The 65,260-nt window shown below is 39.3% G+C and overlaps 2 protein-coding genes and 1 pseudogene across 2 annotated transcripts; 1 reads left to right on the forward strand and 2 right to left on the reverse strand.

Annotated features, from left to right (window-relative positions):
* Positions 1-10,882: 10,882 nt before the first annotated feature.
* On the reverse strand, positions 10,883-11,614 carry LOC132272422 (protein SRC2-like). Its single transcript, XM_059773578.1, has one exon. It carries the CDS (start codon positions 11,612-11,614, stop codon positions 10,883-10,885), a length of 732 nt encoding a protein of 243 aa, XP_059629561.1.
* A 31,787-nt stretch (positions 11,615-43,401) lies between these two features.
* LOC132272423 (protein SRC2-like) lies at positions 43,402-44,097 on the reverse strand. Its single transcript, XM_059773579.1, has one exon. The coding sequence runs from the start codon at positions 44,095-44,097 to the stop codon at positions 43,402-43,404; it is 696 nt and encodes a 231-aa protein (XP_059629562.1).
* Positions 44,098-60,496: 16,399 nt separating this feature from the next.
* LOC132275632 (small nucleolar RNA R71) lies at positions 60,497-60,595 on the forward strand (annotated as a pseudogene).
* The last annotated feature ends 4,665 nt before the right edge of the window (positions 60,596-65,260 follow it).

Below are 65,260 nucleotides of genomic sequence, written 5' to 3' on the forward strand. Positions count from 1 at the left end.
TTAGTGAATTAGTATTTCATGTAAAAAAAATTAAAAGACCAAAGAAGTGGTTATTGACATTCCAAACAAAATTATATTGTTTTGGAAGTAACAACTTGGGGGACATTCCATCCAAGATGAGTCTTGCAACCCTAGTTTATTGTTGGGAAACGTGCAAGTTTTAAAAACTTTTCGAGAGATTTTGATTCATAGATCTTGATTCATTACATAGAGACAAGTTTTACGCAAAAATAAAAATATGATGTATCATTCAATTAACAGATTGAATACTTATATCAAAGGTCTGAGTAAACTTTTAAAACTTTCCTCTAAAGTAAATGTTCTCACTTATTGTAGATCCCTTAGCAAGATGCCTTCTTCTTGGATCTCCATCTTCTTGGTAGTTGTTTTGCCTTTAGGAATCACTCATAAGCCTCCATGAATGATCTTGGAAAACTAGGCTTGTGGGAGCCTCCATTAGACGAGAACATAAACCCTAATTTTCTAGAGAGAGAAAATAAATTCCTTTTTCCTTCTCATTAAAAATCACCCCCTAAAATATACATAGACCATGTATATTTATAGGCAACATAAAAATAAAGAAAAGGAAACAACAAATCCTTCTCCATCTCTAATTCATATGTCTCAAATCTAATATGATTCCAATATCAAGTTGGACTATGAGTGAGAATCCATTGGGCCTATTATTTTATTGGCTATAATGAATTAATAATTGTCCCGGTCCATGGACCCAATTCAATTAATTCATAAATTAATTTCTACTCCACTAAAAGAAATTAATTGAACTCCAATTAAATAATAAATAACCTCTAAGTCAATATTGCACTTTGACCCTTCTATGCATAATTAGTTATCGAATAAATAAAGCCATCAATCCGACTACTTAATTAATATATCTATTTTGGTACCTCTGATTATTTCTGACTCGATCACAATAAAACATTTGTTTGACAAAAATAATAATTTAAATAAATAAATATATAATAAATCATTTTGTCTAAAAACACATGAAGGCCTTCGAATTTTCTTTGTGATCAACCATAATCAATACAAAATAAATACAAGTAACAATGATGCAAATATTGAAAATATAACCCTCTAACTATTAATTACATAACTACCAAAAGTGTCGGTCTAAGGATCCCGAAGAATCCGCCGAACAAATCAAAGTAATTATTAATTAATAAAAGAGTCTATACTTTTCTCATGCTTAAGAGTTAAATGCCATGACGGTGATAGGGAGTAATTGCATACGACGGCTCTCGCAATATATCTTAACCTAACGCGGATCCAGTTCAAGTTTTAATTAATTATGAGTCCATCCATAATTACCGACTATGAACAATTTATAATTACTATTTATATATTATGCATTGATTGCAATCACATACATATATATAAATATTTCTTGTAATTACATGGACACTATCAATTTCATAGTGAATCGAAACATAATACATTGAATTCACCAATTATATAAATTATAAATATTTCAGATATGTCAGGAACATATGTCACTATAATCCAGATAGGAATTTGCTATGCCAGGGCATATAAATCCCAACAGCTCCCACTTGCCCTCATAGCCAATTCAAATTGCACCTAACTCCAATGTTATCCAGATGATGATCAAAATTATTGATCAAAGACACCTTTGATAATGGATCAACAAAGTTGTGTTCCAATGCAATGTTCTAACTATAAGTGCATTTTCTTGCTGGACAATATCATGTAGAACATGATACTTCCTCTCAGTGTATCTTGTTCCTCTATAGAACCTTGGGTCATTGGTTTGGACTACTTCTGCACTATTGTCACAACGTAGCTCAATAGGCAGGCTAGTATACTTCACAACCTCTAAATCAGTGAGATCAAACTAATAGGCTTCCTTTGCCGCCTTTAAGGCTGCAATATATTCCACCTACAGGTTTGAGTCAGCAGTTGAAATCTGCTTAACAATCTACCAACTGATCTCCCTTCCATTAAGTGAACATACACTAAGTCATGAACCTCATAATATCTACTTCTGATTGAAAATCAGAACTAGCATACCTGACTAGGACCATATCATCACATCCATATTATCACATCCATAAATGAATATGATATCATTGGTTCTCCTTAGGTACTTAATGATATTTTTCACAATAAATCAGTTGTCAAGTCCAGTATTAGACTGATCTCTACTGACTATCCCTACTATGTAGCGGATGTCCTGTTTGGTATAGACCATGGCATATATGAGACTCTCATATGCCGAAACATATTGTTCCAGTCTCATTTGCTCAATCTCGTTTGATAGTCTTGAAAAACTACTTACTAGAGAGAGCCATCCATATCAATAAAGTAAGAACTCATTCTTTGAGTTATGCATACCAAACCTGGTCAAAACTTTATCAATGTAGGATTATTAAGATAAGCCTATTTTCCTTTTAACCTGATCTTGCAAAAGCTTGATCCTAGGAATCTAGCTTACATCCTGAAAATCCTTCATTTAAAAGTAATTGAACAACTACCTCTTTATTGATGATAAAACTTCCACATCATTCTAAATGAGTAGGATGTCATCAATATATATAGAATTAGAAAAATAATGACATTCCCTTGTACACTCATGATTTATTCACTAAGAAATCTTCTGGTATCTTTTTGTAGATTAACTTGCCTTCTATAGGAATCACCCTACTAGAAAGTTATACAAGATCCCAGAATTTATTAGAATACATAGATTCCAACTCTGATTTCATAGTAACTCACCAAAACGATCTGTATCCACATCGGTTCACGCTTCCGTGTAGCTTACTGGGTCCAACTCATGTTTAACAGGGATGTCCATAATGGTCTCACCTAAAAACATGATTCTGTCGAATTGGATGATAATCCTCCCACTACATCAATGTACCGATGCAAGAATCTGTGTAGTAGATGATGCTAACGCATCAATAGGGAATTCATATATTATTCTCAATCTCTATAATAAGTATGTTCACATGTGGTACATCTGGTACTCATACCAAATTCTCTAAAATTATGCTACTAGGTATGCGATTCATAATATGATTCTCCTATAGATAAACAGTGAGTGAAAACAATCAACTTTTATCTTTGAGATCATAAAATAATCCATCCTAGTGACATTTAGAGTAGCTATCAAATCTAGCATGCCTATGATCTGCTTCCAACTTACTTGTCCATATCAAGCGCACATGTGCAAGACTACCCCATATGTGCATATGATTCAAACTAATATTTAGTAAAAAACACAGCTCAACGGTATCCTTGAGACAGACTAAGATGGAATGCAGTTCATAATGCGCATCGATGTCATTAACGCTAAACTCTTAAATGAAAGAGATAATGTAGCATAGCTGATCATAGATCTAACCATGTTAAGTGGAATTCTGTTATTCCTATTTGACACCTAAATACATTTAGCGTCAATTGCGGAAAACTGATACATAATACCCTCATTTACCATATAGTCTTTGCACTATCCCAAGAAATACTCATATCCTCGATCAGATCGAAGTGTCTTGATAAGTTTACCTAATATGTGTTCCACATCAGTCTTAACCTTCTCAGAAAATACCAAGAGTTTAAGACTTGTGTTGCATCAGATAAACTTATCCAAAACGTGAGTAATCTTGCTTGGATGTTCATAAGACCACACGTGTCAGTGTGTACCGACTCCAATTGTCCTTTGTGTCTATTTCATCTGGCTGATTAAGCCCTAAGAGTTATCTATCCTTCAAAACAGGGTTCACAAGTTTGGTTTAGGCTCCCCTGCCTCACTAGGTAATTAACCTTCTTTGACCAATCTTTGAATCTTATTTTGATTGATAACAACCCAAAAATAGACATTAAAAATACAATGAGTCAGGAATAACAATTTTTCTCTTAACATTCAATCTAGAAGATGCAACATTAGTTTCTACATCCTGCAAATCTTAAGAGTTTATGATTGTAGTATATTAACCATCTTTCAATGCACCAGAAGCAATCGCATATCTATTCAATTTTATAAAACCAGTTTTACAAAATAACAACACAGTTTTTATAAACCAAAAGTGAAATAAGAATGAGATTGCGTTTCACTTCTGTGCATAAAGATAGTTCTCTAATACTAATATCCTTATACTCTCTAATTTCAGATGTAATACTCCCACTGACTTAACTACAACCTTGGCATCAGGTCAAAAGATAATTATATATCCATATCATCAAGGCTTCTGGATTCCTGAAATCCTTACAATAAATTGCAAACATGTTTAGTGGCTCCAGAATCTATCCATCAGGAATTAATAGACGCAACCACATAACATGGCTCAATGATTAAATATATATTTTCCTATGCCACGTCATTGCTTAAACAGTTCGTCCTTTAGTGTTTTAGTTAGCGACAAAAGAAACAGTTTTCTTCGCCCTCAACATACACTGCCTTATTCCCTTTAACCTTTTTGAATACCCATGTTTTGTGCTAGTCTAGTCCTATTATCATCATTCTTCTTTGCTTTGCCCGTCCACTTGGGCCTAGAAGAAGATGGTATAGACTAGGTTAGATTGATAGGAACGCCCATACTCTTGATTATCCCTTCATCTGTTACCAATTCTATAAGAATATCAGCGAGTGTAAACTCAAACTGATTCCTTATTTAGTTCACTCTAACAGAGTCGAACGAGTTTGGTAACAAGGCAATAATCATGTCAACTTGAAACTTACCACCCAAGTCAGCCTTATTGATCTCCAGCTAATTTTTAAATAATAAACAATCATTTTTCAAAATTCGATTTCATACTGGAGTTCCTTAGGCTATCTTGATGCTATTCAAGTCTGACATAGTACTTTGGCATACTCTCTATCTAATCTCACCAAAATATCTTATTAAATTTTAACATGATGCTTGAAGAAAATAAAATAATGTAAATGTTAGCTTTGGAGCGTATTCGAGGTAAATTCTAGAATATTGCACCAAGTCATCTCATTTGTCTTATTTCACTTATTCAAAGCATTAATGTTCTCTTGGGTATCTTAAAGTAAAAGGATTAGGTTTAGAAGTAATAAATACATTTGTACCCTTACATTGTGAGTAAAATATCTAAGTTCCTTTCTCAGTCAATATTAATGAGATCCAGTTACATTGAATATGTAAGCAAGCAGATAAACTGGATTAGACATAATTAATCTGAATATAAATGCATTCATACAATATGCAAGGTGAATTATTAATAATGTCATGCATATTTAAAATTAAAATGAGCTTGTTAACCACATAATACAATAAATCTCAATCGAACAAGAGATCATTATCATTATTGGTGAACAATCCCTTTTAATTAATGCGGGTCCCTCAACTCTGTAGCATAATAAATCAACCAATCAATATGTCAATAACTTATCCTGTTGGAGGAGTTCATTATTATTATTATTGAGATTCATTTGCTATTAGGCGAGCACTTCCATTAAAATAATAATATGTGGGTCCCTTAACCACTGCATGAAAAATCGAATAACCAATACGCCAATAATTTATTGGGTTGGCGAAGTTCATTATTGCTATTGGCAGGCAAATCCCATTATTTCCATATCTCTTAAGACAATGCCTTGTCTATCTATATGAAATGATTTCCGATTATGTTTAGCCTTTCTAAAATCACCTAGTATAGACCACTCCGTTGGGGAGCTAACACTATTGATTTTAGATTGAGTGTATAACGTTATTAATGCTCTAATGAAAAATAAAACATTAAATATCTTGTCATTATAATCTAGACTCTTTAAATCATGCGTAGGGTCTTATTTTTAAAGATCTAATTACAATGAACATTTAATATTATTATTTTTATGAGATAACCATTCTTGTAATATTAAGACTCTTCAAATCATGCGTGGGGCCTTATTTTTGAAAACCTAATTACAATGGTATTAATAACGAAGGCCATGGAACAATGTATAAAAATTCCCGCTCCCACTCAATTTTTAATCATCCATAATTAGGGTTTTCATTTTATTCATTTACATGATATAATGCATGCAAAACGTCTTGATTTTAATCCAATTAAATTTAGAAAATATTTGGACTTTAAACGATTCACTAATATTAAATTTGAAGCACACTTTAAAAATAATTTACAAAAAATAATTTTGCGTTTCCCAATAAGTGCCCTCAAATTAATTAGTAATCAGATCCAATTAATGTTCATAACTTAATTAATATAAATCAAGTCATTTAAATAAATATCATGGATCTAATGCATGAATAACAATTAATTAACAATTATATATTCCATGCATTTCATACATCGCATAAATAAATAAATGACAGATAAAGCAAATAAAATGGTCAATGGAATCAGCTTTTAACATTTAACTACTCTAAGTATTGCGGGAAGATCATCCATCGGCTTGCAAACACCCACATAAGGCTGGAACGCACCGGGAGAAGCAAAACACCGATTGGAACGCGCCTAGAGGGCCCCACATGCGCTCACACGCGCTTGGGGCATGCTGCAGGTGAAGACACGCGCCCCACGCGCTAGCATGCGCTTGGAGCGCATGGGACGCGCCCTCACGTGCTGGCACGCGCGTGGGGCGCGTGGGACGCGCCTCCACGCGCCTTCACGCGCGTGGAGGTCATATAACCTTGGCTGGCGCGTGCAATGCACGTGCCAGCATATGTCACCTCCTGGCGCGTGTTCCTCACGCGCCAGGCTCACCCTCTATGCACCATATCTGATTCCAGCCTCCTCCGACGCCTCTTCTCGCCGCCGGCGATGCTCCGGCCACCTGAAAAACGCCGAAAAATTTCAGAAAAATCAGAAAAATTCCCAGAAAATTAAATTAAGCCTCAAAAAATTTCAGAAAAATTCCAAAAAATTCGAAAAAATTCCAGAAAATTACTGAAGCATAATTTAACCCTTTTGGACCTTCTTGAAGCTTCATACCATCCTTTGATGAATATTCCATGGGTTTAAAAATATTTACAACTTGAAATACAATGGGAAAAATAAATTACATCATTGAACTTTCAAACGGCTAAATCAAAGCCTTAATTACATTCATCCAAAGATAAAATTACATTAATTTAACCTATAAGCTTCATCCATGGCCCAACCATACATCATCATTCATTCACAATTATTCATACATCATCATGTATCAATATATATCAACATATTAAATCATACATCAATAAATAAATATATATGCATATCAAAATTGGATCCATGAATGATGAATTTTGATAAAAATATGATCTCTAGTAATGAATCAAACCATGCTCTGATACCACTGTTGGGAAACGTGCAAGTTTTAAAAACTTTTCGAGGGATTTTGATTCATAAATCTTGATTCATCACATAGAGACAAGTTTTACGCAAAAATAAAAATATGATGTATCATTCAATTAACAGATTGAATACTTACATCAAAGGTCTGAGTAAACCTTTAAAACTTTCCTCTAAAGTGAATGTTCTCACTTATTGTAGATCCCTTAGCAAGATGCCTTCTTCTTAGATCTCCATCTTCTTGGTAATTGTTTTGCCTTTAGGAATTACTCATAAGCCTCTATGAATGACCTTGGAAAACTAGGCTTGTGGGAGCCTCCATTAGACGAGAACATAAACCCTAATTTTCTAGAGAGAGAAAATAAATTCCTTTTTCCTTCTCATTAAAAATCACCCCCTAAAATATACATAGACCATGTATATTTATAGGCAACATAAAAATAAAGAAAGGGAAACAACAAATCCTTCTCCATCTCTAATTCATATGTCTCAAATCTAATATGATTCCAATATCAAGTTGGGCTATGAGTGAGAATCCATTGGGCCTATTATTTTATTGGCTACAATGAATTAATAATTGGCCCGGTCCATGGACCCAATTCAATTAATTCATAAATTAATTTCTACTCCGCTAAAAGAAATTAATTGAACTCCAATTAAATAATAAATAACCTCTAAGTCAATATTGCACTTTGACCCCTCTATGCATAATTAGTTATCGGATAAATAAAGCCATCAATCCGACTACTTAATTAATATATCTATTTTGGTACCTCTGATTATTTCTGGCTCGATCACAATAAAACATTTATTTGACAAAAATAATAATTTAAATAAATAAATATATAAAAAATCATTTTGTCTAAAAATACACGAAGGCCTTCGAATTTACTTTGTGATTAACCATAATTAATACAAAATAAATACAAGTAACAATGATGCAAATATTGAAAATATAACCCTCTAACTATTAATTACATAACTACCAAAAGTGTCGGTCTAAGGATCCCGAAGAATCCGCCGAACAAATCAAAGTAATTATTAATTAATAAAAGAGTCTATACTTTTCTCATGCTTAAGAGTCAAATGTCATGACTGTGATAGGGAGTAATTGTATTCGACGGCTCTCGCAAAATATCTCAACTTAACGCGGATCCAGTTCAAGTCTTAATTAATTATGAGTCCATCCATAATTACCGACTATGAACAATTTATAATTACTATTTATATATCATGCATTGATTGCCATCACATACATATATATAAATATTTCTTGTAATTACATGGACACTATCAATTTCATAGTAAATCGAAACATAATACATTGAATTCACCAATTATATAAATCATAAATATTTCAGATATGTCAGGAACATATGTCACTATAATCCAGATAGGAATTTGTTATGCCAGGGCATATAAATCCCAACATTTATAATGTCTGGAATGAACGCAATTGCTGAATTTTCCAAAAGAAGTCTCTATCGAACTGTACAAACAATTTTGATTGCTTGTTACCAAAAAAGAAGGTAACCTAATTATACCAAAAAAGAAGAAGCAAACAATAGTGGTAATGGTTCATTCATACGTCTATTAAGTTGACATGACTATAACATTTTTTCAAAGAATTATATCCAACAATTTAAACTCTTCTTTTGTTATTTTGTAATAATTGAGCGGCCATCAACATTGCCTCTAATGCAGTGTTTCATGAAAAAAATAAGTAAATTAAAGTTAACCATCACTTATTAACATGTCAGTGCTCTAGTGATACTAGACCTCTCCCTACTTTTTAAAGAAATGGTAGGAGTTCGAAACTCAGTAAATGCATGTGTGTGTCAACTAAAATAAAATAAAATAAAATAAAAAATGAGTTGACCATCACTTTATTCTGCATAAGATCAATTGGTCACTAAGCGCATTTCCGTAATTCTTCACTGAGGCTGTAAGTTATAATTTTTTTGTTTATGATAAATAAGTAGGTAAATAAAAGACAGATAGATTACATATTTACTTGGGACATAGCCAAAGACCATGCAAAGACATGCCACTGTTAGGCAAACAAAAGAAAAGCAGTTAATAGATCAAAAAATACATGTTGATCTAAGTGTTTTCAGAATGTGAACTGATAAATGATAAATGTGCAATACTCTGTTTCAATTTACTAACGTCACCAAATTCACTAAATTATAAACCACATGCTAACTGTAAGTCTATAACTATGACCTGTTGTCACATAAATCACAATTCCACATGATTTGTGCCAAATATCACGATTTCATATTACTTATGTAATAATTATCTATAATTACATTACATCATTATTTTATGATGTTACAATTTATCCTAAAAAGAATCAGCAGCCCGTCTCTCGTGAAGCTTCACTTGCGTACCCTTAAATCAACTTGTATTAGGTGAACCACATAAAATTTCTAATTCATTTTCAAGGTCTTGTTTAATCAAATTTTTTTTACAAGGGCCAATTTAAATATTACCCGATTGTTAATAATGTACTCGTGCATTATGAGACTGACTGTTGCACCACGTTGCCGTATTAGTGATACAGGTCAATGAACAAGATTTGCAATGTTCATCTTCCTAAAATTACTTGTTACAAACCAAAAAATAATTTTTGTTATTGAACCAATTTCACAATTAAATACTGCAGCAAACCTATCTTAAAAAAAAATGTCCTTCTAATTGGAGGATTTCTCACCCGTACCAGTCTCACACGACACAAATGAGATTTAAATTGTAAACTTGCACAATAGAAAAAATTTGAACTCACACTCAATACACTCAATATAATTCATCTGGTGCATTGTTGACTGACAAAAAGACTTCAAATTTGGAACTACAAAGAAGTGCCTTCAGACCTTCCAAACAAAATTTTATTGTTTTAGAAATGTTAGGACTAAATTTAAAGAAGCATTGTTTTATGGAAAGAGATGAAAAAAAAATAGATAAAAAGAACACAAAACTGTTCCCCAAGCAAAATTTTCTATTAGTTTAAATCTGAGTTGGGAGCAAATTAAGTCATAAATAGTGAAAATTTAAGAAGTATCGTGTGACTTAAGTTTAAATTATAAATAACTTGGATGATGGATGACAAAAAAAAAAAAAAAAAATTAGTGTGGGAATGATTCCACCAAATCTTAAATCTTATATTTCAATTTGAATTCAAGTAAATAGGTGAAATTAAAAAAAAAATAAAAAAATTGCATTTCCAAAATTCACAATACTATACAATTTGATAGAGAACTCATTATGATGAAAGTAGATGAAAATAAACAACAAATGGATGTAACTAGATAAAGTGATTAGTGTTTTTTTTTTTTTTTTGTTTTAGCACAAAATAATGCCAAAAAGGTACTTATAAAATTCGAAAAATTAACTAAATCACAAAAATTCATCTTCTATATCAAACCTAAAAACCAATTCACAACATCAAATTATCTACAAATAAAAGATCAAAACAGATTTACATATCAAAATCAACTCATCAAAGCCATCTTCATACCCAGCATCACCGATATCTGACACCATATCTCCGACAATCAACCCTCCGATCAAACCAGCTCCAAATCCCGTCCCAAACTTATCCTTTTTTTTTCTTAGGTTTCTGCACTTGTGGTTGTGGATACCCATATACCGCCATCGCCGGCACCGGATACTCCTGCGGCAGTGGTGGATATCCGAAACCCCCCGCTGCTTGCTGCGGCGGATAAGTATAAGGTGGCCGTGGATACGCCATCGCCACCCTAGCAGGCTGCGCGACCGTGGTGCTCACACTGATATTTGGTGGATGCACCGTCACGGGCTCCTGAACCTTCGCCTGCGCCGCCGCACCGGCCTTACTTGAATCAACAGACGCTGGATACGCCGTCACAGGCTCATGAGCTTTCGCCGGCGCAGCCGTATGCGGCGGAGTAAACTTCCCATCGTACTTGTACGAGAATTTCAATGTACCTTTAGGCTCTTCGGGGGGTTTCTGGACTGGATACTCGACGACGCGTTCGGAGGTGGTGTTACCGGCGAGGAGGTCTGGCAGCGGGACGTAGACGTAGCCGATGTCTTTATCGCCGAGGACGCGATCTGACCGGAGTGTGAAGGTTAGGCAGAGGTCGGGCTTTTGCAAGGCTGATTCGGCGACGAAGTAGTTCATGTGGTGGTTCCACTTGGGTTTTGTTCCGCCGTGCTTGTCGGCGCGGGTCAGTTTCCGGACGCCGGAGATCGACGCCACCACGTAGACGTCCATCTTGGTCACAAGATTCACATCATCGAGTCCTTCGGCGGATATAATTGTGATGTCTAAAGTACGGTAGGCCATGTCTGTGTTATGCGATTGAGCAATTGATCGAAGAATCAAGATTGTGTGTGTATAATAGGAACCGAAAAGACGATGTAGCGTGTGTCTGTGTCTGTGTCTGTGTGGATTTATGGACTAAATAGTTAATACACAGTGCGGTGTGTATTTATATAGAGGCGGCCAGGGTTTCTTGTTTTACAAGCAAGGAAAGTCAAGTGAATAATCCTTTCGAAAATTGGAATTTAGTAAAGGTTCAGGAAGCTACTGAGGAGATCACTTTATGGAAAGTGAATAATTTTTTAATTTTGTTTTTTCGTCCATTTAGAGTAACTTTCCATATTCATATTTCTATATCCCAACTAGTTTTGTTTTTTACTTCGTGTCTTCCTATCCGTTTATTTTCCATCTCATAATTCTTCACCAAAGCCTCTTTTGTTATTTAAAATTTTGCAAAATAAAAATCTATTTAAATTTTCATAGATTGAACTTTGCAGTCAAACCTCTCTTAAAATTGGCTCGACTCCCCATAACTATTAAGGGGTAGTTACTCAGTATTATCCTTTAAAATGTAAAATAATGAAATTAGCCCTGTATTTTATACAAACCTCTTGTTATTATTGCCCCCAAATCAAAAATGAGTACCATTATTATATAGTTCCAATTAACATAATAACTAATCTTTATCCTCCTAAAATCACTTGTAACACAAACTAACAATTTTTGTTAAATAACATTTTTCGAATCCCCCTCTGTCACTCATCAGCCATCAGTTAGCTTTAACTTCCAAAAAAAAAAAATTTAGAAGACACTTGCCTCAATTACTTAGTGAATTAGTATTTCATGTAAAAAAAATTAAAAGACCAAAGAAGTGGTTATTGACATTCCAAACAAAATTATATTGTTTTGGAAGTAACAACTTGGGGGACATTCCATCCAAGATGAGTCTTGCAGCCCTAGTTTATAATGTCTGGAATGAACGCAATTGCGGAATTTTCCAAAAGAAGTCTCTATCGAACTTTACAAACAATTTTGATTGCTTGTTACCTTGGGCCTCTTTGGCTCTGTTTGCCTTTGGGCTCACTGCATAGGGTTAGCCGTTGCTAGCGCTGGCCTGCCTTGGTTTTCTTTTAATATATTTTAATTTACCTTTCAAGAAAAAACATGGGGCAGATTTTAAAGAAGCATTACTTTATGGAAGGACAGATGAAAAATACTAAGACAACAAATACACAAATTATTCTCATATAAAGCAAAAATTCCTTTGGTTTAAAATATAAATAAGTTGGATGGATGAATAAGATATTTAATGTGTGTTGATGAACTTCACCCTAAAAAAAAAATAAAAAATAAAAAATAAAAAAATCCCTAATCTTTAAAGTTTAACTGGTTATCAATTGTCTAGAAGTCAAGAAAATTGGTGAAATAGAAAAATAACAATAATAATACTAATGTTTTTCTGAACATTAATTTAATACTATACAATTGGGATGAAGGTAGATAAACAACAAAGAGCTTTATAAAACTAATTCACATAGATGATGAATCACATGACATAGCACATTGTAGGGGTTCTTTTTTTTATTTTTTATCAAAGAATAAACAACAATGTAATGGTGATATCAAAAATACAAATATGAAAGAAACAGGGGAGATGCTTAGAGTAAGACGAGGAAAAGAAGACTAATTATCAAGACTAAGATAGTAGTAGGGCAAGTATACAGTATCTTATGACAACTTCGTCTTCTGGTTATTTCTTCATAGGACATTACTATTTATAGGCTCTAATTACATTGGTTATTATCCAATGGTCTCCTTCATGCATGGTTTCTCTCATGCATTATTCCTAGTCAGGATTACGTAGGTAATCTTGGGGATTTAGGAGCCTGAAGGGTCTAATCCTCTCATCAACCCTTGCACTTTGTTGCCATGTCATTTCTCCCTTAATCAAGGGTATTAAATGCTGCTTGGCCGTCGGTTGGTCAAGTCTAACACAACATTAAATGTGATTTTAAGGTTTGCTGTCATAATTTGCATAATCCCATCATCTTGTTAATTGGGCCTTCTTAACTTCTCATCCACCAATCCAATATCCTCCTAAGTTTCCCAATCTTAAACTCTTTACAGTCGCAAAAACCTTACCTTCGTTTCGTGCCATATGTGAATTTTAATAACGAGTCTTTCAGGGCTCTGATCTTCCAAAGTGGCATTGCTTGGGCTAATACCAAGGTTTGTAGTGCTCGAGGGTTAGATCCTCGAGGCTTGCATGGGCCTAGAGCGACGCTAGGGCTTTAGGTGCTCAAGAGTTAGTCACTCAAAGCTTGAGGGGCTTGGAGCGATGCTAGGACTTAGTGTGCTCGAGTTGATCCATCGAGGCTTAATGGGCCTGGAGTGATACCAGGGCTTAAAGTGCTCGAGAGTTGGTCACTCGAGGCTTGAGGAGCCTAAAGCGATGCCAGGGCTTAATGTGTTTGAGAGTTGATTCATTGAGGCTTAATGAGCCTGGAGCGATGCCAGGGCTTAAGGTGCTGGATAGTTAATCCATCGAGGCTTAATGGGCCTGGAGCGATACCAGGGCTTAAGGTGCTCGATAGTTAATCCATCGAGGCTTAATGGGCCTGGAGCAATGCCAGGGCTTAAGGTGCTCGAGAGTTGATCCATCGAGGCTTAATGGGTCTAGAGAGATGCTAGTGCTTAATGTGCTCGAGAGTTGATCCATCGAAGCTTAATGGGCCTGGAGCGATGCCAAGGCTCAAGGTGCTCGAGAGTTGATCCATCGAGGCTTAATGGGCCTGGAGCGATGCCTGGGCTTAAGGTGCTTAAGAGTTGATCCATCGAGGCTTAATGGGCCTGGAGTGATGCGAGGGCTTAAGGTGCTCGAGAGTTCATCCTTCAAGGCTTAATGGGCCTAGAGCAACGCCAAGGCTTAAGGTGTTCGAGCATTCATCCATCGAGGCTTAATGGGCCTGGAACGATACCAAAGCTTAAAGTGCTCAAAAGTTAATCTATCGAGGCTTAATGAGCCTAGAGTGATGCCTAGGCTTAAAGTGGTCGAGAGTTCATCCACCGAGGCTTAATGGGCCTGGAGCGATGCCAGGACTTAGAGATGCTCGAAGGTTAGTCCTTCGAGGCTCAAGGCTTTGACTTTTCAAATCACCACGGGGGATTAAGTTAGGGTTGTATTGACTTGTCAACGTTCCATTTCAGCTTTTAATAAGTGACACCCACATTTTGTCTCCCTGCACCTGTGATGATTCAAAAATGTATTGTTGCACGTGCAAGTCTAGATGGCTAGGTCATTTATTCATTCGAGGAAATTTAGTGGACGCGAGATTGAAAGGTCGCCTCTAGTTATTAATGAGCTATCTATTGATGCTTCGATTTTAGGGGTTCCTGAGGTGAGGGAACTGTTTAAAAAGGGGGAAAGTGATAGCGTGAGGGTGCACTTGAGAGAGGATTTACCCTTACCATTTTTTTTTTTTTTATCCTTGCCTCCATTGTCGCCGGAGAAGAGAGTTTGCAAAACTTGAGATTTTTTGCTTGTGTTGATTCAAACTTTGGGATTACTACCATGGTGAGTAAGAAATAAGAACTGAGTAAAAAAGACTACCCTCTGCCTAAGGTGCCGCCGGATTCAGAATGGCGGCGAGCCCCATTTTTTGGGAAACACAACTTATTTTGGCACCGGGCAAACCAGGCTGTGGTTGTCGGCGAGCCACTAGAAGTGGTGGAATTAATGGAAGAAAAGGTTGAGATTAACTTGGCTTCACGTATTCCTGCAGGCACCATTTTGAGATTTGGTGTCAAGCAAAGGCGATACCCACTGTCCTTTGTGAATTTCGTGAACCATATTAGCCTTTGTCATGGTTGGGAGGCGTGGACTGACGCGATCCTTGCCAATTCAGTATATGAGGCAACTTTAACCAAGACGAGCCTCTTACCTTGTATAAAGTTGTTTCATCGACTTCATATTCCTCGCGATGTGGCGGGTTTATGGGAATTAATCTCGCTGTGGAGTTCGAGTTCACACACCATTGTCACCGCGTGGGGAGAGTTTACTCCCACTATCGAAGATGTAAGCTAGCTGTTGGGATTACCTGTTTAGGGTGTGGAGAATCCTGGTTCGTGGGAATTCTCGCAAGAGGAGGAGACTCTAGCCCAGGATCTCGAACTAGCTTTGGATAAGACTAAAGACTTCAAATCTTTGTGGGGCAAGCAAGGGATTCATCGTCCCTTTCGAAGCAAAGGCACGCACAAGGCCACTCTAGGTGCTTTGGTGCGATATTACTTCAGAGATTTCCCTATGTCGAGGAAAGACCTCTCAGATGAAGGGATAAAGGGGATTCCTGGTCCTTGGATTAACCACCCCTCTGGTCTCACGGCCTACTTATTGTGTTGGTTCTCGAGGTACGTATTGGAGGGTACTCCTGAAGATGCACCCTTACCCCGCCTCTTGGACCTCGTGGTGAAGTTAGCAAGCGGTGTAAAAGTAGCACTCGCGCCTCTATTTTTGGGGACATTATACTATCGCCTTGACATGGTGGGGGAGGACATGGTGCGCTCTGTTGGTCGCTACGCCCATGGCTCTTATGCATCTACCCTCTTTTTATAGATGTTACTGTATGAGAGATTCCAGTCTTATGTTCCAAACCCTACAGACTTGGCTGTTGACAAGCAAGTCGTGCGAGGTATGAGATGGCATGGGCGTTCCCCTCGGGGATAACTGGGGTATGCCTTAGACCAGAGCTTCCAATTTATCTCTCGCCCTTATGCTGTGGACCTGCCTAGGGCATTGACTATGCCTATGTTCTTTGATCATGATGAGCACATTCCAATAAGGGCTCATTGACTGAACTCGAGCGAGGTGCTAGTGTTTTTGCCAGTCACCGCCCTAAGTTATTTGCCTGCCCTATGAAAGGGTGGCCAAGTATTGAAAACTTATAACCCTCGCCGAGTGCCTCTACAGTTTGGTTATGACAAGGGAGTGCCGTTGCAGTAAATCTTTGCTAGGGGCAAGGACTCTTATGACTAGAGTTTCGTGAGGTTTATAACAGATCACATAGGACTGCTGGGAGAAGGAGTCGGCGCTCTATTCTTGCCGGGAAGGGATAGAGTGCCTATGTGCACAGAGACGGCTTGTTTACTCTTGGCCATAGAGTTAGCGAGTTGGAAAGATTTCTGCTTTAGCCCCGTCCAGTGAGCGAAGGCATTGGTGATTTATGTGGGGGACTTCTCATTGAGACCTCCTATAGAGTTTGAAAGGGGTGTGCGCTGTAGCTTCGCGACTGAGCTTGTACCACCAGTGGTACAAGAGGGGGAGTCTTCACAACCTGCCATAGTAACCTCAATTCCTGAGGTGGAAGTGGCTTAAGTGCCTGTCCGTAGGCGTAAAACGAGAGCCACTTCTCGTGTCAACATTGGACATCCTAGAAAGCGAGTGGCGGTGAGTACCGTCAAGCCAATGGTTGCTACTACGAGGGACGAGAGTGTAAGGCCCCCAGCGCCAAGCATATCTCGAACCAACGCACCCTCTAGCAGGATTGTACTTGTAGATGAGCCATTAAAGTGCGTAGGTACTGAAACTTTTGAAGATGATAGATAACAGCCTCTCACTGGAGAGCATGGCTCAATGGCTGCTGTTTTTGGGCCGAGTCAAGGTGGGGTGCGCAGGTTCCGTCGTGTCCGAGATGGTGGGGTTAATGTTACCATCCATGACATAAGCTTTGGCAATGTATTAGCTTCTGACAGCGAATTCCCAAATTTGCCTACTTTTAACTTTGTACAAGCCTTAGGTGAGACTGCTCTACATTCTTGTGCTCAGGAGAATACATCTATAAGGGCAGGAGAAGAAGAAATGGAAAGGTTGTCATTGGATGTCTCGCCCCTCATTACCATTCGAGACATGCCAGTACGCACTCACGCTGCTGAGGTGGCGGAGATGATGTGAGATTATGTTAGTACATTAGAGCTACCTCGAGACAGTGTTGATATCACTGAAGAGGCAGAACGACCGAGAGAAGGGGAGAGTGTTGCTCACAATGACGTCTCAACAAGGGGCGAGCACTCATCTAAGTCTCCAACTCCTGAGGAGACAATTCCTCGAGATGAGCCTATAATTGAGTCCCCCAGGGGCGAAGATATGGAGGTGCCTGCCCAAGAAAGTGCAAACGTAGCTCCAAGCTCTCCTATGGAAGTGCGAGAGCCTTCACAATCTAGGGATGAAGACGTGGCAAAACAGGCCTCCTTAGCGATGGACGAGTCTCCTAATGATGAGGGTCTAACTTCGCCCTTGGAGATATAAGGGTCAGAGCAAACCTCTCATGAACACGATGAAGCTTCAGCAGAAGGGAGATCACCATCTTCTCATTTGACAGGGTTGCAGACCTCGAGAGACCTCCTTGAATCACAAACTAAGATCCATATGATAGATGCCGCGAATACTCAAATGGGGTAAATCACACCCCCTGACAATGAGCAAGCTGCAACGGGCTCGGGGGTGAGTAAGTTACTGATGAAACAAAGCAGGTTTCGCGCCCACTTGATGAGCCAACTTTGGTGAGTGAGCAAGTTACTGATACTGGCGCGGAACCATATGCTGCTAGGGGAGAGGTGGAATGGATGGGTATGCCACTTCCTCGCGCCTTTGTAAAGCTTCTCGAGATAGCTCTCGCGCACCACCCCGAGGTATCACAATTTCTAACGTCACGCCATACACTTGTATGACAATCCATGTACTTGTGCCTTGGCAAGATTTTAGAAATTTTTGTGGACATTGAGTAGGGTTCGACTAATGAAAACCTCATGAGGGAGGCCACACATTTTTTGAACAACATGCAAAGGCTCGAGGTTCCTATTTTATGGCTGCGGAGGAGGCTATTCGTGGCTAAGAAATGCTTACAGCAGTGACTTCTTGCACTGCGCCTTCAAGAAACCAGAGCTCGCATCGAATAACTGGAGGGGGAACTTATACAGGAGCGAGAGAGTTTAGTAGTGATGGATATACTCATAGGAGCTCGATGATGATTATTCACTACTGTCCTCATATATAGACTAGACTCGTAGCTCGTTCTTTTGCTATTGATGTATATAAGAGTCGAGAACTCAACAATTATAACTTAAGACATTTAATGAAAAAGTTATGAATATATATATATATATATATATTTTTTTTGCCTCTTATTGTGTTTTGTCTGTTGTGAAGAACATGAAATATGTGCCAAAGAGTAATATCCTTCCAAAATGAACAACCTGTTACACGCTTAACAAAAGTAGGGCTTTAGCCAAACATTGTTAACTGGGCTGTGATCAGAGCCCTCGAGAGTGCAATAGCCACTATCACTAGACGTCCTTACAATGTAAGGACCTTCCCAATTGGGTGAAAACTTAGGAGTTGAGAGGCCTCGCATGATGTGTGGGGCAACCTTAAGAACAAGCTCACCTGGCCTGAACTGTCGAGGCTAGACATGCTTGTTGTACGCGCGCGCTACGTTGCACTGACATTGTTAGAGATGTTGAAGGGCAGTCTCTCGTCGTTTATTGAGAGCTTCCAATTCACTATCTCGAGACATAGGAACCCCACTTTGCGAGATAAGCTATGCTGCAGGGATTGCAGTATCTACTGGCAAGACAGCCTCGGTTCCATAGATAAGGGAGAGCGGGGTTTGTCCAGTGGAGCGTTTACTAAAAGTGTGATAAGCCCAGAGCGCCAGGGGTAATTGGTCAACCCATGTGGTGGGGCTTTCTTCAAGGGTCCAACTCAGGATACATATGATATTTTTGTTAGAGGCTTTGGCCTGGCCATTGCCCTATGGGTAGTTAGGCGATGAGCATGTATGCTGGATGTTGTATTATGCGAGTAGCCTTTTGACTTTGCGATTTACAAAAGGGGTACCATTGTCGGTGAGAAGACATTAAGGAATCCTAAAATGATAGATGATATTCTCTCATATGAATTCAGCGACAGCCCCACCGGTTGCGTGCTTAAGAGGGACGGCCTCGATCCATTTGGTAAAGAACTCTGTTGCAACAAGGATCCACATGTGACCTCGCATTGGTGGGTGGATTGGTCCAATGAGATCTAACCCACATGTGTAAAATGGACAAGGGGCCTCAATGGGATAGAGGGGTGTAGCTAGAGTGTGAATCTGATGATGGTGATGTTGGCAAGGACTGCACTTTTGTACATGAGACTTGGCGTCGCGCTCCATAGTGGGCCAATAAACCCCCTTACGCAGCAAATGCGTGAAAAGCTTACGCACGCCTTGATGCTCCAATTGGTGAGCCTGTTTTAGGACTTCCACGGCCTCGCTTTGGGATAAGCATTGCAAATACGCACAATTGAGGGCACGTCAAAAAAGTTCTCCCCCCTTAAGCTTGAACCGTGCAGATTTTTTTCTTATCTTCCCAGCAGTTTGCTTATCTTTGGGGAGGGTGCCCTGCAATAAGAATTCGATAAAAGGGCGCCGCCAGTCAGCAACCTCGAGGACACAAGATTTTGTCTCGTCCATCATGCTCTAATATTGTAAGCAGGTGCGCTGGAGGGTATTGGCCTGAACAGCCATATCTGGCCAATAGTAGCCCTGATGCTGGAGCCGTCGATACAGCGCAAGGGGGTAGCACAGTGCTGCTCGTGAGTTGTCTTGAGAGCTGCCTCTGCCTCTTGGGGATCTAAACACCTAGCCAATGCTCCACATGGTAGACAGAAGTATAGCAGCCCTTGTAAGAGTTGAAATGATTTTAATTGCAAGACGGGCAAAGCCCTGTCATATGCTTGAGCTGATTAATGATTGGGATCCACCAGTTATTGTTTTGAACAGACGTGGCAGGAAAAAGCTCGGTGATTGTGGCTGGGCCTATGCACTTAGTAATGTGGACTTGGGTCATATCATCCGCAATTGTCAGTTTAGAGGCCAATATTGCAAGCGCGTCCGGATATCTATTACTGGAACGAGGTATATGCGCGAAACGGATGAAAGAGAACTTGGCAAGAAGCCTCTGGATGATGGTCCGGTAAGATGCGAGTGCAGGCTCGCGGATAGTATACTCACCTATTACCTGCTTGATAACTAGTTTGGAATCTCCACATATGCATAGTCTCGAGTTGCCCTTATCGAGGGCTGTAAGGAGACCAAGAATTAATGCCTCATATTTAGCTTCATTGTTAGAACAGTGAAAAACGAGCTTGCAGGTTGCAGCGACTTGCTGAGCTGGAGATGTGCAGACAATGCCTGCTCCTCCTCCCTTGGTAGTAGAGGAGCCATAAAAAGTAAGCTTCCATTCATCATTACTGTCTTGTACAGCCACGACTTGGAGCTCGTCAAGGGGCAATGCGTCGTCGAGCGGTTCGTGCCTTTGCTCTGGGAATTGGGCGAGCAAATCAGCTAAGGCTTGGCTCTTGATGCCTCGTGGTGTATAACATGTGATATCGAACTCTGAGATGGCCAAGAGCCATCGTGACGCTTTTCCAGAGATGATGGGCTTGGAGAGGAGATGTCTGTACAGATCGCATCGTGTGATCAAATGGATGGAGTGGGCTATGAAGTAATGTCTGAACTTCTATGTGGCGAAGACGAGCGCGAGACAATGGCGTTCAATAGCCGAGTAACGACTTTCAGCCTCTCAGATAAGTCGACTGAGATAATAGATTGGGCATTCCTGCCTTTCGACATTTTACACGAGAAGGACACCAATAGATTTGTCAGTCGAGGTGAGGTAAAGTAGCAGTGGCTGCTCCCTGATAGGTGGGTGCATTGTGGTCGAGGAGCTGAGGATAGACTTGATCTTCTTGAAAGCTACTTGATGAGCTACTGTCCAAATAAACTTGGCATTACCTTTAATCAGTGAGCTGAAAGAATGAGAGATCTCTGCTAGTGCTGGTATAAATCTACGCAAGTAGGAAACCTTGCCCAAAAAACTCTTGAGCTGCTTGAAAGACCAAGGGTGGGGTATATCCGTGATTGCACAAGCTTTGGTGGGATCAAGGTCAATCCCTTGACGATGCACTGAAAGACCCAGGAAGTTTCCCCGATTTACTCTAAATACGCACTTTAGGGGGTTCATGCATAGATTGTACATGCCGGTAGTGTTCGAACACTTGGCGTAGGTCCTGAAGATGATCTTCTTGTTGCCTAGACTTCACCACCAAATCATTGACATAGTCTTCCACTGTGTGATGTAGTATATTATGGAAGATGGCAGTCATGGCTCTCTGAAATGTGGCACATGCATTTTTCAGCCCGAAGAGCATGACAGTGTAATGAAAATTGCCAAGTGGCATTCGAAATGTAGTTTTGTGAGCATCTTCTTCGGCCTTTCATATCTGATTGTTGCCACTGTAATCATCCATAAAGGAAAATAGCGAATGCCCGGTTGTTGTGTCAACTAACGTGTCAATGATTGGGAATAGAAATCATCCTTAGGGCATGCTTTGTTGAGATCATGAAAGTCAATGCAGATGTGTATTTGCCCATTCTTCTTCCTCACAGGAATGATATTTTCCAGCCACGTAGGGTGCAGGATTGGTCTGATGAAACCTGCGATGAACAAGTTTTTGATCTTTGCTTTGATTTGAAGCTTGAGCTCTAGACGATAAACTTGAGGTGCTTGTTTAACAGGGCGTGAGCCTGAGATCGTACTGACATGGTGTGTCACGAGCTGGGGGTCTAACCCCGGCATCTCGTTATAGGTCCAAGCAAAGATGTCTGAAAATTCCTTTAAGAGGCAGACGAGGCTGTCTCGCAACGATGAGTCCAATTGTGAGGAGATGAAAGTCATCTGTGGCTCTTGTTCAATGGGGGTAAGATTTATTTCTTCGAGATCTAAAGGTTGCAGTGACTCTGTGTCCGTAGGTGTGGGTTCGTCAACAGGGCTCGCCGAAGCTGAGCCCGCACACCGTCATAAACGGTAGGCATATCGCTCATTCAGCAGCTGAACCCATTTACATTCCTTAGGAGTAGTAACCTCTGCAATGTGGTTGGGAACGTATGGTTGTGGGGGGTAGAAAATGCCCTGCTATACCTCTTCCCACTTGGGCAGCGGAGTTCGGATGATATGAGCCTCTCATTCTTCCTCCTCATCATCCAAATCATCAAAGAAAAGGGCCTCAGTAAAATGGGCTTCGTACTTGGCAAAAGGGTTATCTGAGCATGGGACAGTGATAACTTTGTTGCCCAAAATGCCTTTAAAACATTGGTGATAGGTTGAAGCCACGATACCAAAATGATGCATCCATGCCTGCCTAAGGAGCACATGGTAGGAGGTATCGGCCTTAATGACGTGGAACTTGGTGAAAGCACAAAACCTGCCAACTGCTAGATCAACATTCACATAACCAAGGGTCTGGTGGGATTCATTGCCAAAACCATACACCTCAATGGCCTCATTGACGAGGCGATCCTAGGGCAGACCAGTTTTCTGGAAGGTTGCCCAAGGTATGATATTAATAGAGGATCCATTGTTGAGAAAAGCACGTCGGAATTCCCTTCCATTGATCTGCACAGTGACATAGAGAGGACGATTCTATGGAGTAGACACTCTCTTATCCGATTCAGAAAAGGAAATAGTCAAAGGGGCTTACTGGAGGTTTGCTGACTCGATGAAGCTGCTGCACAACACTCTTCTTCATTGTGCTGTGTCTGAATCTTTGACTGTAAGGGATTGGTTTTTTCCAGCTCATCATAATAAGTGACCACGGCCACACTGCGGTGGCGAAGATAGGGATTACACCGCACATCCTTCGGTGCGGTTAACTCGAGGTCACCACCCTTGAGTCGTCGCTGAAAGATTCGCCTCAGGGTTCTACAGGCACTTGTTGGATGTGTGGTGGCTTGATGGAAGATGCAGAAATTTGGCGATTACACCGTGTTTGACCCATTGCTCTAGGGTACTAGCGACTTCCTCTATACATACTAGGAAGGGGGGAGGATCATTGGCTCACTCAACACGGGATCCCTTGGCTTTGGCATCTGCTTCGCGGTGCTTCTTCGCTCTATCATTGTGAGGAGCAACCGGTATATCCTTACGAGTGACCTGTCCAGCGACTTCTACTTTGGGAGGTGTGAGGTCATTGTAAATATTTTGCACAACTGTGGTGAGGTCGCTGAAGCTATGAAGTCCCAAGTTAACCAAGTGTATCCTGTAAGTCTTGCTCATGCCTTATATGCAAATGTCAACGAGATCTCACTCACTGCTGCTTTCAAAACATTCCCTCGCACGGGCTTAGAATTGGGAAATGAACTTAAGAGGCTCCTCGTGGGGTTCTTGTACTTCTTTGGTGAGAGAGAGCATGGTGACCCGTTCGATGGCTTGGCCAAACTTGTCGTGGAATTTTTGAGAAAGCTGTTGCCATGTAGTGATCGAGTCTGGCTCGAGGCTTCGAAACCATTTGTATTTGAGCCCTGTGAGGGACTTGGAGAATTCCCAAAGGCGAAGGACCTCGTCGTGGCTATGCTGGCCCAGAGACTCTGTGAATCTCTGTAAGTGTTCATCAGCATCCTCCTTGACACCATCGTACTTGGGAAACTTCAGGATGATGTACCCTTGTGGGTACGGGGTCTGAGCGAGGATTTTTGGGTACGGCGACTCCATGAATAGTATTAACGCGCGTGCAGCAAACGGGGCATGCTTTATGAAGAAATCACGTGGCATGGATTTAGTGATATATTCTGAGGAAGGGTTGGCCAGAGGCGCAACTTGAGCCGAGATAGACTTTGGGGCTGCCAGAGCTTATGTCGGCAGATACCACACTAGTGGCACATGGGTGGATGAACTGCCTGGTTAGTCATGTTCCGGCAGGGCTACTCAGGAAGGAGAAACGGTTTTGGCCCGTGCACTCTCTATGATCAAGGCTTCCAGTCTGTCAAGGCAATTATTAAGGTCACGGTTGGACTACAGCAACTATTCATGAACGGAAGGGGCCGCTGAACTCTTCAACAGTGTGATGTGAGGTGCACGAGCGTTAGAAGCGCATGACGACACCTGAGACTAGAGGGGAGCGTCACCACTTCCCTCAATAGAGGGCTCTGAATGATGATTCGGCATATCCTGTGATTCTATCTGCTTGTACTGATATCCCCAGTGAAGTTGACAAAATGTAGGGGTCCTTTTTTTTTTAATCAAACAATAAATAACAATGTAATGGTGATATCAAAAATACAAATATGAAGGAAACAGAGGAGATGCTTAGAGTAAAAGGAGGAGAAGAAGACCAATTATCAAGACTAAGATGGTGGTAGGGCAAGTATATAGTATCTTATGACAGCTTCCTCTTCTGGGGTTGGTTATTTCTTCATAGGACAGTACTATTTATAGGCTCGAATTACATTGGTTATTATCCAATGGTCCCTTTCATGCATGGTCTCATCCATCGCACCTTTCCATTATCAGTCTAACAACGTGACCTCTGGTTATACAAGATATTTTTTCCGTTTATAACAACCACACCTCTTAGTTTTTACCTGAAGACACCAAAAATGATCTGGGCTTGGTGAGATTCATATTTCTAAGAACGGGTCGGGTATGGATCAGGATGGAGCAAGTCCTCGCTGAATAGGCCCAGGTCCAGGAAGTCATTACGGAAGCCCATATTATGATGAAAAAAGTTGAGCCCAAACAAAAGGGATGAATATGGGTTCAGCCCAGGAGTGGATATAACCGTCTATAAATAGATGGAAATGAGAGGTAAAAGAGGTTAAAAAATTATTGGGAGTGCAAAGTGTCTCTCTCTACAATTGAGGAAAATTCTTTGTACTTTTAATTTGCTCCGTCTGTAGGACGAACGAAAAAGATTGATTGGTGTTGGTCCAGATCGATTCGATTCAAAGCACTTTGCAAAGAAGATGCTTGATCTCTGAAAGCTAAATCAAGGTTGATGGAAATGCGATCTGTTTTGATGAATCTTGGTTCTAGTTGATTTCGAGAGGTTGGCGTCCGATTTACGTAAATCTGATCTGTGTTTGATCCGGCGAGCTGCGCAGTTGCGACTTGTTGAGATTGCTGAATTTGGCAAGCTTGTAGCTTGAGTAATTCAAATCCGGCCAATAGCGAATAGAATTCAACAATTTTGAGTCCAGATCTGGTGCGTGTGCATTAGCAAAGCTTCGATCTGGTTAAGAAAGCCGCAGTTAATGACTTTGCTTCAATTAAGAATGATGATTGAAGAGGAGAGCTCAAATCCTTTGGAGAATGACCAGCAGACGAAGCTCGATGAGTTGATGAACATGATCGAAGCCTTGAGAAAAGAAAATACAGAGTTGCACGCTGGAATGGAGCATCATGAGGCTCCTACAATTCCGAGGCCACCTCCGGAAGGAGAGGGAGTCTTACCGTCCCATACTGTTCGTCAAGGTGATCTAGAAGGTGTTAATCGCGTAGATCCACACGTGATGAAGTTTTGGTAGACGATCTACCTCCAAATGTCCGTCAAGTAGAGGATCAAGAAGGATCTATTCATTTGGAGCCACATCGTGAACGGATCATGCGGGAGGAAGCGTCGGCGTGCGATCATAGGGTTGCATCATCGTGGCAAAGTGAGTTTGCGGAGGACAGATCGTTTGATCCACCCTATCGACCTTCAATGGCAACATTTGACTACCGCAGTTCAGAAAGGAGATCTGCCGATCAGTGAGTTCCGTCATGGTTTTCAAGGGAGAATGAAGCATTGCGCTCATCAGCAAGGACTGTTGCATCTCCATTCACTGATGAAATTCTGAACGCGCCGAATCCGAAGAAGTTTTCCATGCTGATCTTTATTTTGTTTGATAGAACAACCGACCTGGTCGACCACATCTACCATATTTAGTTGAAAATGGCTTTGAATACTAACAATGATCCTTTGATGTGTAAGTGCTTCCTTACAAGTTTGGCTGGACCAGCCCTCAATTGGTTCAAGAATCTGGCTCAAGGCTCAATTACTAGTTTCTAGGATTTGTGTGACAAGTTCATAAGCCAGTACTATGGGAATAAATGCCCGACTAAGGATGTATCAATCCCTTTTATAATAAAGCAGCACGAAGATGAATGACTCCAAGCTTTCTTCACCCGGTTCAACCTTGTTAAATGCATGGTAATGGAATGTCATCCATCCACAGCGGTCCAAGCATTTAAACTTGCAATGAACCGGGGGACACTGTTTCACACAAGCTTGGTGGTCAATACGCCAAAGACCATGGATGAGCTGAACGAGAGAGCTGACGATTTTGTGTGCCTTGAAGAAGAAGAGGCAGCTAATTCAAGGAAGACGTCAATTATTTTGACAGAAGAGAAGTCCGAAGCCAAGATTTGGCAAAAACAAGCTCAGCCACAACGCCAGACCTCCTGGAAGGCAGAGAAAAGGTCCAGGGAGGAGAGTTGGTTACTCCACTCAGAGTCACCCTGGCAAGGCTGTATCAAGAGAATAAAGATAAGTTTTGCCCTCCTTTACCAATCAGATAACCTCTTGAACAGAGGGATCAAACTAAACATTGTGCTTTCCATAGTGATTTTGGACATTAGACTAATGAATGTAGGAACCTAAGGAGACAAGTGGAGATGCTAATCGTAAAGGGGGAATTTGCAGGATATGTTCAAGGTCCGGCGTAGGAGCAGAACCGACCAGCTGAACAGATCAAGAGAAATCAGGGGCCGAACCACCACAGCACTCAGCCCGTTCAGATTATAAATGCAATTCATGGCCAACCTGAACAGACAACAGAGTCAGAGAAGTTGCTCAGAACGTGATTATGCCAGGCCTAGTTGAAGAGAAGGATTGGCAGTGTACATACTTTGCATCAGCAGAACGCGTTAGCACAGATAAAGTCTGACAGAACAGACCTGCTACGCGTTCAGGTTCCTCATGAAGATCCACTGGTCGTCAGTCTAACAGTTGCAGAATGGCTGGTGTGAAGAGTTCTGATTGATCAAGGAAGCAGTGCAAACGTCATACCCAGAGTGACGTTCGACCGGCTCGAGATCGAACCCGAGAAACTTAAACCCACAAGAAATCCATTGCTAGAATTTGATGGGAAGTGGGTGGAGCCCATTGGAATGGTGGAATTGACAGTACAAGCTGCTGAGAGAGTTTTGACTAAAAGTTTTGTGGTCGTAGAAATTCATCCATCCTACAACCTTTTGATGGGAAGAAAGTGGATTCACAGAGTTCAGGGTGTCCCATCAACCCTACATCAAGTGATGCGATACTCGGGTCCAGATGGGACCAAGGTGATTGACATTCATGGGGACCAGGTTGCAGCTAAAGAATGTTATTCAGTGACTTTGAAATCTACTGGAAAGGGGAAAAATCCCATCCGTTCTGCCAGTCCAAGATAGCAATTACAGGAACCTCCACCCAGCAAAAGTGGGGAGGAAGAGCCGCCAGTTCTGACCGCAGAACCTCTTCTTGATGTGCAGATTGACCATAAGAAGCCGAACCGAACAACGAGGGTGGGATCCAGACTTACTGAGGAGGAAAAACTAGGATTAATTGATTTCTTGACTCGGAATGCAGATGTATTCGCATGGAGCCATTCAGATATGCCAGGGATCAGTCCTTCTGTAACCTATCATTCCCTTAATGTAGATCTAAACGCAAAACATGTGAAGCAGAAGCAGAGAAGATTTGTTCCAGAACGCAATCGAATCATAGCTGAGGAGATTGATCAGTTGCTCGAGGCAGGATTCATTAGAGAGGTTCAGTACCCGGCCTTGCTCTCCAATGTAGTTGTTGTGCAGAAAAAGAATGGGAAATGGAGAGTATGTATTGACTTCACTAATCTGAACAAAGCTTACCCAAAAGATAGTTTCCCATTACCACGGATTGATCAGATGGTGGATGCCACTACTGGGTACGAGCGACTAACCTTCCTGGATACTTATTCCGGTTATAATCAAATCCCTATGGACCCAATTGATAAAAAGAAAACTTCTTTTGTTACTAAACGAGGGACCTATTGCTACAAAGTCATGCTGTTCGGATTAAAGAATGCTGGAGCTACTTATCAGAGGCTGATCAGTAAGATTTTCAAAAGCCAAATAGGGAGAACTGTAGAGGCTTACATTGATGATATGGTGGTCAAGAGTAAGAAGAAGGATGATCACTTAGAGCACTTACAAAATGTGTTCGATGTGTTGAAGAAGTACGAAATGAAGCTTAATCTGACCAAATACTCATTCGGCGTGAGCTCTGGTCAATTTTTGGGACATCTGGTCAATCATAAAGGAATTGAGGCTAGCCTAGTCCAGGCGGAAGCTCTAATCAGAAATGCAGAACCAAAGACAATTAAGGAAGTGCAGACACTCACAGGTCGAATAGTTTCACTGAGCCGATTCATTTCTAAGCTCTCAGACCGGTGTAAACCATTCTTTGACACAATTTGAAGCCATGGGAGGCAAGCCTGGGGGGATGAACAATGACAGGCATTAACCAGCCTGAAAGATTACATGCAAAACCCTCTAGTTCTATCTGCTCCCGAGCCAAATGAGAAGCTCTTTATGTACCTTGGGGTATCTAGCATCGCTACATGTGCCGTTCTAATCTGTTGCAAAGACGGAAAGCAATTTCCAGTGTTTTATATCAGTAAAACAATGGCCAAGCTAAAAAAAAGGTACTTAAAGGCCGAACGGGTGATCTTGTCATTGGTCAACGCGAAAAGGAAGCTCAGGCATTACTTCGAATCCCATCCGATTGTCGTCTTAACTACTTTTCCTATAAGGATGATCTTGAACAAACTAGACCTATCAGGAAGAATGACAAAATGGGCCATTGAGTTGAGCTCGTTTGATAGTGCATATGAACCCAGAACGGTAATCAAAGGTTAAGCGGTGGCTGATTTCCTACTTGAATGTGATGTTGAAGACTTGGAGGAAGATTATAGTTGTTCCTTATGGAAGCTCTTTGTAGATGGCTCTTCAAATCAAATGGGGGCAGGAATTGGAATCAAATTGCAAACACCAGAGGGCACCACACTGAGCCAAGTGATCAGACTTGAGTTTAACGCAACCAACAATGAGGCTGAATACGAGGCATTATTAGCTGGGTTGAAGTTGGCTAAAGAGCTGAAGATCAAGAACCTAATTGCATATAGCGACTCACAACTAATCGTTCGGTAAGTAACTGGAGAATACGAAACCAAAGATAAGACTATGGAATCATACCGAACCGCAATTCTGCGTGAGGCGAAAGATTTCGATCAGATCAGGTTCATTTAGTTGCCGAGGGAGTGTAATGAAGATGCCGATCGTTTGGCCTATTGTGCATCCAGATCTGGAGAAACACTGGCTAGGGTCATCCTGGTTGACGTGTTGATCCAGCCGTCCATTTTTTATGAGTAGCCCGATCCGAGCGCTAGGCAAGTTAATGTTATACCATACGAGCCAAGCTGGATTGATCCGATCATGGCTTTCGTACGTGACGATGTGCTACCTGAACAGAAAGATGAAGCAAGAAAAATCAGGTTTAACGCTGCAAAATATGCTATTGTGCGTGATCAGTTGTACAGGCGGTCCTTCTCGGGTCTATACTTAAAGTGTGTTACCCCAACAGAGGCTAAACAGATCATACGAACCATTCATGAAGGTGTATGCGGAAATCATTCAGGAAGAAGACCTTTAGCACACAAAGCAATGACACAATGGTACTTTTGGCCAAAAATGGTACGAGATGCAGATGAATTCTCTAGAAGATGCGATAAATGCCAAAGGTTCGGACTATTGATACACCAACCACCTGAAGACTTGCACGTAATGGCCATGCCATGGCCTTTCGCGGAATGGGGGATGGACGTGGTTGGCCCTCTGCCGACCGCAAGATTGCAGAACAAGTACATTCTGCTAGCAACTAATTACTTCACCAAATGGGTAGAGGCAGAGCCGTACCCTAGTGTCACTCAAACTCAAGTAAGACGCTTCATCTGGAATAATATTATCTATCATTTTTGCGTACCAAGGTCGATCGTTATGGATAATGGAACCAATATCGATAGCAAGCAAGTGAAAGAGCTGCTGGAAGAATATGGAATTAATTAGAAGTTGGCAGCAGTCAGTCATCCCCAGGCTAATGGTCAAGCTGAGATCATGAACAGGATAATATTTGCCTGTATCAAGAAGAAGCTCAAAAATAAAGAAGGAAAATGGTTAGATGAGCTTCCGAACATCTTGTGGGCTTACAGAACAACCCCAAGATGGCCAACCGGGGAGAGCCCATTCGCTATGGCATACGGCATCGAGGCAGTGACACCAGTCGAACACTTAGCTCCAACCGTTAGAAGCTTGGCGTGGAATCAAGAGCAGAATGATAGAATGCTAAGGTTTAATCTTAATCTACTAGAGGATAAAAGGGATACAGTTGCAATAAGGCTTGCTTCTTATCAACAGACACTCGTAAATAGCCATAACAAGAGGGTGAAGCACAGAGACTTCGCCTTTAGCGATCTGGTTCTGAAAAGGAAGGTGGGGATAGTCAAAAAGATGTTTTCGCCATGGGAAGGTCCATACAGAATTGCAGAAGTCATAGGAAAGGGGGCATACGTCCTGGAGACCATGGCAGGAAGGTTGGTCAGTAAACCATGGAATGCCACGTCTCTGAAAAGGTACTACCAGTAGAAGTAGAGTTTAATTCCAAACAATATGCTCGTTTTGAATTGCATACTTGCAAGTGTACGAACTTTGCTTAAAAATTAATTAACATTCTTCCCATTTAGCAAAGTCAGTGGCAACTGGCATTACGAGCCAAACACCAAACACTTATACAAAATAATGCCAAGTGGCAAGTGGCATTCTAGCCGAGCGCCAGGCACTCAGCAAAGTCAGTGGCAACTGGGCAAGTGGCATTGTAGCCGAGCGCCAGGCACTCAGCAAAGTCAGTGGCAACTGGCACTACGAGCCGAACGCCAAACACTTGCACAGAATAATGCCAAGTGGCAAGTGGCATTTTAGCCAAGCGCCAGGCATTTAGCAAAGTCAGTGGCAACTGGCACTACGAGCCGAACGCCAAACACTTGCACAAAATAATGCCAAGTGGCAAGTGGCATTCTAGCCGAGCGCCAGGCATTCAGCAAAGTCAGTGGCAGCTGGAATTACAAGCCGAACGCCAAATACTTGCTCAAAAATGAATTAATGCCGAGTGGCAAGTGGCATTCTAGCCGAACGCCAAGCACTTAACAATGTCAGTGGCGGTTGGCGCTACAAGCCAAATGCCAAACACTTATGAAAAATAAAGTTTAAAAGATTGAAAATTGAAACTTGAAGAATGGAAGTTTTGCTAAAAATAAGTATTGACATTCCCTATTCCTTCATTACAAAACAATCTTGAGGTACATGGCTTGATGTTCTGAGGATAAATGAAGATACATTTAAAAAAAAAAAAAAAAAAGAAACAAAAAAAAGAAAAGAAAACTGATACAAAAGATTGCAGAATGCTAGTTTTCACGGTCTTCTCCAGACTGTGACTCGTTGTTCTCCCCATTATTACCCTCTGCCCTATTATGATCCTCTCCATTCTTAGCTGCACCATCATCCTTGGAGGGAGAATCAAGATGAATCACCCCCTCAGCTAGCATGAGTCTGTCAGAGGCAACTGAAGTGGAGGGCATAATAGTAGTAATTGGAGGAATGTTCAAAGGATGGAATGGTGGAACAACCCCTGAGGCTGTAACCTCTCTATATTCGATAAAGATCTTCTCAGCAGGGTTGCAGGGTGGATTCTGGTAGTTGCTTGGTGGATGGATGTCCAAAGAGGTGTCCAACTCATCCGAACCAGTACAAGAACTAGATTCACCTTCAGGGGGAGAACGGTCAATAAAGCCGTCTCTATACCCTTCAGCATACCTGAGGGCACTGGTTCTGGTGAAGCGGGCAAGGAGAGCTCTCATGCCCCCCCTCAACTTTGCTAATTATATTCAACAAAGAAGAGCGTTCACTTAAAAGCTTCTCCTTTGAGTTGGTATGAGACAACCGGTCAGCAATAAGTGAACGCTGAAGGTCTCCCTTCTCAGCCTTCAGTGAGTCCCTTTTAGTCAGTGCAACGTTCTTCTCAGTCTTCAGAGCATCAACTTCATCCTGAAGAGAGTCCCGTTCAGCCTTTGCTACCAGAGTGTGCCTCTCATTTGCCAAAACATCTTTCTCTATTTTTAAGGCAGCAATTTCTCTCTCTGACTCGTTCAGCTTAGACTCAAGCTCAGTGGCTTTGGCCTCAAGACGGCTTTCCGCTTTAACAGATCTTTTAAGGCCTGCAAAGAGAGACTTGAGCTTCTTGTTCAGAACCTATATGGTCTTCTGAAAGGTGAACATCCCAAATAGAGTCTACACAGAGGAACGGAGGTTCTGGTCAGTTCAGCCACTAAAAAGATAAAGTAGAAAAGAGACATATCTTAATAAGAAGAAAAGTTACCTCTATGACAGCTGTTGGGAATCGCTGGAACATCTCACCAAAGGACAACTTGTTCTGGATTTCAAGATCCTTGGGAGTCTAGAAACCCTTATAGAAAGCAAAGGAAGTGAGGGGGTCCTGGTACATAGAATCTGTAAGGCCAATGGTCGAGCCATCTTCACTGCTGAGCAAAGGGCGCCATAGAAGAACGGATGATGTTGGACAGAGGTTCTGGCAGATTCACCATCTGGAATGAAAAACTGAGCTTGGGGCATGGGTTCAGTAATCTTGAAAGAAGCCATCCTGGCCTCCGGGCTGGTGGGACGTCACTCTGGTCATGATCACCCTCAGGCATTGGCCTTTTTCCTAAACTTTTCTCTGACGTACTAACTCTAACTGGCCCTCCATTGTTCTGAGAACCCCCAGCATCCTGAGTGCTCTCTGAAGAAGTGTCAGACAGAATGTTTGAAGGCATATTGGTGGGAGCAGCAGGATGGGCCTCAGCAGAATGATCCACAACAAAGTTCTCAGCATGGGTGGGCTCAGAAGGCCCATCAGCAGAATAATCTGTGACTTAAGTCACAACTAGAGCAGTTACAACCTGTTCTGGGGTTGAGACAGCAGAGGTGGAGGATGTGGTAGCAGGTGTAGAGGAAGATATGGTAACAGGAGCAGTAGAAGGGATGGGAGCAGAACGTCTCCTCCTGCTGAAAGATGGAATCTAAATGCTCTCCATTGTAGACCCTAGGAGAGAGATATCCGAGAGGTTGTCAGGAGTAAGCAAGTCTGTAGTTGAAGGGACGTTGTTCAGCACACTCTCTTGTAAGATGTCTAGCCTGGCCTGTAAACGCTATAAACCAGTTCATCATGAGGAATTTGAAGACATTTACAAAGACAAGTACAAAAACGGGGAAGGCAACTTTCACAGTGGCATTCAGTGGGATGTGTTTTCAGTTTTTTGTAACCAGAGACAGAGCATACTCCAACGGAGGAAGCGATAGAGAAAGATTGGCCTAACGGAGTCCGCCAATTCCGACTGACCCCAATCAAGTTTTATCTCCAACATTTTTCAAACGAGTTCTTATCCGTGTAGATCGACCGTTTGTCAATAGAATAGAAATGATAGTACAGATCACTTTGTTTGATTTTGTTAATTTGGTAGTAGAAGAGGAGGTCAATGACATCAAGATTGAGACCCCTGTCACGGTTCATGAGTAGAAGGATTGAAATAACCCTAAGGAAGTTAGGGTTAACTTGTAGAGGGCAAAGCCCCAATTTGCTGAAGACGTAGGAAAAAGAATGGGTGTAAGGGGAACCTAATGACGTTTAAATGGATGACAGAGAATAAAATCTCCCCAGGAAGGAGACCCTCACCAGAGCTCCCATCTAAGTTTGTAGGGTAAATCCTGAGAGAAACGTTATTGGGAATGTTATTTTTGAAACGAATGGCGTTCAGATTCGAGGGAGCCATTGAGAAGGGGAGGAATCTCTAGTAATGAAGGTTTTTCTTTCAAAAAGGAGAGTAAAAAAAAAAACTGACCTTTAGGAAGAAGTTTGTGAAGTACTCAGCAACAGTACAGTCGCGAAATCGTGAAGGAAAAACTCGCCGGAAAAACTGAAGAAAGCTCATCAGAAAGTGTAGGAAGATGATAGACGAGACTCAGGAAGACGACAATGGATAATAAAAGTAAGATATGATAAAGGAAGACAAGGGTTGAGAGGATCAGGGTTTTTGAAGAGAAGAAATGGAGGAATCACATAATTCGAAAGGTTAAAGCAAAAGTGGCGCAGCAAATCTTGAAGTCTAGGTCTTTGTGCTAGTCGTTCGATTCCTTGTGTCATCGCTCCGAGCCGTCAGACCAAGATTGTGTCTTTTCAATAATCTCATCCAAATAAATGGAGGGAGAGATTACTGGGGGCAGATGAAGACACCAAAAGTGATCTGGGCTTGGTGCGATTCATATTTCTAAGAACGGGTTGGGTATGGATAACCAGGATGGAGCAAGTCCTCGCTGAATGGGCCCAGGTCCAGGAAGTCATTACGGAAGCCCATATTATGATGAAAGAAGTTGAGCCCAAACAAAAGGGATGAAGATATGTTCAACCCAGGAGTGGATATAACCATCTAAGTGGTTGTAACCGTCTATAAATAGATGGAAATGAGAGGGAAAAGAGGTTGAAAAATTATTGAGAGTGTAAAGTTTCTCTTTACAATTGAGGAAAATTCTTTGTACTTTCAATTTAGGGAGAGATTATTGGGGGCAGATGAAGACACCAAAAATGATCTGGGCTTGGTGCAATTTATATTTCTAAGAACGGGTCGGGTATGGATAACTAGGATGGAGCAAGTCCTCGCTGAATGGGCCCAGGTCCAGGAAGTCATTACGAAAGCCCATATTATGATGAAAGAAGTTGAGCCCAAACAAAAGGGATGAAGTGGGTTCAGCCCAGGAGTGGATATAACCGTTTAAGTGGTTGTAATCGTCTATAAATAGATGGAAATGAGAGGGAAAAGAGGTTGAAAAATTATTGGGAGTGTAAAGTTTCTCTCTCTACAATTGAGGAAAATTCTTTGTACTTTCAATACCGTTATACTGATATACAAACATTTTTTATACAACAATGGATGTGAATGATATACGCGGCTCTGTATGCAACAACATACCACCCTTTCACACTAGGATATTCCCGTTGTCACATATGACATTCACGTCGTTACATAGATATGTCTTCAAAGAAGATGCAATATAGTGGTGGTTGTATTTCCCAGTAGACACACTACAAGAAAAATGACTTTTTACCACGATGGAAAAAGACTTTCTACCACAGTTTTGAACCGTGGTAGAAAGTCGAGACTTTCTACCACGGTTTTGCATCGAGGTAGAAAGTCAATTTTCTACCACGGTACGAAACCATGGTAGAAAGTAGACTTTCTATCACGGTTCCGCACCGTGGTAGAAAGTCTATTTTCTTAAAAAGATTGACTTTCTACCACGGTGCATAACCGTGGTAGAAAGTGTTATATAATTTTTTTTTTTTTAAATAGTGTAGCCCGTTTGAAGCCTTTTTTTTTTTTTTTTTTTTTCCCCCTACTACTAGCCTTGCAAGACCCATAAGCAAACCCTAAATAAATAAAAAATAACATCATAACCAAAATAATTTACAACTGACCAATAACATCATATATATATATATATATATATATATATATATATATATATATATAACCAATTCCAAATCATTGTTTTATACAAAAATTAACCATATACAAATTTCAAATAAGTACATGATTCAAGCCTAATATATTTACTTAACCAAAATAAAACAAAAATTCTTCATATCTTCTTGCAACTTCTTCATGAGCCATACAAAAAATATAACAGCAACAAAAAAAGTAACTGCAACCGCAACCCGCAATCCTAACTTTGACCTACAAAGATATAATAGTTGAAGTAAGAGAATTAATGTATAGCAAGTTATAAAGTTGCCAAAATTAAACCAAGTAAAGCAAGCATTATAATGAAGATACATTGAAAGTATTATATTAACTCAAGTAAAACAAGTATTAACATGGTCTTAACTCAAGCAAAGCAAGTTCAATGTGTCAAGGAAATAATCCCATGATTAAAGCTTAAGCATGGCTTATTTAATAGGCGATTGAAAGTACACAACCTTCCCAAAATGCTCACAAGAAGGGCCCAAATTGCTCACAAGAAAGGGGGGACCTCTTTTTTCGACAAAATAAATGACGTTAGCCAATTCATGTTTTGTACAAATCTTGCTTTTTCTGCCAGAGAGTTTGTTATTTAGTGTCATATGGTACAAACACAGCCAACAGGTGTGATGGTGACTACTTGTTTATGTATGAAATAGCTACGTTCAAAAAACAATATTACTATGCCCATTGATTAATACTTATTTGATATGATACACTGATTTTTCTTGATCGGGTGGTCACAAAGTCCATTGCTATGCTCGCCCTGAAGCATGATTACAAAACTTCAGGAAAGAAACATAATTGAAGGAGAAAAACTTGGCAAGAAATGAAAAGAGAAGAAAAATAGAGATTTTTTTGCCTATGTGTGGTGGTGGATGGTATTGCTAACTAATAAGGGTTGCTCTTTCTGGAATTGGAGAAAGTATTATTGGAAAATTATACAAGTACTACATAATAATGTAAAACTTTAATGGAAAAATATTGTACGGAGGACTGGAAATTAATGAAAAAGGAGAAAAAACACTTGCAAGAAATCAAAAGAGAATTAAATAGATATTAGGGCCAGCCAAATTGTTAATTAACTGGGTACTCAATTCTTTTATTGGTTGGTAACTTTGCAATAGGACAATCCATACTATGTTTTTTCTGTCATCAACATTTCCTATGTTTTGTCATGTTTATGGTGAGATTACAAGTGATATCAACTAAGTCCAGCTCAAAGCCACTTCAAAATGAAACAAGTTTCTAACCTTTAGTATTGACGAACCTTTTCTTTGATGATGATCCAACAATCAGTCCTCTTGTCATTCAAGGAAACTTCAGCCTTAGTATATGTTTTCGATGCCTAAGTGCAAAAAAAGAACATGAGGAAAACAATACTGAAGTCTGGAAACAAGAAAATAGAGAAGATCGGTATGAATGATATACTCGTCAAATTGATCACCAGAACGACAAAAAAATTATACTAATATGAAGAAAAAAATCCATTTCATTATAATATATAGTGATCAAAGTTTGATGTAGCACTATCTTGGAGCTGCAAGCAGGGGGCTGTATAACAAGATGAACAATGTCAAATCATTATACTTTGGCCTTCTATAACACAAAAATGAACCAAACTCTAAAATTTTAGGCATTTTGACATGCATTCATTCTTAAAATATGTAATCAAATGACAATGCTGATACTACATCATTCTTAAAATGTTCCCTTTGAGTGCAGTTTCTTAGTTTTTTGGCTAACTGGAAATGTCAACGTCAACGGTGTCTTTACTGTGCAGAAATCACAACTACTACTGGACACTCCTTTTTGCTTTTGGAATGGAGTTAGGGCTTACTCTAACAGTCCCAGCTACTACACATCAATGCTGATCCTCTCTACTTTTCCAACATACATAAGTAGACACTACTTTTCTGGTTATAAACAAGTAATTAAATATCTTATATATGCCTTCATTTCCAACTTTCCTTTGGAAAGAAATGCCATAAACCAACAATCAAATTAGCATACATAAAGTCAGTCCTGTTAAAAGTACACACTGCAAATTAAAAAGATAGCCTTTTGCAAGCTATAACAGTTCTTAGAATCCCTCTTCTCAAGTATGAAGCCACAAATACGTATGTATATAACTACATCTATACATTTAATGCTCTTGTTTATTCCTCCAGTAAATAACTGAGATGCAAAACCAGTAAAATGTAAATAAAAAAAAGAAAGAAAAAAGAATAGAATATATGAACTTCATGTTAACAAACATACCTTATTGTTACCAATTGATTGGCCCTTTTTGCTCTGGTCTGCATTGTACAGATTTCCATAAAACAAACATTGCATAGGTTAGACTTTATAAATAATATAAAATGTCTGTGTTTTGTGGATTAATAAAGCGAGAGGTTATAGGGTTTTCTTCAAACATAGAAAAGGCAAGAGGGAGAAACGGAAAGAAAGGGAAATAATAATAATAATAATAATAATAATAATAATAATAATAATAATAATAATTGTATTTAATATGTGAACCTATCTTCCATATTTACTTTCTTCCTTCCATAAAATTATCAGTAATCAAGTCTTTACTTCTTACCCACCCCTGACAAACAAGAAATCTGGTAATCCCATTTTTCGTGCAAGAATCACCAAGGAACAAAATTTGGTTACAGTGTGGGGGTATGCCTTCATTTTAACTCCGTACTTCATTGTTTTATCTTTTATATACACAAAGGAAAAATAATAATAATAATAATAATAAATCGTTAGTGTGTTGTTTTGGTCAGCTCCAGAAAAAAATAAAAAATAAAAAAACAACTTGAACAAGGGATTTGGTTGTTCATTTGGAACACAAAATTGAATCTATTAGTATATAAAGTAGGGTTAATGGAAGATTTTTTAGGTGTATACATATGTTACACTGTATTTGAGAAGTAAATAATTGCACAAATCACAAATTGTTAAATTGAAAAGGGGGGAAAAAAGAAAAAGGAAAAAAGTATACATGATTATAAGGTTAAATATTTCACATGGCTGGTTAGGGTTTTCTTGAATCAGAGAAAGGGAAAGAGAGAGGTTAGGGCTTGGTACATTTGATGGATTAGACAGAGATTAAGGCTTGTAATTCGATAAGAGAAATAGTATATTGAAATGGTGAAAGGGCCAGAGAGAGATAATTAGAATTATTACCTGCCACGGGAAAACTGTCGTCGCCAACAATCGCCTACATATCCTTATTCCGAATGAGAAAGCTTGTTTCAACCCAAATTTACCAATTAGTCTTTCAAATCCTGCAAAAAATTTCACTAAATAGGATTTAGTTTGCAAAACAAGAATTACAGACCTTGATTAATTGATTTAGAAAAAAAAAAAATAAAACAAAACCCATACATACAAGTTAGCAGTTGCAGAGAGAGGGGCTTGAGAGTTGAGAGACAAAGGGCCAGTAGCGGCTGAAGCTTGCAAACGGCGAACCCGAACTAGAACAGTGAGCGATGGAAACTGAAGGATATGGGTTTTGATATTTTGAACAATCTGAAATGATATGCCCATATGGGTTCTGATTCTAGTAGATTTTGTAGTTTGCAGTTACAGAGACAGAGAGAGGGCAAGTTCAGAGTTGAGAACGAGAATAGAGATGGAGGCGATTTAGGAGGCTGATCTGATTCTTATAGATTTTGTAGTTTGCAGTTGCAGAAACACAGAAAAGGCAAGTTCAGAGTTGAGAACGAGAATAGAGATGGAGGCGATTTGGGAGGCTTAAATGATTTGCCCTAAGTATGTGTGTGGTCTGAAATGATTTGCCTTAAAATATTTTAAGAAAGTAGCGGGAATAAGACCCGCGTACAGTGCCAAACCAAATTCACTTTCTACCACGGTGGCTGAACCGTGGTAGAATAACTTACTACCACAATTTTGTCATTAACCGTGGTAGAAAGAGCAGTGTATAAGGCTGGGTAAAGATGCGCTAAATTTAAGCAAAATTAATTCACTTTCTATCATAATTCACTTTCTACCATGATTTTATTATAAACGTGGTAAAAAGTATAATTACTATTACAGTTTTTCATTAATTGTGGTAGAAATTGTTTCTACCACGGTTTTACAATAACCGTGGTAAAATAGATTATTTTCTACCACGGTTTTAAAATAACCATGATAAAAGACACTTTCTATCACGGTTATTTTAAAATCGTGGTAAAATAGGCGTTTTAAAAAACTATTTTTCTTGTAGTGACACTATGTTAAAGGATGCCTTTCACGTCTTCTGATCAGACAAATTTCATTCACAAATTCTAATAGAAGATCCTAAGGAATTTTTGATGGTCTATGAAGATAGTTTGTACAACAACAATGAAGACATCCTTCCTTTCCATGAGTAGCTAAATATCATCTTAGGGAATTGATGTAACCCTAACCAAGTAACATGGTTTGATTGTTCTTAACTTTATCTGAATAATGGATATTGATTGCATGGTTGTGAGTAATTGACTTAGTTGTACTAAGTAATTGGATTTTAATGTTTATAATCAGTTTTACTGAAATTAATCTCTTGTCTTAGAATTGATTTTGTTATAATTGAATTCAAACTTCTTTTATTGTTAGAGATTGGTGGCCAAGGGCTTCTCTTAACGGAATGAATAGTAATTATGCAATGATGCTTAACGAATGTGTGAATGAATATTTTGATAATTCATGCCTAGTGAAGACGAGTTGTACTACACCTAAGATTAGAGTAGTTAGGTAGATAATTCGTGCTAACCAAATATGAGTTATGGCGTAGTGTTTATTCATATATATCTTCTTAATTGAATTAAAATTAGCCACTTAGTTCCCAAATATGCATAGGAATGAATCCTATAGTTGAAGCAATTGACCATGTTACAAGGCTAGTTGTGAAGTCAATACCTTAAGTCTATCTCTTGATATCTCTTCTAAGTAGCTTAGTTTATCTTTAGTTTTTATTTTGTTTAGAATTTAGAAATAGAAAACGTCAAAATTATTTCTTCTCTTGAATAAAATTAGCAATTAATTTTATACTTAACAATCCTCCATAGTTCTTGAGGTTCGATACCTTCAATGTAGCCCTATCCCACAAGGATTCGTTTTATTGTGAGTGGACTTTTATTATTGACTCGCATCAGATACTATACCTTCTTAGAAGGTAACCTAATTATACCAAAAAAGAAGAAGCAAACAATAGTGGTAATGGTTCATTCATACGTCTATTAAGTTGACATGACTATAACATTTTTTCAAAGAATTATATCCAACAATTTAAACTCTTCTTTTGTTATTTTGTAATAATTGAGCGGCCATCAACATTGCCTCTAATGCAGTGTTTCATGAAAAAAATAAGTAAATTAAAGTTAACCATCACTTATTAACATGTCAGTGCTTTAGCGATACTAGACCTCTCCCTACTTTTTAAAGAAATGGTAGGAGTTCAAAACTCAGTAAATGCATGTGTGTGTCAACTAAAAAAAAATAAAATAAAAAATGAGTTGACCATCACTTTATTCTGCATAAGATCAATTGGTCACTAAGCGCATTTCCGTAATTCTTCACTGAGGCTGTAAGTTATAATTTTTTTGTTTATGATAAATAAGTATGTAAATAAAAGACAGATAGATTACATATTTACTTGGGACATAGCCAAAGACCATGCAAAGACATGCCACTGTTAGGCAAACAAAAGCAAAGCAGTTAATAGATCAAAAAATACATGTTGATCTAAGTGTTTTCAGAATGTGAACTGATAAATGATAAATGTGCAATACTCTGTTTCAATTTACTAACGTCACCAAATTCACTAAATTATAAACCACATGCTAACTGTAAGTCTATAACTATGACCTTCTGTCACATAAATCACAATTCCACATGATTTGTGCCAAATATCACGATTTCATATTACTTACGTAATAATTATCTATAATTACATTACATCATTATTTTATGATGTTACAATTTATCCTAAAAAAAATCAGCAGCCCGTCTCTCGTGAAGTTTCACTCGCATACCCTTAAATCACCTTGTATTAGGTGAACCACATAAAATTTCTAATTCATTTTCAAGGTCTTGTTTAATCAAATTTTTTTTACAAGGGCCAATTTAAATATTACCCGATTGTTAATAATGTACTCGTGCATTATGAGACTGACTGTTGCACCACGTTGCCGTATTAGTGATACAGGTCAATGAACAAGATTTGCAATGTTCATCTTCCTAAAATTACTTGTTACAAACCAAAAAATAATTTTTGTTATTGAACCAATTTCACAATTAAATACTGCAGCAAACCTATCTTAAAAAAAAATGTCCTTTTAATTGGAGGATTCCTCACCCCCGTACCAGTCTCACACGACACGAATGAGATTTAAATTATAGACTTGCACAGTAGAAAAAAATTTGAACTCACACTCAATACACTCAATATAATTCATCTGGTGGATTGTTGACTGACGAAAAGACTTCAAATTTGGAACTACAAAGAAGTGCCTTCATACCTTCCAAACAAAATTTTATTGTTTTAGAAATGTTAGGACTAAATTTAAAGAAGCATTGTTTTATGGAAAGAGATGAAAAAAAAATAAATAAAAAGAACACAAAACTGTTCCCCAAGTAAAATTTTCTATTAGTTTAAATCTAAGTTGGGAGCAAATTAAGTCATAAATAGTGAAAATTTGAGAAGGATTGTGTGACTTAAGTTTAAATTATAAATAACTTGGATGATGGATGACAAAAAAAAAAAAAAAAAAAAAAAATCAGTGTGGGAATGACTCCACCAAATCTTAAATCTTATAGTTCAATTTGAATTCAAGTAAATAGGTGAAATTAAAAATAAAATAAAAAAATTGCATTTCCAAAATTCACAATACTATACAATTTGATAGAGAACTCATTATGATGAAAGTAGATGAAAATAAACAACAAATGGATGTAACTAGATAAAGTGATTAGTGTTTTTTTTTTTTGTTTTAGCACAAAATAATGCCAAAAAGGTACTTATAAAATTCGAAAAATTAACTAAATCACAAAAATTCATCTTCTATATCAAACCTAAAAACCAATTCACAACATCAAATTATCTACAAATAAAAGATCAAAACAGATTTACATATCAAAATCAACTCATCAAAGCCATCTTCATACCCAGCATCACCGATATCTGATACCATATCTCCGACAATCAACCCTCCGATCAAACCAGCTCCAAATCCCGTCCCAAACTTATCCTTTTTTTTTTTTAGGTTTCTGCACTTGTGGTTATGGATACCCATATCCCGCCATCGCCGGCACCGGATACTCCTGCGGCAGTGGTGGATATCCGAAACCCCCCGCTGCTTGCTGCGGCGGATAAGTATAAGGTGGCCGTGGATACGCCATCGCCACCCTAGCAGGCTGCGCGACCGTGGTGCTCACACTGATATTTGGTGGATGCACCGTCACGGGCTCCTGAACTTTCGCCTGCGCCGCCGCACCGGCCTTACTTGAATCAACAGACGCTGGATACGCCGTCACAGGCTCATGAGCTTTCGCCGGCGCCGCCGTATGCGGCGGAGTAAACTTCCCATCGTACTTGTACGAGAATTTCAATGTACCTTTAGGCTCTTCGGGGGGTTTCTGGACTGGATACTCGACGACGCGTTCGGAGGTGGTGTTACCGGCGAGGAGGTCTGGCAGCGGGACGTAGACGTAGCCGATGTCTTTATCGCCGAGGACGCGATCTGACCGGAGTGTGAAGGTTAGGCAGAGGTCGGGCTTTTGCAAGGCTGATTCGGCGACGAAGTAGTTCATGTGGTGGTTCCACTTGGGTTTTGTTCCGCCGTGCTTGTCGGCGCGGGTCAGTTTCCGGACGCCGGAGATCGACGCCACCACGTAGACGTCCATCTTGGTCACAAGATTCACATCATCGAGTCCTTCGGCGGATATAATTGTGATGTCTAAAGTATGGTAGGCCATGTCTGTGTATGCGATTGAGCAATTGATCGAAGAATCAAGATTGTGTGTGTATAATAGGAACCGAAAAGACGATATAGCGTGTGTCTGTGTCTGTGTCTCTGTGGATTTATGGACTAAATAGTTAATACACAGTGCGGTGTGTATTTATATAGAGGCGGCCAGGGTTTCTTGTTTTGCAAGCAAGGAAAGTCAAGCGAATAATCCTTTCAAAAATTGGAATTTAGTAAAGGTTCAGGAAGCTACTGAGAAGATCATTTTATGGAAAGTGAATAATTTTTTAATTTTGTTTTTTCGTCCATTTAGAGTAACTTTCCATATTCATATTTCTATATCCCAAACTAATTTTGTTTTTTATCTGCATGTCTTCGTATCGGTTTATTTTCCATCTCATAATTCTTCACCAAAGCCTCTTTTGTTATTTCAAATTTTGCAAAATAAAAATCTATTTAAATTTTCATAGATTGAACTTTGCAGTCAATCCTCTCCTAAATTTGGCTCGACTCCCCATAACTATTAAGGGGTTGTTACTTGTAATACCAGTATTGTCCTTTGCTACATGTAAAATAATGAAATTAGCCCTATATTTTATACAAACCTCTTGTTATTATTGCCCCCAAATCAAAAATGATTACCATTATTATATAGTTCCAATTAACATAATTAGTAATCTTTACCCTCCTAAAACCACTTGTAACACAAACTAACAATTTTTGTTAAATAACATTTTTCGTCCGTCACTCATCAACACTTGCCTCAATTACTCAGTGAATTAGTATTTCATGTAAAAAAATTTAAAAGACCAAAGAAGTGGTTATTGACATTCCAAACAAAATTATATTGTTTTAGAAGTAACAACTTGGGGGACATTCCATCCAAGATGAGTCTTGCAACCAGTGATGGAGCCAGGATTTCAAGTGAGGGGGGGCACACTGCCAAAAAAAAAATAATAATAATACGGAGTACATATATATATAACAACTATAAAATTTAAAAAGACAAAGAAGAAGAAAATTATTAAAATATAAAAGGAAAATAAAAAAAAACTTTAATAGGTAATAGTTAAAAAGTTTCAATTGAGGAAAAAAAATTTGACTTTTTCTATTAAGAAAATTTAAGGAATGTGAAGAGTAAAAGAGAAAATAAAGAAAAAATAAGAATATAATTTTAGGAATTACAAATTTGAAGGGGGGCACTATATAAATTTTGTTATATATATGGAAATTTTTTAAAAAATTACCACATATATTATAGGTTGCTGGCCAATTAGGGGGGGGCACGTGCCCCCCCTAGGCCTTCATTGGTTCCGTCCTTGCTTGCAGCCCTAGTTTATGATGTCAGGAATGAACGCAATTGCAGGATTTTCCAAAAGAATTTTCTATCACACTTTACAAACAATTTTGATTGCTTGTTACCATGGGCCTCTTTGGCTCTATTTGCCTTTGGGCTCACTGTATAGGGTTAGTCGTTGCTATCCTGCCTCGGTTTTATTTTAATATATTTTAATTTACCTTTCAAGAAAAAACTTGGGGTAGATTTTAAAGAAGCATTACTTTATGGAAGGACAGATGAAAAATACTAAGACAACAAATACACAAATTATTCTCATATAAAGCAAAAATTCCTTTGGTTTAAAATATAAATAAGTTGGATGGATGAATAAGATGAACTTCACCCTTAAAAAAAAAAAAAAAAAAAAAAAAAAAAAAAAATTCCCTAATCTTTAAAGTTCAACTGGTTATCAATTGTCTAGAAATCAAGAGAATTGGTGAAATAGAAAAATAACAATAATAATAATACTGTTTTTTTGAACATTAATTTAGTACTATACAATTGGGATGAAGGTAAATAAACAACAAAGAGCTCGATAAAACTGATTCACATGGATGATGAATCACATGACATAGCACATTGTAGGGGTCCTTTTTTTTTTTAATCAAACAATAAACAACAATGTAATGGTGATATTAGAAATACAAATATGAAGGAAACGGAGGAGATGCTTAGAGTAAGAGGAGGAGAAGAAGACTAATTATCAAGATTAAGATGGTGGTAGGGCAAGTATACAGTATCTTATGACAGCTTCCTCTTCTGGGTTTGGTTGTTTCTTCATAGGACAGTACTATTTATAGGCTCGAACTACATTGGTTATTATCCAATGGTCCCCTTCATGCGTCGTGTCTCGCATGCATTGCTCCTAGTCAGGATTATGCGGGTAATCTTGGGGATTTAGGAGCTTGAAGAGTCTAATCCTCTCATTGAGCCTTGGACTTTGTTGCCATGTTATTTCTCCCTTAATCAAGGGTATTAAATGCTGCTTGGCCGTCGGTTGGTCAAGCCTAACATAGCATTAAATGTGATTTTAAGGTTTGCTGTCATAATGTGCATAATCCCATCATCTTGTTAATTGGGCCTTGCTGAAAACGAAAGCACTTCTTGACTTCTCATCCACCAATCCAATATCCTCATAAGTTTCCCAATCTTAAACTCTTTGCAGCCGTGACAACCCTACCTTCGTTTCGTGCCATATGTGAATTTTAATAACGAGTCTTTCGGGGCTCTGCTCCTCTAAATTGGCATTGCTTGGGCTAATACCAAGGTTTGGAATGCTTGAGGGTTAGATCCTAGAGGCTTGCATGGGCCTGGAGCGATGTCAGGGCTTAAGGTGCTCGAGATTTGGTCACACGAGGCTTGAGGGGCTTGGAGTGATGCCAGGACTTAGTGTGCTCGAGTTGATCCATTAAGGCTTAATAGGCCTGGAGCGGTGCCAGGGTTTAAAGTGCTCGAGAGTTCGTCACTCAAGGCTTGAGGAGCCTGAAGCGATGCCAGGGCTAAATGTTCTCGAGAGTTGATCCATCAAGACTTAATGGGCCTGGAGCGATGCCAGGGCTTAAGGTGCTCGAGAGTTAATCCATTGAGGCTTAATGGGCCTGGAGCGATGCTAGGGCTTAAGGTGCTCGAAAGTTGATCCATCAAGGCTTAATGGGTCTAGAGTGATGCCAGGGCTTAATGTGCTCGAGAGTTGATCCATCAAGGCTCAATGGACCTTAAACGATGCCACGGCTTAAGGTGCTCGAGAGTTGATCCATCGAGGCTTAATAGGCCTGGAGCGATGCCAGGGCTTAAGGTGCTCGAGAGTTGATCCATCAAGGCTTAATGGGTCTAGAGCGATGCCAGGGCTTAAGGTGCTCGAGAGTTCATCCATCGAGGCTTAATAGGCTGCAGTGATGCTAGGGCTTAAGGTGCTCGAGAGTTAATCCAACGAGGCTTAATGGGCCTAAAACGATGCTAGGGCTTAAGGTGCTCGAGAGTTGATCCATCGAGGCTTAATGGGCCTGGAGCGATGCTAGGGGTTAAGGTGCTCGAAAGTTCATCCATCAAGGCTTAATGGGCTTAGAGCGATGCCAGGGCTTAAAGTGCTCGAGAGTTCATCCATCGAGGCTTAATGGGCCTGGAGCGATGCCAGGGCTTAGGGATGCTCGAAGGTTAGTCCTTCGAGGCTCAAGGCTTTGACTTTTCAAATCGCCTTGGGGGATTAAGTTAGGGTCGTATTGACTTGTCAATGTGCCATTTCAGCTTTTAATAAGTGACACCCACATTTTGTCCCCCTGCACGTGCGACGGTTCAAAAATGTATTGTTGTGTGTGCAAGTCTAGATGGCTAGGTCATTTATTCATTTGAGGAAATTGAGTGGACGCGAGATTGAAAGGTCGCCTTTAGTCATTAATGTGCCGTCTATTGACGCTTCAATTTTGGGGTTTCCTGAGGTAAGGGAACTGTTTAAAAAGGGGGAAAGTGATGGTGTGAAGGTGCACTTGAGAGAAGATTTACCCTTACCATTTTTTTTTATCCTTGCCTCTATTGTCGCCGGAGAAGAAAGTTTACAAAACTTGAGATTTTTTGCTTGTGTTGATTCAAACTTTGGGATTACTACCAGGTGAGTAAGAAACAAGAACTGAGCAAAAAGGACTGCCCTCCGCCTAAGGTGTCGTCGGATTCAGAATGGCGGCGAGCCCCATTTTTTGGGAAACACGACTTACTTTGGCACCGGGAAAACCAGGCCTTGGTTGCCAGCGAGCTATTGGATGTGGTGGAATTAATGGAAGAAGAGGTTGAGATTAACTTGGCTTCACATATTCCTACAAACACCATTTTTAGATTTGGTGTCGAGCAAGGGCGATACCCACTATCCTTTGTGAATTTCGTGAACCATATTAGCCCTTGTCATGGTTGGGAGGCATGGACTGACGCGATCCTTGCCAATCCAGTATATGAGGCAACTTCAACTAAGACGAGCCTCTTACCTTGTATAAAGTTGTTTTGTCGACTTCATATTCCTCGCGATGTAGCGGGTTTATGGGAATTAATCTCATGGTGGAGTTCGAGTTTGCACACATTTGTCACCGCGTGGGGAGAGTTTACTCCCTCTATCGAAGATGTAAGCCAGCTGGGATTACCTTTTCAGGGTGTGGAGAATCCTGGTTCGTGGGAATTCTCGTAAGAGGAGGAGACTCTAGCCTAGGATCTTGAACTAGCTTTGGATAAGACCAAATACTTCAAAGGCACGCGCAAGGCCATTCTAGGTGCTTTGGTACAATATTACTTCAAAGATTTCCCCATGTCGAGGAAAGACCTCTCAAAGGAAGGGAAAAAGGGGATTCCTGGTCCTTAGATTGACTACCCTTCTGGTCTTGCGTCCTACTTATTGTGTTGGCTCTCAAGGTACGTATTGGAGGGTATTCTTGAAGATGCGCCCTTACCTCGCCTCTTGGACCTCGCGGTGAAGTTAGCGAGCGGTGTAAAAATGGCACTCGCGGCTCTATTTTTGGGGACGTTATACCATCGCCTCGACATGGTGCGCTCTGTTGGTCGCTACGCCCATGGCTCTTATGCATCTACCCACTTTTTACAGATGTTCTTATATGAGAGATTCCAGCCTTATGCTACAAACCTTGCAGACTTGACTGTTGACGAACAGGTCGTGCGAGGTATGAGATGGCATGGGCGTTCCCCTCGAGGATGGCTGGGGTATGCCTTGGACTAGAGCTTCCAATTTATCTCTCGCCCTTAACCTACAGACTTGCCTAGGGCATTGACTATGCTTATGTACTTTGAACATGATGAGCACATTCCAACACGGGCTCATCGACTAAACTCGAGCGAGGTGCTAGTGTTTTTGTTAGTCACCACCCAAGGTTGTTTGCCTGCCTTATGGGAGGGTGGCCAAGTATTGAAAACTTATAACCCTCGCTCAGTGCCTCTACAGTTTGGTTATAACAAGGGAGTGCCCTCGCAGTATCTCTTTGCTGGGGGCGAGGACTCTTATGACGGGAGTTTCGTGAGGTTTGTAGCAGATCACGTAGGACTGCTGTGAGAAGGAGTCGGCGCTCTATTCTTGTTGGGAAGGGATATAGTGCCTATGTGCATAGAGATGGCTCGCTCGCTCTCGGCCATAGAGTTAGCGAGCTAGAAAGATTTCTGCTCTAGCCTTGCCCAGCGAGCGAAGGCATTGGTGATTTATGCGGGGAACTTCTCATTGAGACCTCCTATAAAGTTTGATAGGGGTGCGTACTGTAGTTTCACGCCTGAGCTTGCACTACCAGCGGTACAAGAGGGGGAGTCTTCGCAACCTGCCACAGCAACCTCAATTCCTGAGGTGGAAGTGGCTCAAGTGCTTGTCCGTAGGCGTAAAACGAGAGCCACTTCTCGTGCCAACATTAGACCTCCTAGAAAGCGAGCGGTGGTGAGTACTGTTGAGCCAACGGTTGCTACTGCGAGGGAAGAGAGTGTAAGGTTTCTAGCGCCAAGCACATCTCGACCCAACATACCCTCTAGCAGGAATCCACTTGTAGATGAGCCATCAAAGAGTGTAGGTACTAACACTTCTGAAGATGATAGAGAACAGCCTGGCTCGATGGCTGCTGCTTTGTGCCGAGTCGAGGTAGGGTGCGCAGGCTCCGTCGTGTGCGAGATGGTGGGGTTGATGGCACCATCCATGACATAAGCTCTGGCGAGGTATTAGCTTCTAACAGTGAATTCCCAAACTTGCCTACTTTTAACTTTGTACAAGCTTTAGGTGAGACTGCTCTACATTCTTGTGCTCAGGAGAATACATCTATAAGGGTAGGAGAAGAAGAAATGGAAAGGTTGGCGTTGGATGTCTTGCCCTTCATTATCATTCTAGACATGCTAGTGTGTACTCACGTTGCTGAGGTGGCGACGATGATGTGAGATTATGTTAGTATATCAGAGATACCTCAAGACAGTGTTGACATCACTAAAGAGGCAGAATGACCAAGAGAAGGGGAGAGCGCTGCTTGTGATGATTTCTCAATAAGGGTCGAGCACTCATCTAAGTCTCCAACTCCTGAGGTGACAATTCCTCGGATGAGCCTATAATTGAGTCGCCTAGGGGCAAAGATATGGAGGTGCCTGCCCAAGAAAGTGCTGACGTAGCTCCGAGCACTCCTATGGAAGTGCGAGAGCCTTTACAATCTGGGGATGAAGATGTAGCAGAATAGGCCTCCTTGGCAAGGGACGAGTCTCCTAATGATGAGGGTCTAACTTCGCCTTTGGAGATACGAGGGTCGGAGCAAACCTCTCTCGCACATGATGAAGCTTCAACAGAAGGGAGATCACCATCTTCTCCTTTGACAGGGTTGCAGACCTCGAGAGACCTCCCTAAATCACAAACCGAGATCCAAATTATGGATGCCGCGAGTACTCAAACGGGACAGATCACACCCCCTAACAATAAGCAAGTTGCGACCGGCTCGGGGGGTAAGCAAGTTGCTGATCAAATAGAGTAGGTTTCGCGCCCACTTGATGAGCCAACTTTGGTGAGTTAGCAAGTTACTGATACTGGCGCGGAACCATATGCTGCTAGGGGAAAGGTGGAATGGATGGGTATGCCACTCCCTCACGCCTATGTAAAGCTTCTCGAGATAGCTTTCGCGCACCACCTCGAGGTGTCACAATTTCTGACGTCGCATTATACACTTGTACGACAATCTATGTACTTGTGCCTTGGCAAGATTTTGGAATTTTTTGTGGACATTGAGCAGGGTTTAACTAATGAAAACCTCGTGAGGGAGGCCAAACTTCTCTTGGACGACGTGCAAACACTCGAGGTTCCTGGATTTTCGGATGCGGGTTGGCCAGGCCCACGCCCGATTACTCAAGGATATCAAACCAATTAGCAAAAAACGAACACATAATACAATTACGATAAAAAGGAATAAATAAAAATTACTACAAGAAAACTAAAATGATAAACCCAAAACTTAATCCTCAGAAAAAAAATTTATAAATAAGAAACTATTCTTATACATCCAACTTTTTCATTTTTAATACAACTCGGGAATCCATCAGGTGGACCCCTAATAAAAATCCAACACTGACAAATGAACAATTGAAGAAAATCCAATGCTAAACCATGAAGAAAACTTCTACGTTGTCGGAAGAATGAGTGACCTTCTCTGCTCAGCACGAACAAGCTCTAAGACCTGGAACCGTCCGTTACCTGAAAAATAATAATGGGTCAGGCCCACAAACAAGTTCTATCCTAACTACAATCTAAATAGAGACCCGATACGCAGATACATCCTAGATATCTCAACCATATTTATATAGTCCGTAAATATATACATACATATATATATATATATATATATATATATATATATATCCATACTATAGGACTCTTACTGGACTACAATGGGGGTCTCAACCTGAATAGAAGGCAACATGCAAAAACGTACCCAAAGGTGGGATGAGTACCTAGACCTAACAGGGTATACCTCAACCATCATAACCAGTTACTCATCCCAACGCATATACGCTCCCTAACCAATGATCCAGAAACTTAAGTACATATCGCGGTCTCATAAATTATATATATAAATTCCCATCCAAATCAATGTAGTGCCACTCAACTGCTTGTTGCCAAGACACGACATAAAATTAGGATTTAAATGTTTTAATTAAACCCATTTCCTTCCTAATACAGAAATATAAACAAACATCCAATATGTCGTTCAACGGTTTTAGTTGACATGACATGCAACCATGTAGGATTTAACTGTTTTAGTTAATCTATTATGTATGTATGAATAGATAGGAATTAACGTTTTGATCTAATCCGTCCCCAATATGCCACCATCCCATACCGTTGCATATAATGCATATGATCCGTAAATGGTACAAAATTTCAAACAGTACATCAAATAAAATCCACATAATCTATATAGTTGATAACAACAGAATTTAACCAGTTCATCAACTAAAATCCAAAATAACATCCCTGTAATTGCTAAAACATTATTTAGTAGTCCAGCAATTAGAATCCAAAGCATTTAATCCACGTAATTATAGAACAGAGTTTTAATATCTCAGCAATTAAAATCCAAAGTAAATGTAAAACAAGTCTGATAATTAAATGACCCCATTATGCATCCAAAACATGATTTATAAATCATACGATAGTCCATTAAATTGTTAAAACAAAACTAAACGATTTAATCCTGTTTATCCGTTAACAGTATGCAAGATCAGTTAAACTTTGCTACTGTTAAATCCATGAGCACAAAGACATAAATTATGCAATGTGGGTTCTAATACAGTATAATATAATGTTTGGAATCCATGCTACAATCCATTTAATTGTTAGACACAGTTTGCGCAATTAAATCCTCTCTATCCGTTACATCCATGAACAACATGCAATTTGTTTTAAACTTTCATACAGTTTAAAAATTATTAGCATATAAATAAAATGTTGCATCCTAAGGCTTTAATACACCATGAATTAATATTTGAAACCTCCTTAATATCCCAACACAATTCAAAATAACAAATTTAACCAAACAGTGTGCAAAAATAGCCACGATACCTTTTAAAACAACAGTGCCTGCTCACAAGACAATGGAGCAGGCTCCAACCACCTCAGAGCCAGCTCCCTAGACCTTGGAGCTGGCTCTGTGAAGAGTGGAGCCGGCTCCTAACCTCTTGGAGCTAGCTCTCTCTCCCTCTCTGAGAGCACTGCACTTCTACGTTTCATCTGTTTCGTCTCCGGCCATTTCTAGCCATTCTATTCTTCATAAATACTGATCTTAAGAGTCTAAAGAATATCTAGAATCATCCAGTAAAAAGAACTCTAAAATCAATTACCGATTCAACATGTTTTAAGTTCAAAACTGAAACCCAAATTTGCAAGAACAATTCCAGAGTAAATTTAAACACACACAGGTAAACAATTCAATATATATAAAACATGCAAGATTCAATTAATATTCGATTAAAATCCTAGAGATCATCTAGGTATGCATAGAACACAGGGCAAAGGCAGAGAGACAGAAAAGAACTTGCCTCTTAAGGTTTCGGTTTGAAACCTTTAACCCTCTTCTTTCGAGGTTTTCTGGTGACCTTAGTTGCCATTGAACCTCCTCTGCCGCTCTTGGTTTAACCCACGAGCCAGCCCCTGTTCCTCCTCCTCCTTAGTTCAGCCCTCTAGTCTAAAGCCTAGCTTTTCTTCCCCTTAGTTTCTTTTAGTTTCTCTCTCTATTCTTACGTCTCTCTCTGCTGCTATAAGGTTTTTTCCAACTCTATTGCAGACATCCAATGTATTTATAGGTTAAACCTACTCCAACCCTAATCCTTATTGAAATCCAAAATCGACGGAAAGAAAATAAAACTAATTACATAAAATATAATGATTAAATATATACATTATTTATAATTATATATATATATATATATATATATATATATATATATATATATATATATATATACAACCTGCTAAATTCCTATTATTAACATAAATAATAAATAATTATGAATAATAATACTACTCTATTCTTACATACGTATATACTCAATTAAATATATACCATCATTCATATATGAGTAAATATCCGTACCCATCAAACCTCCTGTCTAAGTAGTTCTATGTGACCCTTTGGCTGGTCCATTACTACCATCCAATTCCATTCTTTTAAAAACATAAAAATCAAAATAAAATACTTTTAAATCTTTTTCAAATAAAATTATAATAAATTAAAATCATTTAAGCACACAATAACAAACAACACATAAACAATTCAATCAAGAACTATTTACATAAATTAAAACACACAAGCAATTAATCAATAAGTCAGTTAACAATTTAAATCAATTTAAATAAAACATGAAACTGTACAAACACATAGCCACATAAGCACCTAAAACACAATAAAAATTTCAATTATATCCTTTTAAAAACTAGGGGCATTACATTCTTTCCCCCAAACAAAAGGAATTCCATCCTCGGAATTCACGAAACTCTGAATTTTTATTTTTATTTTTTTAAAATGCATTCCGTTCTCGTGTGGACTTAGCCTCTATGTAAAGGCTCCACCACATTTCAATTCATCCAACAAGAAACAAGGTTCCTATATTTAAGAAACATCACAAATATATTTATTTATAGCTTGGCAACTCAACTATGCCCCCCTTAAGTATATGTATTTATACTTTGGCAAATCAACTATGTTGACAATTCAATCATGTCTTTGGCAAATCAACCACGCTGGTGGCTTCTCGGGCGGTGCACAAAACAATGCACAAAACTTTGAGTTTGGAAATTAGTGTCAAGTGGGCACCATAATTTAAATTTATAAACCGCTTAACACCTATACTATGTAGTATGAGTGAGAAGGGATTGTCCCAAGGGATTAAGTTGTCATACTAGGTTGGGGAATCAAAATTAGGGTTAGTGGGTTGAGTGATCAAAATAGTGGTTGGTTGGTTGGATTAAACTAGATGCAAATTAAACTAAAGTAAACAATAATACAATAGAGAGAATAAGAGAGAGAGAGATCTTAGGGTTTAGAAATCACCATTAAGCATAGCTTTTCTACATCTTTAATGAATGATTAATAAGGTGAAGAACATGTATTGTAATGAAGTGTGTGTGTTTGGTTGTTTCAACAAGCATGGATGACAAATTAAGCATTATTTGTCTAAATAACATGGTGGATAGCACAACATATCAAATTAAGCCATTAATCATTTTTTTAAGCTCACAATCCAAACATATCACAAGGTTAGAGATACATGTTACTTGCTTTTCATAAGTATGGAACATCAACAACAAACATGGATTGTCCTCCCATTTAACAACTACATTACAACTAAGCTAATGACATGAAATTAAACTAATTAAACTAAGGGAGAGACACAATCCATCAAGAAATGAGTATGAACCATCAAATAAACCATAAGTACATGACATTAAGCACTAAGTCTTGACAATCTCTAGATCTATAGCATCAACACACATAGACATGCATCAATAACACAAGAAATAGAGACAAACACATGAACATCTATTCTAGCATACATAGACATATGGATAGAATGAATGATCAATTAGAAGCATTAAACCATATAAATCATTGAAGAAATAAGATATATATATATATATATATATATATATAAGTGTCAAGACATGAATCACAATACAAATCCCCTCAAAAATACATAAATCAAGAAATAGAAAGCATGCTTAGGGCTAACTCTACCCCCAAGAGAATGTCTAGCCACTCATGGATGATGTCCTCCAACCCTTAAGGGCAAGCTCTATGGAAGAAATCTGCTCCTTGGTTGATGAAGAGTCTCTAATGGTGTCTCTAGCCTCCTCCTCCTCTTTGCTTCCTCACTAATAGTTCTCTAAGGTATGATATGATGTGATACAATATGATCCTCTATCTTAAAAGTAATCCTTATCCTTATATAGGTAGGTTAAATGACACCAAAAATGAGCTAGGGTCGTACAGCAAATATTCCCCAATGATTGGATAAATGACAACTTTTGTAAGCTGAAAATTAAACTTTTTCGCATTGGAGGAAGTTCGATCGATCGAACCTTGGACTTTGATCGATCGAACATGGCTGAGTCAAAGAACCACAAGTCATCTGGCAAATAGGTGTGGGTGGCGAAGTTCTCGCCATCGGCATAATGACCTGTGAGAAGAACGGCCATATCTACTTATGAAAGCCTGTATGGCCTGGGATATGTCTCCTGTAGCTTGGGAGGGCAGTCGTGTGGACAATGGCATGATCTGGATAAGGTGTCCACAGTAATAGAAATCAAGTGGCCATCAATAGAGGTCCTCAGCTCCGCCGTGGTACGCGGGGCAGGACGGAGGTTCTGGAAGAACATCCGTATTAGCCTCGGGTACACGGGGTATGTGACAGGAGCAAGAATGGCTGCAAGGCTCTTCCGGAGTATATCATCATTAGCGGATCGGGTAAGTACCGATCTGGAGAAAAAATCTGTATCGAAGGCTGACTCATGCGCCACTGGAAAGCGTGAGTATCTGTGTAATGGTTGGTCTAACTCCCTGGCTAGCTGAGCTGGTTGTGGTGGTGGAGATGGTATATGCTCAGCCTCAGCATCACCGTGGGAAGGAGATGCACCAGCATCGGAATGGAATCTGCTGTTAGAATGAGGAGACAGTGTGGACTCAGCTGGCTCTTCCTGTATAGGGTCCTGTACATGAGATGGACTGGCCTCGTCATTAAAACACGGCCTACCTTGGCGGTGATAGCGTCCGCGGGCTACGGTCTTGACCCGAGCCATGGCCTAAAAAATAATTGAAAACTTGCAAGGGAAGTCAGTGCCGATATAAAGAATTTAAAGCACAAAATAGAATCATGTATGTCAAGTAAGATAGACAAAACAAATTAACGACATGAATCTATAAAAGTGATATGATGTGAACATGCGAAGCAGTATAAGTGTAAAATGCATCCAATGTGGAAAATCACAGGCATTGGGCATGAATGAGATAGCATGGACACAATATAAGATGCATGGAATGTGTATATGAAATCTGTGAAGTTCGATCGATCACAAAAAAATGTGAGATCGATTTTACATGATCGATCTGAGAAATTAAGGAATTAAGTTCGATCGATCTCACTTGATTGATCTGAGAAATATGTTTGATCGATCTAACTCTGCGAAGAACGTGGACAGTCACAGATCTGTGACGTGGATGACACGGGGCCTTCATGAACTAGGTCATGGGCTCATCAACACAGCATAGCATCAATCATATTCACCTAATGAAGCCCATACTCCCAAAATCAAATCAAAAATACAAAATCTAATAAAATATATATACACATATATACATATATAAACAACAACCTTCAAACTTCATCAATGGAGGTTTTCAACATTAAAAGAGCATGGATCTAACATTTAAAGCAAGTGTGAAGCAAATGGATGCTTGAATCTAAAGGATAGATTCGGATCTCACTTAGAAATTGAGAGAGAGATATGGAAACTCGAAGGGGTGAGATGCGAAATCCAAGAGGAGAGAGAGAGATCTAGGATGAGATGAAGCTCGCCGGAGATGTTTGCCAGAGATGGAGAAGGTTGGGTGCAGCGGCGACGGAGGATAGGGTTTAGAAGAGGGTTAGATTGATCTTTGAAATCGATCTTGAAACCCTCGGTTTCATTTTTAAAAACTTTCCCGAACTAGTTCGATCGATCGATATATATATATTTTTTAAATTAAAAATTAAAAATTTAGAACTGAAAATTAAAAATTGAAAATAAAAGTTTTTTTTGGATTTTTGAAGAATTAAAATAAAATAAAATCTTTTTGGGATTTTTGGAAAATAAAATAAAATAAAAATAAAAATATTTTTGAAATTTTAAAAATTAAAAAGTCGAACAAAGTCAAAGATAGTGAGATGAAGAACAGAGATCGATCGGAACAAAATGTTCGATCGATCTGACAGAGAGCTAAAAATATGCAGGTTTTGGGTTCAAAAATTTGTCTAAGTGTTGGAACTCAAGATTGATCGAACTTGAAGTTTGGATCGATCGAAAAAGTTATGATTGATCTGAGAACAAGTTTGAACGATGGGACAAAGAGGTGATTTAGATGTAGGTGGATGCAGGTCAAAATTTTTTCTAAGTGTTAGATACAGGTCAAAGTTCAATCGATCGAACTCTCATTTGAGATCGATCGAACTTTTGCAAAATGCTCAATCACAACATAAAAGTGCATGCAATCCTAATCACAGTTCCTACCAATGCATATGAACCAAAAACAAGTATCTAGACTTCGCAAGAAAAATTAAAGATAGAAATGAGGGAGGAATAGGGTTTTGACACCCTACAAAATGTCTTGCTAGTCTTTAACGTCTCTAGCAAGGCGTTGGGTTTTTTTAGCCTGGATCAAACATCTTGTAGTGCATCCCCTCCTCAATGGGGTGATAAGTGCTTTGAACTCCATCCAACAAATGGTTCCTTAAGGAACTTGTTGGATTAAGCTCAAAATATGTTTTCGGTCCTTGATCAATGCAATCTTTGGGCTTCCACGCCCTTTTAAAACAAGATTTTGAAACAACTTTCTTTGGTTTGAAGGTTGAAGATGGACTTTTTGAAACCTTGGTCTCATGCAAAAGCTCAATTCCTTCACTTTTAAGGTCATGACATTTCTTTACAACATTAATCTTTTTATGCTTGTCAAATGAATTGGGGGTTGGATTAAAAATATTCAACTTTACCTTCATGTGGCCAAAAGAGATCTTCATTATCCCCGTCCTACAATTAATGTTGGCATTTATGGTTGCCAAGAAAGGACAGCCAAGGATAACGGGAATTTGGCTCTTAGGATTTGGGACTAGTTCCGTGTCAATGACAACGGAATCAACGGGAAAGAAGAATTTATTAATTTTAATCAATACATCCTCGATGATACCCCTAGGCTTTTTGATTGATCGGTCGGCAAGTTGTAGAACTACCGACGTTGGTTTTAAATCTCCTAAGCCTAATTTGACATATACCGAGTATGGAAGAAGGTTAACACTAGCTCCTAGGTCAAGAAGAGCCTGATTAATGATATGATGACCAATGATGCATGAAGTAGTAGGTGAACTGGGGTCCTTAAACTTGAGGAGAGTGTTATGCTGCAAAATTGAGCTCACTTGCTCGGTTAAGACCACTTTTCTAGGTGCTTGGCTTTTGTTCTTCCGCTTTTGGGTGCACAAGTCTTTTAAGAATTTGGCATAAACCAAAATTTGTTTGATTGCATCAAAAAGTGGAAGATTGACTTTCACTTGCCTAAACACGTCCATAATTTCATTGACTTTGGCCTTTTGCTTGTCATTTGAAATGGATCCTTTTAAGGCATCCGGAAATGGAGCTTTTGGCTCAAAAACCTTTTTAGAAATTTTCTTTGAAGTCTCTTCAACACAAGAAGTTTTCAAATCATTTTGCATATTTTTCTTTTCAAAATCACTTTTCAAATCACTTTTCAACACATTCTTATTTATATGGTCATGCACATGCAATGAAGGAGGAATATGATATGAAACGAGACAGGTGTCAACTTGTGGTTGCCCCGGTTCACTCTCTTCATTGGTCACACCCACTTAGTTGTCCACAATCTTTCCACTTCTTAAGGTAGTCACTGCATTGACATGCTCTATTGTGTGATCTTTCGATGAGGAATGAGTCTCCACAACACATTGTTGCTTTTGTGGGGCATTTAAAGGCATTTTTCCCTTCTCTCTTGCATTCAAAGTACTAGCTATTTGCCCTACTTGGGTTTCTAGCTTAGTAATGGATTGAGAGTGAGAATGAAGTAATTGTGTGTTTGCCTCCAAAGTGCCCAAAGCTGTTAAAACTTTTTCTTCAAAAGCGGGACTTCTAACATTTCCTTGGGAATATGATGGTTGATTAGGAAAATGAGAATTTGAAAATTGGTTTCCTTGTGATTGATATGATGATCTAAAACCTTGGGAACCTTGGCCTTGTAGTGGAGGTGGAATGTATTTTCCTTGAAAACCGCCTTGGGAAGGGTTTGAGCCATCCCCTTGGTTTTTCCAAGAGAAATTCGGGTGATTCCTCCAACTAAGATTGTAATGATTTTCATAAGGATTGTTCCTTTGATTATCAAAAACAACATTTGCTTGCTCATGATGCTCACTTTGCACATGTCCATGGGGACAATTGGAAGTAGAATGTAAAACACTTGAACAAGTCATACACGTCTCATTAGATGTATGATGAGAATGGTTAGGGAAGGAAGATACTTGATTCACCGAGTTTTGGTTGATCAAAAATTGATCAAACCTTTGAGATAATGATTTCATCTCGGCAACAATTTCATTGGAGTGGTCGACTTGATGTAAGCCAACACTCTTCCTACCACTAGAATTTCTACCATTCTTCGAAGATAAAGTACGATGCAAAGAATTTTCACTCATGCTCTCATAAAGATGCCACACATCATCCTCATGCCTATCAATGTAAGAGCCACCCATGGAAGCATCAACCATGCCTTTGTAATTGTCCGATAAGCTCTCAAAGAAATATTGAACTAATTGCCATTTGGGCATGTCATGATGTGGACACTTCCTAAGCAATTCATTAAAGCGTTCCCATGCCTCATGAAATGTTTCTCCATCCCCATGTGAAAATTCTCGAATTGAGGTTCTCATGGAATTGTTCTTAGAAACCGGATAGTACTTCTTCAAGAACTCTTGTTGCATTTCTGCCCAAGAAGTTATTAAAAAAGGCCTAAGATTGTTAAACCAATATTTTGCCTTATCTTTAAGGGTGAATGGAAAAAGTTTAAGCCTTAAGACCTCTTCCGGCATGTCCGTATATTTTACGATGGAGCATACTTCAAGAAACTCATCCAAATGCTTGTAAGGTTCTTCACTTGGAAGTCCATGATAGTTAAGAAGCATTTGAATGGTTTGTGTCTTGATTTCATAGTGATGTGCTCTAAATGGTGGCAATTGAATGCATGTAGGTGCATTATATTCATTAGGCACATAGTGATCTCTTAAAGCTAGGGGAGGATTAGCAATTGGAGGTGCAACATGGGCACTTTGGTTGCCTTAAATGATGGGAGGTGGTGGAGCATAGATTGGCCTTGGCATTCCCAATGGAACTTGGCCTTGTTGTTGTGGTGGATGAACATATGGCCTTGGCATGCCTAATGGTACTTGCATGTTATCATGATGCACATTGGGGTAGAGGATACCTTGTTGGTCTATGTGACCAAGGTTCTCCATATGGTCTTCATTGTGTCCTTTCATTGATGAAATGGATTGACTAGAACTACCTCTTCCCCTAGGGTTTTGAACAATGGATTCAAGATAAAAATTTAAAGGTACAAAAGTGGGTCTCAATGATCTACGACCATGCATGCACAATGCAACACAACAAGCAATGACAACAAACACTTTACATTCACAACAAATCAATAATCAACAAATTTCCTCCACATACAATGTTCATACTCCCATACTTAAACAAAATGCAAGAAAAGTAAATTGCCTCCACGTGGGCTTACGATTTATCTAAGAATTGAAATATAAGCCTCCACGCGGGCCAACGATTTAACTAAGGGCTTGAGTAAAGAAAAGCTCACAAAGGTCCTTTAGCACTTCAACTCCAAATTTATAGCTTAGCTTAGCATATTTTTAGATTTTTAGCATTTTTCCTTGCTTGCTTAGCTCCTTTGCTTGCTTCCTTGCTCAATGCTCCTTATCAATCAAGAACAAACACAATAAATAACAAAAATTGAAAACAAAGTAAAGACACGATCAAAAGAGTAGTAATTCCTAATTGGTTCCACAAATACGACATTGCCAATCAATCAATCCCCGGCAACGGCGCCAAAAACTATGGTGGCTTCTCGGGCGGTGTACAAAACAATGCACAAAACTTTGAGTTTGGAAATTAGTGTCAAGTGGGCACCATAATTTAAATTTATAAACTGCTTAACACCTATACTATGTAGTATGAGTGAGAAGGGATCGTCCCAAAGGATTGAGTTGTTGTACTAGGTTGGGGAATCAAAATTAGGGTTAGTAGGTCGAGTGATTAAAATAGTGGTTGGTTGGTTGGATTAAACTAGATGCAAATGAAACTAAAGTAAATAATAATGCAATAGAGAGAATAAGAGAGAGAGAGATCTTGGGGTTTAGAGATCACCACTAAGCATAGCTTTTCTACATCTTTAATGAATGATTAATGATAGGAAGAACATGTATTGCAATGAAGTGTGTGTGTGTGGTTGTTTCAACAAGCATGAATGACAAATTAAGCATATATTGTTTAAACAACATGATGGATAGCACAACATATCAAATTAAGCCATTAATCCTTTCTTTAAGCTCACAATCCAAACACATCACAAGGTTAGAGATACATGTTACTTGCTTTTCATAAGTATGGAACATCAACAACAAGCATGGATTGTCCTCCCATTTAACAACTACACTACAACTAAGCTAATGACATGAAATTAAACTAATTAAACTAAGGGAGAGACACAATCCATCAAGAAATGAGTATTAACCATCAAATAAACCACAAGAACATGACGTTAAGCACTAAGTCTTGACAATCTCTAGATCTATAGCATTAACACACATAGACATGCATCAATAACACAAGAAATAGAGACAAACACATGAACATCTATTCTAGCATACATAGACATATGGATAGAATGAAATGATCAATTGGAAGCACTAAACCATATAAATCATTGAAAAAACAAGATATATATATATATAAAAGTGTCAAGACATGAATCATAATACAAATCCCCTAAAAAATACATAAATCAAGAAATAGAAAGCATGCTTAGGGCTAACTCTAGCCCCAAGAGGATGTCTAGCCACTCATGGATGATGTCCTCCAACCCTCAAGGGCAAGCTCCATGGAAGAAATTTGCTCCTTGGTTGATGAAGAGTCTCCAATGGTATCTCTAGCCTCCTCATTTTCTTTGCTTCCTCACTAAGAGTTCTCTAAAGTATGATATGACGTGATACAATATGATCCTCTATCTTAAAAGTAATCCTTATCCTTATATAGATAGGTCAAATGACACCCAAAATGAGCTGGGGTCGTACAACAAATATTCTCCAATGACTAGATAAAGGACAACTTTTGTGAGCTGGAAATTAAAATTTTTCGCACTGGAGGAAGTTCGATTAATCGACCCTTGGACTTAGATCGATTGAACATGGCTGAGATCTATCGAACTGAAGTTGGATCGATCCTCAATGGCGGCGCCTTTTTAGATAAAAACAAATTTGAGATATTTTGAAGATATTTTTGGGAAAAGGACAAAAGTGGTTGGTAGGGTGGTACAACTGGATAAGATTAATCATTTGGATATGGACAAGAGTGATCGATCGATCAAAGAAGGAAGTTGGATCGATCGAACTTTTGAGATCTTTGAACAAGGACAAACATGGCTCAGATCTATCTTGAAGTGCTGAGATCGATTAAAGTTGGATCGATCGAACTTTTCTTAAGATCGATCGAAGTTGCTGAAATTCCACCCTTTACTTCCTTTTGCTCTATTTTGCTCCTTTCTTTGATTCATCCCAGAATTGCTTCAATTATGCTCTTATTTGGCTGAGTTAGCTTATTTTGGGGATAAGTACCTGAAAATGGAAATAACTCGAAATCAATACAAAACGATAAAATAAAGTAGATAAAGGTTCTAGAATACTTAAGCTTAAGGGGTTTAAATATACACTTTGCAGTGCTCATCACATGCCGACAATTCAACCATGTCTTTGGCAATTCAACCATGCCGCCTTAAGTATATTTAGTTATACTTTGGCAAATCAACCATGCCTTAATTCAACCACATATTGATTTTAAACTTAATGATAAAATAAATCACACGTAGTCACAGCATACATATCATACGCATAACATTAATTTAAAACCAATCGATCTAGATAGACAAATTAAACATGTCCTTACACCAACTGGGTCATTAGAACAGATAGTCGATATCTTGATGAACCTTATAATCGTTTAAGTGCATTGAGAAGAAGTGCCGATTTTAAATCGCATTCATTCTGACAACACTAACAGAAACTACTAATCCTTCGTCAGTACCTTAAACTCTATCTGAGCAAGGTAGCACCTGCACAAAGATCAACCCTAATATTTACAGCTGACTTCTTTAATGCCCTTGATAACAGCCAGTGTCATTATTATACAGGCTAAAACTTCAACTGTGAACTTAACAACAAATTGAAAAATATAAATATCCTAGCGGTTGTTGAGAGCGTCCACCTCTATATTCCCCTCCACCAGACAAAACTAAATACAAAGTGTGAATCACCACTTTGATACATCTAAGTCGTCTCATAATCCACTCTATCCATATGAACTGATGTCCTACTAGTTCGAAATAAACCATAATTGAGCTGATTAATGTAAACACTAACCAATATCCCAACCAGATTCCTGACCCTTTTGTAAAGTCAGCAATCCTCAACTAAATCTGTGAAAATGCTTTATCATTTCCACGTTAGTATAGAAAATATCTACATGGATCTAGTGATCTCTGATGGTTCCCCTTAATTATTTAATTAATTTTAGAATTGAAAACAAAATCACTTTGTCCCTCCTCTTGCCTATCCTCCAAAAATCTACTCCATATCATGAGTGCATCATATTTCCACTCGGATGAAGAAAGAACTAAGTGTTGTGAACCTCAGTCCTTGCATCTTCTTTCAAATTTGTCCACTGAAAGTACCATTAGTCTGGTACCATCAGCTTCCATCTGCACCCATTGTTTAATTTTGAAGCATAATCAAAAGCTAACTCCACAACCTAAGTCCATGCACCACTGATCCGTGATAAACTTATCGATATGGAAAGTCAACCGGTAATGCCATTCATTGAAAGTCAACTAGCTATGACTTTTCCATACACACCGTGCACCTCTTCCTTATATAGGTGTTCAGTCTCACCTTCCCGTCCTTGACATACCCTACTTCTTTAATATAAGTAAGTGTCACTTTGACTCCTTGTCTCACTTCAAATGAATATAGAACTTTTCCCATCCTCCATATAGTCATCAATGTCGTAGCAACAGCTAATTGTTAAGAATTATAACCCTTAAAAAAAAAATTCCACATTTTATACAGTGTAGAAACTTTGGTTCCTCCTCCAAGTGCAACACCAGCAACTCCTCCAAATGACACCCTCGTGAATAGTGTCTTAGTTACGAATAGACTGATGAAGATTTAATCAGTCCATTATCCTCTCTCTGTGTCATTCTAATAAGTACCTACCAACACGAATTCCTGTACGTCTTGGTGATCACTT

Source organism: Cornus florida, unplaced genomic scaffold (genome assembly GCF_030987335.1).
Source record: "Cornus florida cultivar Cherokee Brave unplaced genomic scaffold, ASM3098733v1 CherokeeBrave_3.0.0_Hap2_Chr09, whole genome shotgun sequence".
NCBI classification, from domain to species: Eukaryota; Viridiplantae; Streptophyta; class Magnoliopsida; order Cornales; family Cornaceae; genus Cornus; species Cornus florida.

What these genes read in the sequence shown, in the direction of transcription:
- LOC132272422 (XM_059773578.1), bottom strand. Translation starts at nt 11,614, where the DNA reads ATGGCCTACCGTACTTTAGACATCACAATTATATCCGCCGAAGGACTC.
- LOC132272423 (XM_059773579.1), bottom strand. Translation starts at nt 44,097, where the DNA reads ATGGCCTACCATACTTTAGACATCACAATTATATCCGCCGAAGGACTC.